Here is a 72,089-nt window from a genome sequence, read left to right on the forward strand (position 1 = left end):
CGTCTTAGCTAAAGCTTACTGAGAAAGCAAGCAAAACGACCATTTTGCCGTTACATTTAATGAATCGAAAATGTGTAGTTTAGTGTATTCAAGGTGTGGGAAAGTATTTTTTCGGCATAACTAGGGTGGAAAAATGTATTGCAGCCTTATTCCTACCATTGATTGATGACTTTTAGGCGATGGTTGCGAGGAACAAAATGAAAGAATGTAGCATTATCTAACATTGACAAATTTGATATCGTGGAAACGTGATTTACACTTTCTGTTTATTTATTTTAAATATTTCCATCATAGAGTCATAGTTAATTGGTTAAAAAAAAATTGGCCCATAGTGAACCAAGAAAAAATTTATTTCACTTTTAATAAAATCGTCAGTTAAGAGAAACATTGACAACGTTACTGTTGAGAGGTAGTTTCTGAATTTTGTTTTTAATAATTACAATAAATTTAACAGAACAAACAAAACTAAACGCAGAGGAAGGATATATTATCATGGTCATGCCAATGGGATTTGGGACCAAAGGAGGGGCATCTCAATATACTGATGCCAATCCACATGTTGACAGCGCAACACCACTCATGGAATCAATTTTCCATTATATTAGTGAAAACTTAATCACCACCAAACTCTTATGGTTTATAATTTAATATGTTTATAAATATATTTTAGTAACTAATGTACAAAAAATTATCTAATAATTTGTTTTATTATATGTTGTATTTTCAGATTAAAAAAAGAAATAATTAAAACAACAGAAAAATTTAAATTTAAAAAAGTCCGGGGGCAGTTAAATAAAACATATGAGAACCGTTACCGCGTCTCTCGCTTTCCCTCCATTACACGCCATCTTCTGTTACTCTCTCTCTCTCTCTCTCTCTCTCTCTCACTTCAGTTTCGTTTTAGCTCCCTGCCTCTTCTCGCTCAACTTCAGATCCATAATATGCTTCAATCTCGCTCCTTAAAAGAGCTTTTCTTTTAATTCCGGAAGCATGGCTCCCTCTTAATTAAGGTATGCAACTTATCCCTCTCTGTTTTTTTTTTTTCTTTTGTTTCATTTTATATATCCCTTGATTCATGTAATGCGTTTCTGATAGCTGTATTTTGTTTAAATTTCCGAAAATTCGATACAGAGAATTAAATTTATTTACTTCGATTCATATTGCAATTATGTTTAGTCTCAATCTTTGGTTTCAATCACGGAAAATTCTGTTATTTATTTACTTTTGGGTCCACAAAATTGAATTAATTTTCATTTTGGGCCTTAGAATTAGAATCACTTTTCGATATTTTCAATGGATTTGAATTGATGCCAGGTTATCCGAAAAAGCTGATTAATCAAGGCTGGAGCCACCAAAATAGGTAAATGATTTTATGTTTTGATATAATTATATGCTCGTCACTTGAGTAGGGTAATTTCATGGTGTTACTAGCTAATTTTTCAGTTTTAGAATCTACTTTAATGGGTTTGATTGTAATTAGTTATTAAACAGCTACTGAAAGAGGTAATGAAGAACTGTTGATTGTATAAATTTACTTCACTCCAAATATTAAGCTGTTTTGATTATTTAACTTGTAAAACTTTACTCAATAGTGATGTGATACATTCTCGTAAATGTGATTTTATTTTCTTTGATTTTAATCTTTATTTCATATTTGATTGGATTTCTTCTTTTTCTTCTTCCTTTTTTTTTTTTAAATAAAATTTGGGAATATTAAATTAAATTCAGTTATTTCTTTTTCATGTAGATTAGTCCAAGTTCATTGACTGCTTATTGATAAAAGTTTGGTGAAGCCTCTCCCATAGTACGTAGGTTTTGAAAATTAAGGATTAGCAATGCTTATTTTATTTAGTCTTCATAATTCATAAATTAATTAGTTATGCATTCATATTTGGCGGCTTGCCTTCAATTTCTTTTCTTCCTAATATTACTCTTTGATTGATTGTTAAGGTTGATATGTTTATATCTAGAAGGACGAAAATAATACTGCAGCGTGCTGCTTTTTTCATGATGAGAGATCTATTGCACTGTTCTCGGTGGCTTTCCATTGGTTGGAGAAAACTGATTTTTGCTGGAGCCATTGTGACTATGGCTGGTTTTGTCCTTCACATTTGGCTTCTCTCACAGCCTGTAACAGTTCTTTCACACAGTTCCTTGAATGGTTCTATCCAGTTGAGTGAGAGCCTCAATGTGGCAAGAACTGAACAGTTTCAACACATTACAGCTACTCCCATTAGGAATTCTTCTGTTCAAGTGATCGAGAAGATGAGAAAAAGGAGAAGAGGCGAGGAGTTAAAAGTCATAGCAAGTCCTCCTCTGCCTCCTCCTGCAACACCACCATCTCGTTTGCAGGTAAAATTTTTAAAAGTTCTGGTTTATTTTTGTTTTCCTATCAAGTACAATAAAGATATCTACTGCTAGTTATCTTAATACTTTGTCACATAAAATTCAGAGACACATTTGGACCTTGTCATCTAGTGAGGCACTTGTGTTTGCTAAAAGGGAGATTCAGCATGCTCCAGTCAATATTGAAGATCCTGAACTGTATGCTCCTGTATTTCAAAATGTTTCTGTTTTCAAAAGGTATATATCATACATTAGAGAAGCTCTTTCTTTCTTTTGCTTCAAAATATTTGTTAATAACTTTACACTATCATCTTTTGTCTAAAATGCTATGTCTTTGGGTCACATTGTTTATAATTGGATTTATAAATAGAGAGATGTTTTGTCAATGGTCTTAAATTTGGACATCCAATTTTGTACTAAATGAAAGACTAATGTTGATATGATACAGTGATTAACCAACCAGTTATTGGTGATTTGATTGTTTCTATGTTGCAGTTCTGTGCACATAATATTATGGTTTTGACAAGTTCTTAAGATTCCTGTAGTATTTTACTTTTCATTTTGGCTTTGACCATAGTTTTAACTCTCTCAATATACATTTGCATTTTCTGCCGTAAAAGTTCTTGCCATTTGTTTCATAATTTACTAGAGATAGGTAGGGGAGCCTTTGCCTGATTCATTAAGAAATCAAATCATCTGAACTATGAGTAGGAAATAATAATCCAATCTCGAACTTGGAATAACTATATCATTTTCTTTTTTTCTTAAAAGAAGATCCTTATCTAGCAATGGCTGTTCTATGCTTCTTTAATTACTTATGTAGCAATGGCTCTAGAATATCCAGTAGTCGTTTGAATTGTAGTGTACTATTTAACCGTTCACCAGGCTTTTAATTCTTCTGTTTATTTTAAAAAAATGTTTTCATTTTACTCTGTCAATAATGTTAATAGATATAGTATATTTAGAATCATAAGTTTTGATGAGTTCAGGAGCTACGAATTGATGGAAATGATACTTAAGGTCTACGTTTACCGTGAGGGAAAGAGGCCCATCTTTCATCAACCTCAGCTAAAAGGGATTTATGCTTCTGAAGGATGGTTTATGAAGTTAATGGAGGCAAACAGTCATTTTGTCACAAGAGATCCAGGAAAAGCTCACTTATTTTATCTGCCATATAGTGTATACCAGTTAGGGAGGACACTTTATAAGCCCAATTCACATGATATAGGATCACTGGCAAACCATCTGAGGGACTGGGTGAACTTTATTGCTGCCAAGTATCCTTTCTGGAACCGCACTCATGGGTCAGATCATTTTTTTGTTGCTTGCCATGATTGGGTAAGGTAGCCGATTCTCCTTTCATTAGAAATATCTGAATGTGCATTCAATTTCATTAGTTTTATCATGTTTGTTTCCCTAACTTTCCTGTGATCTAGCTTATGATTTGACTTTTGCAGGGTCCTTACACAACAACTTCGCACAAGGAACTAAAAGAAAATGCCATAAAAGCTCTATGTAATGCTGATACATCTGAAGGTATTTTTAAGGCTGGACATGATGTTTCCCTGCCAGAAACCACCATAAGAACTCCCAGGAGACCTCATAGGTATATTGGGGCGAGAAATAGAGTATCTCAGCGTCCAATCCTTGCCTTCTTCGCTGGATTTATGCATGGTAGGGTCCGACCTATTCTTCTTAAGTATTGGAGGAAAGATGAGGACATGAAAATTCATGGTCGTTTACCTGTTCATGTCGCTAGAAATATGTCTTATATTCAACACATGAAATCAAGCAAGTATTGCATATGCCCCATGGGTTTTGAAGTAAATAGTCCCAGGATTGTTGAGTCCATATATTATGAATGTGTTCCAGTGATTATTGCTGATAATTTTGTCCTACCTCTCAGTGAAGTACTAGATTGGAGTGCATTCTCTATTGTGGTAGCTGAGAAGGATATTCCCAAACTAAAGGAGATTCTATTGGCTATTCCTTTGAGAAAATATCTCAGGATGCAAGCAAATGTAAAGATGGTTCAGAAGCATTTTTTTTGGAACCCTATACCAGTCAAATATGATTTGTTCCACATGATACTGCACTCAATTTGGGTTAAAAGGTTGAGCCAAATTCAGGATGTCCAGTCATTGTGAATCTTTTAGGTATGATTCCTTTGCGTGTAATTACTTAAAAACTCCAGCCAGGTCATGTTGATTACTGAAACAAGTAAAAGGTTAATGACAGGGCTAAAACTAGTTCCAGAAGTTAACAAGCCTAGCAGTTGAGATTTCAAAGAGATGCAGCAGCTTTTTTCACCTTGAAGATAGTTTGATGTGTATCCATTTGCTCTGGACTGTTTGTGAGAAGGGACGAAGATTTGATAAACACAGTGAAACCAGAGACTCATTCATGATTCAAGTATAACCTGATAAATTGTTCACATATTTAATTGTATCAATCTTATGCTAATTTATGCCTTATTACATAAGTGTAAAATGATGCTGGGACCAATAACTGATAAGCCTGCCCCTGCTTTGTTCGTCCACAAGAAATTAAATTTAGCCAACGATTACACGACCCCACATCTTGACGGAGGGATGTGCCACTTACTACTACAAAATTGAATAGTGATAGTATCTAATTTCTGTTTATGTGTTGTTTAAAACGAGAGTTGTGTCCCTGTCCTATGATGAAACGAGACACTGTAGTACTGATAAATTCGTTGACATTGGAGAGGATTAGTGGCGTTTAAGGGAGTAGTTAAGTTTTTAAGTAAACATTTTCCAAACTTCATACATCAAAAACTCACAAAGCCGTTCATTTTTCCTGTATTTATAAGTTTGACGACCGATATTTGTGTTGTCTTTTCAGGGCATCCAAGCTAACAGAGCAGCAAGCATTGAGTCCATAAATAGGCAGGTGATTTTATGAATAATAATCATCCTAGTTTAACACTGATACTATTTACAGGGAGAGCTAACAAATACTAAGTTTTTTTTTTTTTTTTTTTTTTTAATCCTTTAATATATGAGTGTTGTTAATTATATGTCAGAAAGTAACATGGTGGATGACTTGAATTTGTTGAGCCCTAATTATAGTTGAATTTGTACATAATTTATTGTGTTTTTGTTTTTCCATCTTTGTACTTTTTATTTTCAGATTACGATGCTTAGCTTTTATGATGTTTCACTTCATATGCACTAAATTTGTCTTGTCAAAATCAGTAAAAAAAATTATTGATGATTTATGGACTAGTGCCACCATACATATCAAGCAAATGGATCTTAAAATAGAGGCTTATGGAAGGAAAACAGCTCAAAAACAATAAAGGCAGTCAATTTTACACTTTAAATTGCATATGGTCTTGGGAAAAACATCGAGTGTACTTTGCCATAATCGTTGCATTATTTATGGAAATTTATTTGATTTTACATAATCAATCAATCAAAGTCTGTGATGACATAGTTAGACGAATTAAATGTCTTAACATATAATAACAATAATTTAGTGTCAAAGGTAACGTAACTTGTCTCAGTCCTTTCTATGAATGGAATTACTTAGGGATGGACATAAAACCCGACCCCGTGGGATCCGTCCTGAACGGAGCAGAGTTTTTCCGAATCATTCAGGATTTGGGCCGAGATCAAGCCCAAAATTAGTCTCGAAATTCAGGGATGGGTCGAGATAGGTCTCGCCCCGCCCCAGCCCCAGCCCCGTTTTGTCTCCGCACCGAAATCCTCGGCTCGGCTTGTATATATATATGTTATACATTATACATAATATTTTATTATCTATAATCATATATTAATACATAATATATATGTTATATATGTGTAATATATCATTTGATGTTTTGATTGATTACAATAAATCAATAAAGCATTATAGATTTAATTTCTTTTTTGATGGTATATTATAATTTGGAGAAAATGGTAATAAGGACACAAAAAGACACAAAACCCCCAAATCCCCGAATTCCTCATTTGGGGAACGGGCTTTACTCGGAGATTCCCTGAATTCCCTAAATAGGCTATAGGTCGGGATTGAGGAATCCCCTTGGGCTTTTGGGCTAGGGTCGGAGACAGGGGTCCTCGACCATGACCTGCCCGTGCCCATCCCTAGAATTAATACATTGGGTCCATGACTTTTTAATTGGTAGTTGAAAAATTAATATCAAACTAAACGAAGTATTAGAAATAGACCTAGGCAGGGACCCTTCTCAATTGGGCTGGGTCTAGGCCCAATTGGGACCAATCCCAAGACTACTCATGGGTCCCAGGCCCGCTATGGGCCTAAAAAATTTATTCCCCCAATTTTTTTATTTTTATATTTAAGGGGCCAAATAAAATTATATAGAGGGGTTTATATAATTTTTAAGGGGAGATTAGTAAATTTTTAATTAATTTTAAAAATTAATTAATTAATTAATTGTTAATTATAATTAATAATTATTTATAAACGTGGGGTGTTTTAAATTTAAATTTTAAAGAGATAATTTAATTAATTAATTTTAATATAAATGTAATAATCACACATTCACACTTCACAAATAAACAATTAAATAAATTTGTTTTTATTAAATTATTCATTTACTTCGTCAACAGTATTTACATCATTCAAATTTGTGCTCCTGAAGAGTTCGAGTTGTTCGGGATCTTCAAGGTGTTGTTGTAGTCTTCTCTCTATATGAGTCCAATCCCATAAACATGTTATCACTTCAATTATCTCATTGGTTAAAGAGCATCTTCTGTCTTCAACAATCCGGGCACTCGTTGAGAATACTGACTCAAATGCAATTGTAGAAATTGGCACAGATAAAATGTGTGCTATTTGGGCTACAATGGGGAATCAACTTTGATGTTGTTTCCACCATTGAAGCACACCCATATCACGTTTCTCCTTCTTCGTCATGTAGGACATGTCCATTTGTAGGTAGTGATTCAGCTCATTTAGTCCATGTATGTACAAGCTGGAGCTATTACTTCCACCATGTTCCATATATATTCACATGCTCGATCCTTGATAGATGTCTTCATCAGGGTCCTGTTGGTCGTCTTTGTTGGACGTTCTAGTTCCAGTTCCACTTCCATTGTACCTGCTCTAATATAAAGAAAAAAAGCTTTCCAATTTTTGCTTAAAGTTAATCAAATAAGACGTATAATTATGTCCTAAATGCTAGCCTATCTTAGTAATTATACAATCAACTACGTGTAATTTAAACCTATGATCTACAACAAGGCCTAATCCATATAAGAATGAAATATCTAACCAATATTTCTCGTATTTTTTTTCTACCTTTAAAACAATTTCCATTAAGACGTCATTATATCTATATTTGGCAAAAGTTTTAGAAATTTGAAGTAAAATATCTAATGCTAAATTAATAGTAGGATAATAAATACTACTTAATGTATTATTGGAATCATAAAAAACTTTAAGAAATGAATAAAGAGGTTTGCAAACTGTCCAATCATCATAGCTGACAAGTTCCTCCGGTTGATGAAATTTGTAATTTGTCTTACGGTTGACAAAGCTTTTTCCAACATAAAGTAGGTGAAGTTCCAATAGATAGGTATCTCCGTATATAACTTCAAAGGTTGAACTAGTGGGCCCTCTTGCTTATAATATTTGACGTAGTCTTGCCATCTTTTGCTGCTACTGCCGACGGTGAATTCGATAGCTGCGCACACCTTCTCAATCTTCAAATTTATAGCTTCTAAACCCGCTTTAACAATCAAATTGATAATGTGGCAAGCACCTTTCTAGTGAAAAAAATTGCCTTCACCATGCGAATCCAATTTCTTTTCAAATAAAGAAATAGTTGTGGTGTTAACAGCTGCATTCTCTGGCGTTAGCGCTACAACTCTATCAGTTAATACATATTTTTGCAAACTTCAAGAATTGTAAAATAAATAGTGTTAGCATTATGTGCAGTATATAATGGTCTAAGACCTATCAATTTTTGTTATAAACCCCAACTATAACCTAAGTAATGTATTGTGACAATTAAAAAATCTGTTTTTGATCTACAAGCCCATATGTCTGAAGTAAATGCAATAGATATATTCCTAAAATTTTGAATTCGTTTTTAAGTTGAACATTTATTTTGTTATAAAGTTTTAGTATGTCTTTTCTACTTGTACCTCTACGAATAGAGGTATATGCCGAACAAAATGCATTTTTAATCATGTGAATAAAATAAGGATTTTCAGATAAAGAAAGGAGAGAGTCCATAGCAACTATGTATTTTGCTATTTCCTCTCGTGCTTGGAGTGCATTATATTGCCATGTTGACAAAGTTGAGGATTGTGGATTAAAATTAAGTTGAGTTTGAATTTGTTTACTAGGTTCGGTTGAAGATGAACAGGACAATTGCATTATTTGGGGGTACTTCTTCTCCAACTGAATAATATAAATAAATAAATAATAATATGTATAAATTTTAAATATAAATTGAATTGAAGAGAATATGAATGAGAATTGGATTGGAGTAGAGAAAAGAAAAAAGATTGAGAGTGGTTGTGGAAAAAATGGAGGTGTGGAGGATTATTTAAGTGTAGGTTTGGGGGAAAATGAAAAAAAAAAAAAAACTTCCCTGCGGCCAACGGTCATGTGCTGTTGTATCTTTTTTTTTTTTTTTTTTTTGTAAAATATTAAGTTAACTCTCAATATTTTTGTTTTTTCAAATTTACAATGGGTTTTTAGATATTTCCAAAGGGCTTTTGGAAAAAAAAAAAAATAGGTTTGGGCCCGAGCCTGGGATCGGTGCCAGGCCTAGCCTTGGAGGAGGCCCGATCTACGGACCGATCCCTCCTCCATGAGCCTGTCCGGTTTGAGACCAGGCCTCCTGGACCGTCCTAAGACCATTTTTTGGCTCGATCCCAAATGCCCAAGTCTAATTAGAAAATAATAGAAATTTAAATCTATACATTATAATAGCAGAAATTCAAATTTCTTTTACCAACAAAATATACCAAAGTTATGTTACCCCATAAATTTCTTTTTACTTAATTAGTTGGGTTATAGTATAGACTAGGGTGTTCAAAAAAATACAAAAACCGAACCGAACCGAAAAACCGATTAACCGAAAAAATGGTTCGGTTACCGATTCGGGAAAAAATAAAAAGCGGTTAACCGAAACCAATTTTTTGAACCGGTTTTACAAAAAAAAAAAAAATATATATATATATTATATATAAATAAAATAAATATTATATATTAAATAAAAAATAATAATATTATATATTATAATTAAATAAAAATAATAATATTTTTAATGTATTGTTAGTAGTGGTCAATCGATATATATGAATGTCTAATTTTTATTTGGATTGTATTATTTATATTTATAATTTAATTTAGGAAAAAATAAAAAAATAAGTTTTAAAAAAAAAGGGAAAACCGGTTCGGTTTCGTTTTGGAAATTTTCCCGAACAAAAACCGGTTCGGTTCAAAAAAGCGGTTAACCGGTTCGGTTAACCACTTTTGACACCCCCTAGTATAGACAGCCATTTTTCGAGTTCTATATATTGTATCATTTTACTAGAGGTCTATACTGAGATTCCTGTTTAAATAATATACTCAGGGTGAATCTATTCTTGTGTGACTTTTGTTAAGTATATACTTAACAGGACAAACGATAACAATATTTTGTAATTCATTGTCAAACTTATACCGATTTTAAGATATTTGATTTGATTATTGAAGCTCATTAATGAAAATTCTCAATATTATGCCTTGAAAATGACTCAAACCTCCACACTCTTTAGCATGAAATTTTGAGTCTCGTGTTCACCAAAAATTATTTGATATGTTAAAAATCATAGTATAAACAGCTTTAACCATATAATTTCTATATAATGTATATTCCATTGCGCCTAAATTGACCTTTTAAAGAACATAAAAACAATTGCCGTTACCGTTAGTCTGTTAAGTTTTCCAATTTTGGTCGCATATCGTTTCTCTTTTATTTTAATCAATTTGAAACAAGTAGACGAGTGCATATACTTTTTTAAAGCAATAAGGTAGTGCACTTATTATTGGGTAACTCATGTCATGTCCTATCTTATCCCAGTTACAGATCCATCAACAAAACTTTCAAATTAAAAAATCTCAACCACATAATATTTTATCAGATATCTGTTCTTCATCTGAAATGTTAGCTCACATCATTTCATTTTAGTTAATTCTAAAGTGAAGGTGTCACATCCTTCCAGTTAGGGGTGTGCAAAGTGCAAACCCAAACGAACCCGAAAACCCAAATGAACCGAATGGTTTGGGTCGGGTTTTAAGATATTAAAATGCAAAACTGAACCGAACTAAACTGAATAAAAATTAAACGAGCAGGGTTGGATTTACTCTTCAACCTGAAAAACCCAAACCAAACCATATAATAATTTTATTAAATAATTTAATAATAATATTTTGAATAAATTTATCATTAATTAACTTATTATATGTGCTTCTCATGCAATTGTTGAAGTCAATAAACTACGTTATTAAGATTCTTATCAAAATTCAATTTATTTTTAATTTGGAAAATAAATTGTATTGAAAATTATAAAATATTAACTTGAGAAAGAAAAAATACTAATTTTATTAAACTAAACCCGAACGGAACCAACCCAATTTAATTTTGGAACCCAAAAAAATTTGGATTTGGCAAAACCTGAACCAAACTGACCTACTTATAGTAACTCCAAGAGATGTATTACATAAATAAATAGGGTCCAATAATTTTGAAATCAGAAATTAAAATTAAAAAAGAAAAAAGGGTATTTCATCATCAACTAATGGATTTATTTTGAAAGGTGAATGTTGTCTCAAAATTGAAGAAACATGAGCAGTGTATATCCAGCTTTTATGTATACCATCGTTTCGTCTGTTTTTATTATACACGACAATTGTGACCAAGTTGTTTCCTTGTCCTTCACTTCAAACTTACCTGTTTAATACCTGTGGCATTGAGCATTGAGCCATGAACAAGTAATTGACTCATGAATGATTAAAATTATATAATTTATTTATATACAGGAGAAAACCAATATTCATAAAATGCTCATCTTTTATCAGTGAGCCAAGATTCTTCATCCAGTTCAAGAAACTTATTAACCCACTCCAAACCGTAGGATCCTTCAGTAGAGAAATCGAAAAATTCGTTTACATCAAAATTGACTTCCGAGTTTCCAATTCCTCTGCCATCCCCACCTTCTTCGTTAACCTCATTTATGTTGGTGGAGGTCTTTTGATGGGCAGTTTCTTGCAGAATTACTGGTTGTGGCGGTTTCTCCTTTTTATTTATTTTCTTGCTCAAATGAGAATTCCAGTAGTTCTTTATTTCATTGTCTGTTCGTCCTGGAAGTCTCCCAGCAATCAACGACCATCTGCGGAAAACCATGTGTCAGTTACATTTTCTCAGTTCTATCAACATATATAACTAGTTTTAACGTTAATGTACCTGTTGCCAAGTAATTTATGGAGTCGAAGAATCAAGTCCTCTTCTTCGTCCGAAATGTTTCCTCTCTTGATGTTGGGTCTCAAATAATTCAACCATCTTAGTCTGCAACTCTTGCCGCATCGATTTAGACCTGCAAAATCAATTCTTATCAATACTAGAATGATACATTTTCTTTCTTCGTAGTTGCAAATTAAACAAGGGTAATAAATTCAAATGTGCCAAACCTGATTTAGTAGCAACAGTTTTCCACCTCTTTGCCCCATGAATTTCAATATACTCAGCTAGTTTTCTATCTTCCTCGGCCGTCCAAGCGCCTTTGTTCATTACTTTCTTGGCGGATGCATCATTTTTGGGTGCCATATTTTAGTAGAATGGACAGAGAGTGAGAGTCTGATTGGTGTTAATTGAGAGAAAGAAAGAGGGGCAAGAAGAAAGGTTTAAAAGGATTGGAATGGAGTCCATCTATCTACCCTTCCTTCGAGGGAGGCCAAGAAAATAAGAAACTCCCAAAACCCCAACTACCAGTTTATGGTTGAAGTCTTTGTGTGAGAATGTAAAATAGAATATATTCTTTAGATCCATTTGAAAAATACTTGTGTGTTCGTTTAATCATTCATGTGATGAATTTCAGGTACAGGCTTACAAACTAGTCACTTTTCAAGTTTTCTTTTTTATTTTCTTTTAACCATTTTGACACTTTGACAATACTAAAAACAATACTGCCTTTGGATGTCTTTTGTTTCCTCTGACAATATTCCAAACATAATTTCATTGTTTATTAATTTCTTCATTCTTAGTGGTATCAATGCATTTTGACCTTTAGATTGGGAGGGCTACAAGATTAAAAAAAAAAATTATTAATACAAACCATTGTCTCTTATGTTTCATCACTGGATTTGTTGAAAACTAGTTGTTGTGGAGGCCTTATAGTTAACAGCTATTCTTTCATTACATATTATAAAATTCTCAACATGTTTTATTTGAAAATTTTTTTTTTCTAATATATATATATATTTATTTATTTATTTAAGGATAAGACAAACTCTTTGCTATGACTTTGAATGCATTGCATAAACTACTCCTGCAGCTACACGCCACGCCAGAGTTTAGCAAATCGAAAACAACGTGAAATTAATCTAATATGGCCATGGGATTTTCATAGCTTAATTGAATAATTTGTTATCTAATTTTGGTGAGAATCTATTGTCAAATACAATCTGCATAGTTCAATTGAATAATATATTATCTAGTTTTTGTAAGAATCTATTGTCAAATACAATCTGCATACATTAATCTAATTTAGGGTTAGAGAAGTAACTGAAGTATATATATATTGATAATCGGGATGTCCAAGTCAGTTGTCAGTTTGCACACATCTCAACTAATCCTCAAGGTCCGTTAAACCCTTACAAGCCTAAAAGATTAGATAAGCCCAAGGTTTGAATCTAAAAACTCAAAGAAGGGAGCAAACATACTTAACCGCTAAGTCAACCCTTAGAATTTATATACATAATTTTACTCTTTTTCTGTGATTTTCTCGATTTAACCTTTTATCAGGTAACGGTTTTTTGATGACATCTCGAGATTCGGGAATAATTTGACTATATTTAATTCAATGGGGTAAGTTGATTACAAATAAGGTGATTTTTTTCTCTTTTATTAAATATATAGAGTTATGGATTTAAATATGTAAAACAAATTCAGAAAGTTATAATTTGATTGGTTTCGTCCATAAGATTGTGAAAAAAGAAATAATTAAATTAGTATGAATACGAAGAAATAAATTTGAGTAGAATTGCAAATGTGGAAATGTGAGTGACATGGTGACCCTCGCCTTCAAACTGCCCAACCATGTGTTCTGTGCTTCCCCCATTCAACGGGAACAATTATAAACATAAACATAACCACTGTTTCTTTAATAGTGCGTTGGTTGGCAATTGGTCCTTACCAATAACCAATGTATGAACTTGCCATCCACCAGACAAACTCCACTCTCTCCTTTTATACAAATATGAGCTCAACTTTTTGTTATGTTATATCTATATACTAATACAATAGAATGGTACGGCATATGTATTCATTCCAAATTGTTAAACATCAACTTCCATTGTAATGGCTTAGTTTTTTTTAAAACATTTAAGCAAACCCAATCTTTAATGTGCAAATTGTGTTTTGAAATTGCACATTAATGTTGATATTATTAAAATAATAAAAAAAAATCATTAATCAATCCATCATGATTGCATGGACCGACGTATGATTTTGACTCCATTAAAAAAAAAACAAGTGACAAAGACAAGGGAAGGAAGGAAGGAGGGTTAACCACCAGCTCATTGGAAAGTTAGCTAGCAACCGACCAGCAAGCGCAGACCACGACTTACGTCCCACGTGCATTTCTATTTCTTTTATTTTTCCTCTTAAAATCAATACAAAAACATCCTTACAAATATTTGTCTATATAGATGCAGCCTTCACCAACCAATCACACTCATCCTACTGCCATCTTCACATGAATCTATTATTATTTATTTTTATTCTTTACATTTTTTTTATTTTTTTTTTATGTTAGGATTCCTCCCACGGATTTTCAATATATATATATATATATATAATTATTTTATGTTGTAAAGATCAATTTCATAATAATTATAACTAATTGAATTTTTTGAGCCACTTGTTTTTTGTGGAGGAAGGAGGGCAGGGCCTTCAGTATCTAGGCTCCACTCCGGTTGTTTCAAAACAGAGACTTAATTCACCAATTACATAAGTCAATATAATTGTGTATCTATTTTTATTTTTATAAAATATAACACATATTTTGATTTGTTATACATATATAAATTATATATTTTTTGAGATATAGATGTACAGAAAATAAATTGGTGGGGTATTTTTAAAAACAATATTTAAATGATTTTATAAAATCTGATTTTCATTATAAATGATGAGATGTTTGTATTTATTTATTATTATAATCAACATGAGTCTTATTAGATAGAAACCATATTTCTCTAATTAAATCAAACCATCAAATTGGAGTCGGCGTGAATGTTCTTTTAATGGTTTTATAAACAAGTCATCCTACAAATATTTAGGATTCATGATTGTTTTGACTTTTGTTAGGTTTTGAGTTTTTTTTTTTTTTTTTTTAAATATTATTTTTGTTTTATTTTAAGCTTTGATATTGATCTATAATTATTTCTTAAATATAATTAGCATATTACCTTTTTTATAAAATTATACATATAATAATAATAAAAAAACTATTTTACTTTTTTTTTTTTTTAATACATAATACAGTAAAACCTCTCTATACTCATAATGGTGAGAATAACTAATTTTATTATTATATGGAGGTTATAACTTAATAGAGATGTATTTACAAAAATTTCATAATTCATAATTCACGTTTTAATAGTATAACATTAGGATTTCAATTCATGTTTTAATAGTATTAGGGTTTCAATTTAGCGCTTCAATTGTCTACTTTTGAAACGGATAGAAAATCATGTCTTGGAACCAACAAAGATAAGTGTCATTGATAGAATTATAAATGCAGTTACTGCATGGTCAATTGATGTGAAGCCACAGATAATTGTCAATTATTTTAAGCATTGTTAAATTAGGACCCTCGATGTCGATGAATTGCAAGTTACAAATAAAGTGGATAAGGAAAATCAAAGAGTTATTGTCGAATTGAATAATCATATTTGACAACATCACTACACTAGTCGAATGGATATTAATGTCTTTATCAATCATCCAAATGAGCAACAAGTCATGTATGCTTTAACTGAAGAAGAAATCAGTGCTACAATTTGACAAGAAGAGAAGGGAAATAATCATGAGGATGATAATATGGAAATACAAAAAGTTTCGTGTTAAGAAGCTCTAAACATGCTTGAGAAACTATAAATATTTTGGAGTAATGTACCCACAACTTAAAAGATGTGGTAACAACTTTAAAACATAAATCATTGTCTCAAACAATTTTAGATAAATATTTTATTTCATCTTAAACCTTTAATGCAATATATCATATATATTTTTGTAATATACAGATAATTATTACTATGTAGAGGCAACTTTCCTTAAAACGGGAATTAGAATAACTATAATTTATTACAATATGAAGTTTATTCTTATTTATAACTATCTCGAATTGAAAATGATTTTTTTTATAATTATATAGAGTATCACTATAGAGATATTTTACTGTATTACTTCAAGAAATAGGAGGTATTTCAATTAAGTGGTTTAATTTGTCTCTCAAGCTTACTCCAGTAGTGGTGGATCCTATGAGACGCCGAACTGATGGGGCACTTTGTTATCCCTAAGCGTACATCCAAGGGGTGTAAATGTCTATTTTTCACACTTCAGGGCAGGTCCAATAATCTCCTAATATTGCATATCAAACATCCTCTTGCTTAAAAGAAATCGTTCTCTATTTCACAAAATCTTAAATTGAAATTCAAAACTTTCCATTGTTTGTAATGGAAGCTCCAAGCATGAGAAATTCAGAAGCTGCAATCTATAATTGGTAATATGTGGCATAGTGCAGTGCACGTGATCATTGATGTCTAGCTCTCATCCATCCAATCTGGACAACAAAATTGTATAGGGAGAACGACATGTTCCCACCCAAGGTTGGGCAAAACGACACTTTCTCATCCGTCAAGTTTCAGAATGATATTTTCTCAATTTTCGTCAAGTTCTATTAGTGCTTTCTATTAATATTTAACTGAAAAGACGATAAATTTATTATAAATTAAAATTTAGTTAAGTCAAAGTTTTTGTTCGATTATTTATTAGTTCAAATGTAAAGATTTTTTTTTTTTTCATATGTTTATTTAATTAATTAGAAATATTGATTTTTTATGTTAATTAGTAAAAATAAAAAGCATTATAAATTTAGTAGATTATTGAATAATATTGATAGGTATTGATGGCATTATAAATAAATAAATAAATATTAAGGTTCAATTTTAAACAATTTCATAGCATTACTCATAACTTTTTAGGTGGAGTTAACTATTTTTTTTTTTAATATTTGACTTTTTGGCTAATTAAAAATTTTAAGGGTATTTTCGTCTTTTCAATAAAATATTAACATAAAATATAACAGAACCTAACAAAGGGTGAGAAAGTGTCATTTTAAAACTTGAAGGGTGAGAAAGTGTTGTTTCGCCAAACCTTAGGTGGGAAAATATTGTTCTCCCAACTGTATAATGATATTCTGTTCTTAAAACAAGTTTTATCAACAATCTTAGTACTAGGATGACTAATTTGAGATGTCATTACCAAACTGATTTTCACTATAATCCAAAGCCTTCAAAATCATCCAATTAAGTTGATTACAAATAAGGTGATTTTTTTTCTCTTTTATTAAATATATAGAGTTATGGATTTAAATATGTAAAACAAATTCAGAAAGTTATAATTTGATTGGTTTCGTCCATAAGATTGTGAAAAAAGAAATAATTAAATTAGTATGAATACGTAGAAATAAATTTGAGTAGAATTGCAAATGTGGAAATGTGAGTGACATGGTGACCTTCGCCTTCAAACTGCCCAACCATGTGTTCTGTGCTTCCCCCATTCAACGGGAACAATTATAAACATAAACATAACCACTGTTTCTTTAATAGTGCGTTGGTTGGCAATTGGTCCTTACCAATAACCAATGTATGAACTTGCCATCCACCAGACAAACTCCACTCTCTCCTTTTATACAAATATGAGCTCTACTTTTTGTTATGTTATATCTATATACTAATACAATAGAATGGTACGGCATATGTATTCATTCCAAATTGTTAAACATCAACTTCCATTGTAATGGCTTAGTTTTTTTTAAAACATTTAAGCAAACCCAATCTTTAATGTGCAAATTGTGTTTTGAAATTGCACATTAATGACACTTAGATTCTGATATTATTAAAATAATAAGAAAAAAATCATTAATCAATCCATCATGATTGCATGGACCGACGTATGATTTTGACTCCATTAAAAAAAAAAAAAGAAAAACAAGTGATAAAGACAAGGGAAGGAAGGAAGGAAGGAGGGTTAACCACCAGCTCATTGGAAAGTTAGCTAGCAACCGACCAGCAAGCGCAGACCACGACTTACGTCCCACGTGCATTTCTATTTCTTTTATTTTTCCTCTTAAAATCAATACAAAAACATCCTTACAAATATTTGTCTATATAGATGCAGCCTTCACCAACCAATCACACTCATCCTACTGCCATCTTCACATGAATCTATTATTATTTATTTTTATTCTTTACATTTTTTTTATTTTTTTTTTATGTTAGGATTCCTCCCACGGATTTTCAATATATATATATATATATATAATTATTTTATGTTGTAAAGATCAATTTCATAATAATTATAACTAATTGAATTTTTTGAGCCACTTGTTTTTTGTGGAGGAAGGAGGGCAGGGTCTTCAGTATCTAGGCTCCACTCCGGTTGTTTCAAAACAGAGACTTAATTCACCAATTACATAAGTCAATATAATTGTGTATCTATTTTTATTTTTATAAAATATAACACATGTTTTGATTTGTTATACATATATAAATTATATATTTTTTGAGATATAGATGTACAGAAAATAAATTGGTGGGGTATTTTTAAAAACAATATTTAAATGATTTTATAAAATCTGATTTTCATTATAAATGATGAGATGTTTGTATTTATTTATTATTATAATCAACATGAGTCTTATTAGATAGAAACCATATTTCTCTAATTAAATCAAACCATCAAATTGGAGTCGGCGTGAATGTTCTTTTAATGGTTTTATAAACAAGTCATCCTACAAATATTTAGGATTCATGATTGTTTTGACTTTTGTTAGGTTTTGAGTTTTTTTTTTTTTTTTTTTAAATATTATTTTTGTTTTATTTTAAGCTTTGATATTGATCTATAATTATTTCTTAAATATAATTAGCATATTACCTTTTTTTATAAAATTATACATATAATAAAAAAAAAAAACTATTTTACTTTTTTTTTTTTAAATAATACAGTAAAACCTCTCTATAATCATAATGGTAAGAATAACTAATTTTAGTACTATAAGCAGATTATAACTTAATAAAGATGTAGTTACAAAAATTTCTTATTTCATAACTCATGTTTTAATAGTACAACATTAGGATTTCAATTCATGTTTTAATAGTATTAGGGTTTCAATTTAACGCTTCAATTGCCTACTTTTGAAACGGATAGAAGATCGTGTCTTGGAACCAACAAAGATAAGTATTCTTAATAGAATTGTAAATGCAGTTACTGCATGGTCAATTGATGTGACGCCATAGATAATTGTCAATTGTTTTAAGCATTGCTAAATTAGGACCCCCAGTATAGATGAATTGCAAGTTATAAATAAAGTAGATAAGGAGAATTAAAGAGTTATTGTCGAATTTAATAATCAGATTTGACAACGTCACTACACTAATCGAATAGATATTAATGTCTTTCTCAATCATCTAAATGAGCTATAAGTCATGTATGTTTTAACTAAAGAAGAAGTCATTGCTATAATTTGACAAAATGAGAAGGGAAATAATTATGAGGATGATAGTATGGAAATACAAAAATTTTCGTGTTGAGAAGCTCTAAACATGCTTGAGAAACTAGAAATATTTTGGAGAGGAGCGACTTCCAACCAGTGTATTTCGTATCAGAACTAATGTAGATAAATTTAGTCTGAGGGAGACATTTTTAGAGAGAGAAATTTTATTGTTATTTTGATCTGCCTTCTAAGAGAAGGGAAGCCCTCTGTTATAGGGAAAGAGGGGAGTCTTACAAGCGACACATATTACATTGGGATAAGAAAGAACAAAATCTAAAGCGACACATGGAAGGCCAGGATGTGGCCAACAAAACAATACAGACACGCGTAACAAAATAAAATAAAGCAACAAATAAAAGGCTAGGATGTTGCCGACACACAGGAGAAGATGCCCGAGTGCATGGTGATATCATGGACATAAATCATTGTCCCAAACAGTTTTAGATAATATTTTATTTCATCTTAAACCCTTAATGCAATAGATCATATATTTTTTTGTAATATACAGATAATTATTACTATGTGGAGGCAACTTTCCTTAAAACGAGAATTAGAATAATTATAATTTATTACAATATGAAATTTATTCTTATTTATAACTATCTCTAATTGAGAATAATTTTTTTTATAATTATATAGAGTTTATTCTTATATAGAATATCACTATGGAGATGTTTTACTGTATTATTTCAAGAAATATGAGGTATTTCAATTAAGTTATTTAATTTGTCTCTCAAACCTACTCTAGTAGTGGTGGATCCTATGAGACGCCGAACTGATGGGGCATTTTGTTATCCCTAAGCGCACATCGAAGGGGTGTAGATGTCTATTTTTCACACTTTGAGGGCAGGTCCATATAATCTCCTAAAATTGCATATCAAACATCCTCTTGCTTGAAAGAAATCGTTCTCTATTTCACAAAATCTTAAATTGAAATTCAAAACTTTCCTTGTTTGTAATAGAAGCTCCAAGCATGAGAAATTCAGAAGCTGCGATCTATAATTGGTAATATGTGGCACGTGATCATTGATGTCTAGCTCTCATCCATCCAATCTGGACAACAAAATTGTATAGGGAGAACGACATGTTCCCACCCAAGGTTGGGCAAAACGACACTTTCTCATCCGTAAAGTTTTAAAATGACATTTTCTCAATTTTCGTCAAGTTCTATTAGTGTTTTCTATTAATATTTGACTGAAAAGACGATAATACTTTTAAATAATTTATTATAAATTAAAATTTAGTTAAGTTAAAGTTTTTGTTCGATTATTTATTAGTTCAAATGCAAAGATATATATTTTTTTTCATATGTTTATTTAATTAACTAGGAATATTGATTTTCTATGTTAATTAGTAACAATAAAAAACATTATAAATTTAGTAGATTACTGAATAATATTGATGACATTATAAATAAATAAATAAATATTAAGGTTCAACTTTAAACAATTTCATAGCATTACTCTTAACTTTTTAGGTGGGGTTAACTATTTTTTTTTTTTTTTATATTTGACTTTTTGGCTAATTAAAAAGTTTAAGGGTATTTTCGTCTTTTCAATAAAATATTAATATAAAATATAACAGAACCTAACAAAGGGTGGGAAAGTGTCATTTTAAAACTTGAAGGGTAGAAAAGTGTCGTTTCGCCAAACCTGGGGGGGGGGGGGGGGGGGGGGAGGAGAATGTCGTTCTCCCAATTGTATAATGATATTATGTTCTCAAAACAAGTTTTATCAACAATCTTAGTACCAACAAAGCTATGGACACCAACTTTTTGCACCGAAAATGTGTACATGCCTACGTGTCCCCCTGACTCACACCAACAATCCAAACGTGTGATTAAACAATAAATATTTTTCTACTCCCGTCCATATTATATGGACGGGGGTCCATTTACTACGGACGGGCGTCCACATTTAAAGGACGCCCGTCCATAAGTAAAATGTAATAAAATATTTTTATAAAAATTAGAGACGGTCGTTAATCCATTATGGATGGCCGTCCATTCATTTTGGATGGGCGCCCACAAATAAGGACACTCGTCCTTAACCCAAATATGAAAAAAAAAAAAAAAAAAAAAAACTTGGGGACGGCCGTCCACAACTTACGTGCCCATCCATTATTTTTCACTTTAAAAAAAAACTTTGGGGATGCCCATCCACGAATTATGGATGACCGTCCCTTACTTTTGGATGGGCATCCATAAGAAATGGACGCCCATCCATTATTTTGGTTTTTAAAAACTAAAGAAAAAATTTGTTTGGACAGGCGTCCGAAATGAATGGACGCCCGTCCATTATTTTGGTTTTTAAAAACTAAAGAAAATATTTGTTTGGATGGGCGTCCGTATTCATATGAATGGACGCCCGTCTATTAACAATGCACATCATGATAAAATATTACATTTCCTTCTTCCGCCACGTTCCTCTCACTCACCTCCTTATATCACCATTACTGTTTGCTCCATCTCTCACAATCTTTTTCATCTTTCTTTCCCATTTCGTGATCATCAACAGTTACAGTCGTCCATCATGTCTGATCATCCAAGGTCCATGAACACCCAGGAGTTCTACGACAGAGCACCAACCTTAAGATAGTTCCTTCAAACCATAGGGATGAAAATATTATTATCTCTAACCCGTCCAAGGATCCTGGCTCTGGCGCCTCAGCCACGTTCAATGCAAAAAGTAGTTAAAAACAAGTGGAATCCCAAACTCTCTCTACAAACATCACGTTCACGCACCTTGCTCTTCTCCGCCATTTTTAACTTTCTCCTAGCCAACCAAATCCGAGAGACAGAGAACCAAGAACATTAAACTCGCAAGAATCCATACGAATCGCCAGAACACCGTCACGATTAACTCGTGAAAACACATTCTTGCCCCAACCCACAGACGCCATCACCGTTGGACATTATCGCTCACCTGCTATTATCCAAATATGTGTCTTATTTACTATTTTTATTTTTGCGATTTATATTTGCTTGAGTGGAAGTGATAGTTGTTTCTTATGGAGAAGTCAAGAGACATTTGATATTTGTTAAGAGAGGAAGTATGAGTGAGAAGAAAGGATATGGCGTTAGGATTTTGAAACTGTGTTTGTCTCCCGGAGAGAATACGATTCCATTTTTGGTGTATTTTGGATAAGAGCAAAAGAGTCGGTTGATCTTTCGTAACTCTTGGGTGCTCATGGACCTTGGACGATCAGACATGATGGACGACTGTAACTGTTGATGATCACGAAGTGGGAAAGAAAGATGAAAAGGATTGTGAGAGGTGGAGCAAAGAGTAATGGTGATATAAGGAGGTGAGTGAGAGGAACGTGGCGGAAGAAGGAAATATAATATTTTATCGTGATGTGCATCGTTAATGGACGGGCGTCCATTCATTACGGACGCCCGTCCAAACAAATTTTTTTGTTTAGTTTTTAAAAACCAAAATAATGATGGCTGTTCACAATTCGTGGATAGGCGTCCCCAAAGTTTTTTTTTTTAAAGTGAAAAATAATGGACGGGCGTCCATTTATTACGGACGCCCGTCCAAACATAAGGGACGACCGTCCACAATTTGTGGACGTGCGTCCCCAAAGTTTTTTTTATTTTTTTTAATTTCATATTTGGGTTAAGGATGGGCGTCCCTTATTTGTGGGCGTCCGTCCAAAATGAATGGACGACCATCCATAACGGATTAACGGCTGTCCCTAATTTTTATAAAAATATTTTATTGTATTTTAGTTATGGACGTGCGTCCTTTAAATGAGGACGTCCGTCCGTAGTAAATGGACCCCTATCCATATAATATGGACGAGAGTCAATGTCAGTGAACGGCCGTCCATATTTGATGGACGGCGGTTCACTAGAAAAATATTTGTTGTTTAATCACACTTTTGAATTGCTGATGTGAGTCCGGGGGACACGTAGGCCAATACACATTTTCGGTGCAAAAAGGCTGGTGTCCGTAACTTTGTTGAGCCTGGATTGCTGGTATGAGTCAAAGGGATATGTAAGCTAGTACACATTTTCGGTGCAAAAAAGCCGGTGCCCGTAGCTTTGTTGATCTTAGTACTAGGATGACTAATTTGAGATGTCATTACCAAACTGATTTTCACTATAATCCAAAGCCTTCAAAATCATCCACCTCGGCTGCTGCTTTGAATGAGACGAGACGTCCCTCAATTCTCCTAACATTGACTTTATGATCTAGCCAAGTGCGGGCTGCAGTTACGAAATTAATAACCTTTTCGGCTAAGTGGCTATGGGCTGGGTTCGGCCTTGTTTTGCCGCCAACCTTTTGACAATTGCGCTAAATTCTCAAGTGTTCGGTGTCAGGTTGTGATCAACTACAACATGACCAAACCAATTTCTCAACGCCACTGTCGGCCTATTGTATCAATTATAATTTGTAGGTATCGAAAGTTTTCGACCTTTTTTTGGGTCACAGAGAATTAAAAATCTTGTTCTCAGTAAGCATTTAGCCAAAGGAAATTCAAATATTCAAAATCTTGAGCATGGCAATTGGCATAGATTGTTAAGGCCTTAATCGACTGTGAATATTATAAACAGACTATGAAACATATTCTCCATGCTGCACAGATCAAACTTACAACAAAATTCATTTACCGTTAACCTTGGAGAAAAAAGAAACATTTCCCTTATTTTTTCTCCATTTTTTGTTGTTCCTATAATCTCATTTATGCTCTATGAAACAGTCGGAAAACATTTTTCAATACACTAAATACAGTAAAGAGAAACAAAACCATAACAATCTTCTTCGAAGCTAAAATCCTGAGATTTACCCGCATACCATGTTTCCTCATTAACTTCACTGATGTTGCAACCAACATTAGAAGCCAAGAACGAATTGTATATATCACTGCCTTTGTGGTCTCCATAGGCCCATCCACATTTCCCACTAAGTCACCTGCGACCTCCATATACGGCCATTTTGGGCCTTCAGCCTGCCTCTCTTGCTGATTTAGCCCAAAACTCTCATTCAGCCAATCCGACAACCATATGAGCAGTTTTGCAAGCCAAGCAACCTCGTCATCTGAAATGGGGCGCTTCATCCAATCGCCCTTGTATCTGATATTAGCCAATGCATGGTTTCCAACTCTTTTGGGCTTAAATATTTCATCCCGAGATTGCTGTCGCTGTTCTGTTTCTAGTGAAAAGGGAATTGGCTTTATAGTATGCCCACCAAAAAAGCAGCTTACATGGGTTTTCAGTGAATCTATACATTGAAGGTTGTTGGCAAGACTATTACTCGAAATGGCTTGCAACTCAGCTTCTGCACGCAATATGAACAACTGCAATCACAGAATCATGATCAATGGATGAGAACCCTATTGCAAATAGATGTGCAAGCAATATGGCAAACATACAAATAAATGATCAATAGCAATGACAAACACCTGAAGTAGTTGTTGTCCACCATCTTCACCATCATGAAATAGTCGTAAATCTTTGTTCCAATTTTCATGCAAGAAAGATCCATCAGCATCACTCTCACATAAGCCATCCTCCCAGTCCTAGAGTTGCCAACAAAAATTTAAAATAAATAAATAAAATTACATTTTTGTAGTCAATGAATAAGATGCTTGTGCTTAATGAGACAAATAGGACAAAATCACCAAGTCCCTTAATCAAGAACCCTTGTAGACATAAAATGACAGGAATCCAAATAAGAAATGGCACCATACACGTGGTTCACGGTAATAGTGCCCATATTTAATTATGTTACTTATAAAAGTGAACCAGAAAAGAGAAATACAGCTAAGGGGGTAGATGAAAAATACCTGCAGCTGTTCACGTATAGAAGGAACATATCTATATAAGCTATTGGGCTTAGATTTGCTAGAACCAGCTGGTTTGGAATGATAAACAGCATCTACATTCTTTACAAGGTCGATCAGCTCTTTAGCTGATGTCAATACATTCATAACCTGTTAAATTAAAGTAATGGATAAGCAAATTGTAGAAGAAACAGCAACATATAGGACAAAATTTAGAACAAAGACATTACTGAGCATTAACATTATTAAAGGAGTCATGCCAAATAATTACTAATACAGATATATCAAGTCTCAGTGCACATTCACATATAGATATGATTTGCAATCTTTAAATCAGACAGATTATAACAAAAAAGACGTTAATCTGAATTCCCATTTACCAATATATAAATGAAAAGTTAGAAACCTGTAAAACACTGATTTTGTACTATATCATCCTCAACCAGAATCCCTTTCTTAATGCATGTCAATTCTAGGCAGGGTTTACACACTAGCATACGGTAGATCAAGTTGAATAAAGAAACTGTGCAGTGCACTCAAGCTTTACTGTCCCAGCCAGTGCCTCCACCCCAAAAGGAAAAAATTGAATAGACATGTTAAAGTATTTAAGGCTAAGAAATGAGTGTGCTAGTAGCTCCTGACTTAAGTCAACTTTGAACTCGTAATCTCATTCAAATGCACGTTAGATAGGCCTAGCAATCAGCTTAAGTGTTTGCTTCACTATTAGTATACTTCAATAGCACACTAAGATAATTGCACTCCACGAAGCTTTCATTAAGTACTTACACAATATATTGGCAATACTGTTCATGTACATAGCATGTACTAGAAATAAAATATAATGGGCAACAAAATAATATTAATGACACAAAACTCAGAATGATATATTTGTTATCTTAATCAACTACGAAGACTGTAGATTGAATGTCATTTGAAGCATTGGAGATAGCCAAATAAATGGAAATGTAAAATACTAAAGCTCACACGCTTTATCAATAAACTGGCAGGCAACCGAAATACAGCATAATACAGTTGAAAGAAAAGGAAAAAAGACGTAGCCACAACGTAATATCAGGATCAAACATGCAAAAGTAATTTTTGAAAAATAAGAGAATCTTTTAATGGCACCAATTACATGCATTATTAAAAAAAGTATAAATTCCTTTTTCATGCACAATGAGGGTCACTTCCTGCATGTACAACGAGTAGCAAATATTCCTAAATCAGAGCATAATTCAAGGTAAAAAATTCTTAGTAAATAATTAACTTCATACAATAAGAAAATATTCCATTTAAGGACATTACCAGGAAACAAGAAGAGGCCACTAAAATTAGATATAAGTGTGGTCTGCCTACTCAGTTGCTAAGCTGTGGGAACATAGAAATTTGAATAGATTTCAATACCAAGAGAATCCTAGTCTACAAGCACACCATACTCAATAGAACCTTTGAATCAGGTCATAACATCCATGTCCTAATTCCCCAAAGTGGACTCTAGTAATTACCCTCAAAAATCAATTTGTCCATCCATAATGTTAACAATTAGAAGCAACACCTAACAAAATATGTGATTCGGAGATTTTTGTTTTTCTAAAGCAATAAGGGCTCCAGATTCCAGGGACGATAACAAGAGGGTCTCTACACAATCCAAAATCTGTCAACTCAATCCGGTAACTGATATAGCCTTTCTCTGTAGTATTTCATCTTGAATTAATTTATCAATAGAGATGTACAGGATGGTCAGAAATATCCGAAGACAAATACCACAGCCAATTACAACTTGTTATTCACAAACACCATTACAAGAAACTAGGGCACAAATATAAAAAAGCATTCTGCTCGTACTTAATTAGTTCATTAGGAATACACAATATACCACACAGATTGAGTTATATCAAGATAACAAAATAAGTCCGGGAAACTAGCTAATACCAAAATTTTCTAGATCCAAGTGGCACAAGGCTATCAACAATAATTAAACCAAATGCCATAGTACAGGATGCAATATATTCATCAAATCCTTAGTAAAATAAGTTAAGGTTTTATGTCCAAGATCAAGAAGTCTGATAATTCCCATTAATCCATACACCATATAAAGCAAGACAATGGAAACTAATGCATGCAAAAAATATCTTTTAATAATCTAGAAAGGCATGAGAAATCAGTTTACAATAGCAAACAAAAAAATAGGAACAAAAATTCCATTCATATTTGCTAAGACACAAACCTTCAATACCATCTGGATGATTACTTCAGGATCAGTGTGAAGAAACTTGTGTGCAAATCCAATAAAGTGCATAACCAAGGAGCTGTAATATAGATAGTTTGACAGCACATAACCTTGCCATGAAGATGAATAACCACAAGCTTGAGACTGAGAATCCTCAGTCCTCACATTCTTACTAGATCCATTCACAACAGCATCAAGCTCTGCAAAATCCTCCATGCTAACCCTCCATGGCTCCATATAGGAAACCCAAACCGAAAACACCTCAGATGCATTCTTCATTGAAGTTCCCATGGGGCAAAACAAAAAAGTCCTCAATATAAACCTATAAAGTGGCCTTTGTATCATTGCATTCCAAGATCCAACACCACTCACATAAGGCACCACGGATGCTAAATCCCTAGTCTTCACACTACTATCAAACAAAACTGACTCCGAGACCCTCCATTTTGGACTCCCACTATACTCAGCAATATTCTCACACTCCTTCATAACCACAACAGAATTCAAATTCAAGTACTTAACAAACAACTTAACTAGCTCTCCTAACCCACTTGTTGGTGGGGTCTCCCCCAAAACTGAACAGAACCGATGTGACACACCAAAGTACTTGCACACATTAACAGTCAAGGGCGAAAAATCATTATCAATAAGCCAATAGTTCACAAATGCATCAACCAAAAACTCCGCGCGCAATATAACTGAACCATCATAACCACTTGTGTAATTCAAAAGTGAGCTACGATATGGTTGCTGGTGCACATTTAAATCACTAATGGGCACAAATTCGCGCAAGTACGCGTACAAAAGCCGTAAGTAAAGATTACATTCAATCTTTTGCTCTGTACCACGCTTAACATTACTCGAAAAACCTGGAATAGCATACGTCCAATTTTCTAACCTAAATTTCTCTTTCTTTGATCTCTTGATTAAATTAATATCGATATTATTTTCGTTATTTCCTCTACTAATTGGGTAATAAGCGAACCAAAACATGTAATACTCAAAAACATTTAACTGAATCTGATGCACTGAACCTATTCCTTTATTTGTATCTTCTTTTACATTACCTTTAAAAATGGAGCACAAATTAGAGAGAATTTTTGAGTCTTTTTCGCTTCGAAGCATGAACCGGGCCCACTCCGGTAATCGTTCGGTCGGAAAGACGAATTTGACCAGTGATTTTCTATCAACGGCGAAAATTGAGTTAAATACGATACCGTCAGGGGAAAGGAGGTGGAAAACCCTAGAAGCGATATCAGGATCGTTGGATGAGGAGATGACATCGATCCAACCGTTGGATTGTGAAGGTGAAGCAGCACAGGGGTCATTGGTGAAACCGAATAGTTTGAGGATGAGAGTTGGAAAGGTGAGGGAGAAGAAGTGGCGAGACTGATCGGAAGAGTGGGCGTGTAGGAAGGATTCGATAGAGGCGCAGACGGAGAGAATTTGTTGGGCAGTTGATGAGGAGAGGATTTTGGAGGCTAGGTCTTGTGATTGGGAGATAGTATCAACGGTGTAGGAATGAGGGATCATAGTTAGAATGGTGGAACCTCGTGGTCTTTAGGGTTTTTGTTGCAGAAGAAGAGAACGAAAAAGAGGTTTAAATGAGAGGAGAGGCAAATGTGGCGCGTTTGATGGGGGAGAAGAGGGGGTACGTGGCGGCAAATTAGGGTCGATTGTGATTGGTGATTATTTGTGGGGCCTATCGTAAATAAAATAAAAATGTTCTAGTTCATTACGCCGGGGATTCAAGCAAACGGATTGATTAACGTAGGCGGGAATAGTCGGAAAATAGGAAGAATGTAGGGTTCAGATCATGCCACGTCAGGTTACTCCCAACAAAATTGTGTTCCAAAATTGGATTATGTCATTACGAATTATGTCTGGTACTCTACGCTTTAAAACATACCGTACACCCTTTAGGTTTGGTGTAAATAACAATTAGACCCGAAAATTTAAACAAGTAACATCATAAATATAAACGTTATAAGAGAATCTCCAATGGTGCTCTTTATTTTGAAGAGTATCTTCCATATAAATAAAGAGTATCTTCATTAATTTTAAAATACAAAGAACACAATTTTTATTCAAATCCAATAAACTCTTTAAATTTAATGAAGATGCTCTTTATTTTTAAGAAAGAGACTTAATGTGAGAGAGAATTAATAAATAAAATACATAAGAACTTGTAGTTTATTAATTAAAATTAGAATAGAGAGTGAAATTTGACTTTCTAAATATGGAGAGTCAAACTCACTCTCTAATTTATATTTTAAAGATAAAGAGTCTGTTGAACTCTTGTTTTTATGGATAAACTATTTATAATAAAGAGTTTGGGTCATATAAAGAGTCATTTGGAGATGCTATAATATAGTGATATTTTCATCCAAAAGCTAACCATCGTTAGCATAATCCATTAGATGAAGGAGTAAAGTTGGCAAATTCCCATCTTTTTTTTTTTTTCACATGACAACACTTTTTTTTTTTTTTTTTTAACCAAGATGTCCAAGCTAACATACGCGCATCTCGATTAATCCTCGACAGAGATTAGCATAGTTACCCATCGTCATGACTAGGGGTGTAAACGAGTCGAGCCGAGCTGAATATCTGGCTACTCAAGCTTGGCTCGACTGCTACAATACCGAGCTTGAGCTCAACTGAGCTTGAAGTTTAGTGCTCTAGCTCGACAAAACTAGTGCAAAAAATATAAGGAAAACCCATTCACTAATTAAGTAAACATCAAAGCACAAACAACTTAACCACCATAACCACATTATATGAGTATTAACTGTATTATTATACATTACACTTTCCCTCACACAAGAAGCAGAACAAAAATGGGATACATAACAATGTAAAAAGCATCATTAGTAACACATCTACAAATAAACCCAAGCAAATGGTTCATAGGCATCCTAGACAACTTTTGGAAGTTGAAAAATTCATGAAGTAACTTTCTTCTATTTAGTCGAGCTTTGACATTAGAATGCAGAAGGGTGTCCCTTGTAAGTGACATATTGAGAAGGAAGTAAATCTGTAGCAAAAACAAAAACAACATAAGGGACATCACTAGACAGGGCAAGCAATCATAACCAGACAATGACCAAAACTTGTAAGAACTTTTAAATTGACAAAAACAGATGCAAGTCAACTAAAAGAAAAATTGTCTATGATTCAATATGTCCTTGCGTAAAGATATCCCATTGATTCCCTTACAAATCTTTCTACTCTTATATGTTACTAATGAGTCTATATCTTACATAATCCTATGTCCTCAATTGCAACCACTGAAATAATATGTGTTTTTGAAACAGCTTAAATGGGTTTACACAAGTGACACAATAGAACCACCCAAAATTATAGCTTAAAGGTATCACAAGTTAATACCCAAAATCAACACAACACAAAAATTGCCTCACACAACACAAGTTACACAACCACTACCTCACACAACACAAAAATTGCCTCACACAACACAAGTTACACAACCACTACCTCACACAACACAAGTTACATAATTACTACCTCACATAACACAACCATTGCCTTACACAACACAAAAACTGCCTCACACTTCAGAAGTTACATAATCAATGCCTCACACAACACAATCACTGCCTCACACAACATAAACACCCAAAATCAAGAATTTCAGTGGCATTCTTCTTCCTTTGGAGAATCAAAATCAACATACTTGCCAATGAGTCCAAAGTTGGAGGATCAAACAATCTCTTGATTTCCTTCTACTGAAGGGATAGGAAGCGTAATCTCCACTAGTTGTATCTCCTTCTAAAATACATAAAGGAAATGAATAGAAAAGTTTAAGTTAGAGTAAAATAAAAGTCAATACTAAATAAAAAGGGTCATAATACTTTTATAATTTTACTAAATGGAACTTACTTTGCTCTTCTTCTTCACTCCGTTGAGATTGTGACACCAATCACCTGCATATAATAGCACTTGGACTATTTTCGAAGACTATGAAGCCTTATAAGTGTTAATAACTCTACTCTTGGCACTAAAAGTAGCCTCTAAGGCCATCATGATGATAGGAATGGCTAGTATATCACGAGCCATCTCAGATAAGACATGATACTTCAAATTGTTCGCTTTCGACAAATCTAAAGCATTAAAAGCCTCATAATACCCCTAACGCTTGTAACATCCCTTGTCCATATAACAATCTAATTAAGTTTTTTTTCTAATTCAATAGTTTCACTTATGTCCATATAACTCAGTAATACTGGCCAACCATAAGAGTTATCTTCCATAGTCATCCCACTAACCTCTTCGATGCCAACATTGCAGTTGACGACAAAAGATTGCTTATCCACGAAATATTCACCATACAGCTTGTACAAGGCCTCCCAAACTCTTGTAACATTTACCCGTGATTCATAATCACCAAAAATCTTGGGGAAAGCATGTTCAAACACTCTCGTTTTGCACCTAGGTTCCAAGACACCAACTATAGCCATCAACAAATTACACTCCATTAATACTTATCAAACTTGTTTTTCATCTTCTTTACCATGTTATGAACAAATTCATTTTCATCATTTGCATGTTTATTCAATAATACTTTCACCTTACAAACCTCTACCAGAAATTTATTTGTTGTTGGATAGTCACTCCCTGAAATAATATGAGTGGTGTTGAGCCCTAATGTGTTTTGATGTGCTAAAACTAATCAAATGAATGTTTAAAGAACTAACAAATGTGCAAATGTATGACATAAGTCATAACCAAAATGAAAAATGCAGCTTTCCAAGTGTAACGACCATTCATCCAAATGGAATGCCTGTTCCAATAGGTTATTTCTGGAAAATAACTCCCAGTCAAACCATTCTAAGTTGGAATGACATAGTTCCACAATGTTGGTTATGATTCTATCCAAAAAAGAAGCAATCTTCTAGTTGGACTTAAAGACTCATCTAAAAGGAACGACCAAATCGAACGATTGTTCTGTCAAGCAATTCAAAACATCCGAAGACTTATTCGAAGAGGCTGACACACATTCACAAGTTGGGCATTCCTTGCGATCTAAAGAAAGAACGACCAAGCAGGATTGTCGTTCTTCCAGCTCGTTCCATATAAATGACGTAGTTCCATCACATCGTTCATTGTCTTGGAATCTTGACACTCTTTGCAACCTAAAAAAGAACGCCCGTTCCAAGTTTAAGTCAAGATTTTGGACTTAGAAGATTTTGAGCTCAAGTCAACGCTGCGAAAACTTTAAGTTAAATAAGAACAACCTCGACAATCGTCCGTTCCCAGAGTTCATCAAGCTGTTCTAAGAAGGAACAACACCATTCCAGGAATTAGTTCAAAGTTTTGGAATTTCTGGTCCTTAAGAGATCCAAGATGGAACACCCATTTGCGATAGTGGAATGACCATTTCAAGTAGGGAAGCAATCATTCCAAACCCTAAAATTCAAAGAAAAGTGATTGTTGGTGTCAGGAACGCCCGTTCCCGATGTTGGAACACCTGTTCCTCTAGGTTATGCAATTTTATAGAAAGTTGTAGAGTGCATTAAATGAAGCAATGACTCTAATTTATTTCAAGGGTTGGTGAAGGCTTAAATAGAGAGAAGTAGACTCTTGAGAAGAGAGAGAAAGTGCAACATTTATTTAAAACCCTAGAGCTTGACCTCAAGAATCATTCACTCTCATTTGTACTCGAATCTACATTCTATTAGTAAACGGTCCCGTATGCGCAGCGGAAACAACAAATTAAATTAATATAACAGGATCGTTTACATGAGCCAAGATCAAGGGTATAATTTTACAATTTTATCATAATAAGAATCTACAGAAATATTAAACATGAGTTAAGAGAAACAAACGCATGTTGGATGCCCTCCAATTGTCGACGAATGTTTTGCTACCGATCCAAGTGTAGATGAACCCACGTAGTCCACACGAAGCAATCTCAAATAACAGGAGGGATTTGCTATCCTCATTAGCCTAAGAATCAAGAAGACAAATCAATGAATTGATTTTTGGGCAATACGTGTTACTATCGTGGGAGTGAAAGAGATGGGCTGTGTGTTTTGTTTTTCAAAGAAAACCTCTATAAAAAATCACCCACTTTTTTCTTTTATATTAAAAACAATTGCCCTAATCCCATACGGAATAGGCTTGGCTCCAACCCAAACGCCCCATGTTGCCAAACACCTCCAATTTGATTTATTTTATTTTCCTCTTATCTCAATTAAAATCAATTATATATATATAAATTTATTAACATTTAACAATAATGATAATATATTTAAATATGTGCGAACACACATTTAAACGTAATTTCACTTATTTAATTTTTCTAACAAATTAAATAAAGGCTACGCCCTCAGCAAATTTAATTGCACTGTGAAATTACCAAAATACCATTTCGCCTTAAAAAGACGAAAACGCCCTTCTTTCTTCTTGGATCTTAAATTATCTTCTATGTGTTGACCCATTGGCTCCTCATCATATTGGCAGTGTATAGTATCGCGATTAATCACCAATAATCGTCTCACTAATACACAAACCTATTAGAGTAGATGCCCTAGACCAATCAATTATTGTAGAATTGACTCTTTAATAATGTTTATTAATCAATAATAAAAGGCATTTTATTCTATATCGCGTAAATCATTATTATTCAATAGTATTGATATTGTCCTTAGAATGGTAGAACCGTGACGAGGGTATCAAGTGTTTCAAATCTTGATAGTGAGAACCCTATGAGCACATATGGTGGCCATTCTAGAATGCCGTAGCCCCAGTATTATTTAAGTAAGGGCACAGATAATACGTAAGGCTATCATAGTGCTGACACCCCTGTCGAAAGGCAGTGACTGATCTCACTTGTCAAGGTGTTGTTGACAACCTGGTGCAACACATGGTGCTTGTTGGTCGGATATACCGCAGCAAGTTCACTGGACTGACCCACCAGAGGATTCCATATGGATGGTAACCCAGTTGTCGAGAACAAATCCTCTACGAATGGTGGTGCATGTGATCCTTAGACTTGAATCACCGGAGCGCCTTGTGCACCAATTGGTACAGTTTACACTAGCCTAATGCAGTTCTTTTTAGCTGTCATACGGTGGTGATTGGCTATATCAGATTGTATCACGACTATGGTGGATTGACAAAGAATTCACCCCCCGGGTACGGGAGAAGTTATCTCACGGCGCAATTCAGTATATGGCAATGCCACTGAAACTGTGGCCACAGTGGGATTGAGTTGTTGCTCTATCCAGATTATAATACGGGTCATTGGTCCAGAACTGAATATAATAATACGAGAGTAACCGAGGTTGACACTATTTCTATGCCTTTCTCGTCGATAAGATAACGTATGATAGGATCGTATTGTACGGTAACCATATCGTTGACAGGTAGCTACTTTGCTGAATCCGAATCTATCGAGTGGCCATGATGCCTTGCTAGGGCCAATCTTGGTCTGTGTAATAGTGAGACATTAATTGGTGTTAATCGCGATCTACACTACCGGTATGAGAGAGCCTATGGGTCCCACACATAGAAGATAATTTAAGAGCCAAGAAGAAGAAGGGCGTTTTCGTTTTTAGGCGAAAGGGTATTTTGGTAATTTCACAGTGCAATTAAATTTGCTGAGGTTAGCCTTTTATTTAATTGTTAAAATTAAAATAAGTGAAATTACGGTTAAATGTGTGTTCGCACATATAATTAAATCATCATTATTGTTAAATGTTAATTAAATATTAATTGATTTTAATTAGATAATGAAATTAAATTAAAATACAAATGGGAGTTTTGGCAACATGGAGTGTTTGGGTTGGAGCCCAAGCCCATCCATTGGGAATAGGGCACTTGGTTTGCCTATAAAAGGAATAGTGTTTGTGTGATTTAATAATAATTCATTTTGCCTTTTGATAAAACACACAGCAGCCCCTTTTTTACACTCACTCACCACGCCCCTTTCATTGTTCCATTGAAAACAATCATTTGTTTTTCTTTCTTGATTTCTTAAGGCCAAGGAGGATCTAGCAAATCCCCTTGGTTCTTGTTGATTGTCTTCGTGTGACCTCTACGGTTCGATCCTACACTTGGATCGGTAGCAAACATTCAGGGACAACATTGGTGGAGCCTCCAAACTGGGTATGAATCTAAACATTTGGATTTATTTTTCTGCAGATTCTTATGAATATAACTGTAATTTTCTATGCCTTGATTTTGGGTTCTAAAGAACGATCCATGGTTGTAAAAATTTTTGTTTTCCGCTGCGCAACCTGGTCGTTTCCTAACAAAACCAAGATTGGCCCCTAGCAAGGCATCATGGCCACCCGATAGATTCGATTCAACAAAGTAGCTACCTGTCAACGTGGTTACCGTGCAATTCGTCCTTTCATCATATGTTATCTCGATGAGACGAAGACATAGAAAAGTGTCAACCTTCGTTACTCTTGATATTATTTATTCAGTTTCTGGACCAATGACCCGTATTTAAACTGGATAGAGCAACAACTCAATCCACTGTGGCCACATTTTTAGTGTCATTGCCATATACTGAATTGCGCCGTGAGATAACTTTCTCCCATACCCGGGAGTGATGAATCCTCTGTCAATCCACCATAGTCTTAGACACTCCCTTGATGCAGCCAATCATCACGTATTGACAGCTCTGAAAAGAACTGCATTAGGCTAGTGTCAAACTACACAATTGGTCACAAGGCGCTCCGGTGATCTCAAGTCTAAGGATCACATGCACCATCATTCGTTAGAGATTTGTTCCATAAACACTGGGTTACCATCCATATGGAATCCTCTGGTGGGTCATTTTGTGAACTTGCTGCGGTGTAATCGCCTACAGCAAGCACCCATGTTTGCACCAGTTGTCACCAAACTATTGACAAGTGAGATCAGTCACTGCCTTTCGACAGGGTCGTTCAACACTATGATACCTTACCGTATTATCTAGCCCTTACTTCAGAATAATACTAGGGCTATGTACGTTTCTAGAATGCCACCATATGTGCTCATAGGGTTCTCACTATCGATTTGAAACACTTGGTACCCTCGTTACGGTTCACCATTCTAAGGACATATATCAATACATATTGCAATAATAATGATTTACGCGATATAGAATAAGATGCCTTTTATTATTGATTAATAACATTATTACAAGAGTCTTCTACAATATTGATTGGCTCTAGGGCACCTACTCCAACACATTCTTAGAAGAAATCGAAACCCTTGTATGTATCAGCCTAGTTCAGAGCAATCATTCATAAAAACGTTTGATCTATCTTGTGGGCGAAATCTTGTCAAACTATTGTAGAGGCAAAATCATATAAATCAGAGGAAAAATCTTGTTAAACTATTGTAAAGGTGAAATTCGAATCTAGTGGAACTTCAAGGATGTTGCCTTGAAGAAGTAACGTAGAGGCTCTTGACCAAAGCTCCGAACCACCATAAATCTTTGAGCATCTCTCTTCCCTTACTTATTTATTACTTGCTGCACTTTTTGCTCATCATTATTGTTTAATTATTCATTGCATTTGAGTTTTTGAAGTTTTTATTACCACATTAATTTTTATAACTCCTATTCACCCCCCTCTAGGATATTAGCCATTTTAGGATTTTACAATTGGTATCAAAGTTTGGGCTCTTTCATAGAAAATCAAATGATTTAAAGAGATATGGCAAGCACATAAACACTGTAACGCCCCCACTTGAGGTACGTAGTTAAGATTTGATGATGGCTTGAATGTTATTGATTTACCCTCATTTGAGTTGTTATGTTGTTAATTGTTGGTTTGGTTGAGTGGTTGCCCTAAAATTGTAAAGACTTAGCGAAATCTTGATGTTACAGTCTTCGCGCGGGCGAAGAAGCTTCGCCGCGGCGAAGGTGCTACAACCCACGGTGTAGCTGCTGTAAGTTTTCGCTGGGGTGAAGAAAAAGCTTCGCCGGCGAAGATTCGGCTGAAAAATTTCCTTGAGTTTTTAGAGAATTCTTCCTTTGGGGCACATGAGACCATTTTACCCCTAATATATAAAAAGTGGGGATTGTAATGCAAGGAATTGCATGAATAGTTTATTTGGGGGTGCATTTGCAAAGAATTAAAGGACAAAGATGGAATTCCTAAGAAAAAGTAAGGGTAAGATGGGAAAAGGGGAGAAAATATGAGATATTAAGGTTTATTTTTAGAAACCTTCTCATTTCTTCTTTTCCACCCCCTCTCATCCTTCAATTCTCTCAAATTTTCATTCAACTTTTCAAGGATTTTTGGGAGGTTTTTGACTAGAATTTGATGCAAGTTGATCCTAACACTTAAAGGTAAGAATCCTTACTCTAGATGTGAATTTTATTGGTGTAAGAGTAGGATCCTTAATGAGTTTGTGTTTAAGTTTAAGAGAAAGTATCAAGCCATCAAGAGTGGAGAGCTTAAGTGGATCTACTTGAGTTTAAGTAAGTAAATCCACCTAAGTGTGATTTGCATGATTGAATGATGTGTAGAGATTTCTATATGATTTAATTGATTGAATTTTTATGTTTGTCATGTATTGATGATTATGAATGAGTTTATTGTTGTTTTAGAAGAGAATTCCCATGAAAATGGTGTGTTTGTGTTGATAAAATGGTAGAAGTATGGATAAATTGAAAGAATTTTGAGAGGAATATTTAAAGTGTATTTTCTTTGCAGGTGTGTGACGAATTAAGATTGAACTCCAATTTTGGATGGTTAAGAAGAAGTAGAATTATAGTAAGAGTAAAGTTTATGTATGCACACATATTGTTTGATGAAATGCCTAAAAGAATCATAGTAAAGTAAGAACCTTACTTTATGCAACATAGCATATTTGCATTTCATGAATGCATATAAGAAAGATTCTAGGCATGAGCCATCCATATGCATATGTTTATTTGAATAATCACCTAAGAAAGAAATATGAGAAATGAGAAAGAAACACTCTAAGAATAGAGATAAAAAGAAAAGAACTAATTCTCTTAGAATAAAAGAAAGAAAGAGTTAGCACTAGAAAAGTGCTAAAGAAGAGAAAAGAGAATAGGTTGTGTGATGGGGAGCCCGTGAGTGTAGAAATTAACCGCATGTAACTGTCATGAGAGAGCGGTCTCCGCCATGAGAGAGCGGAATGAGAATGAGAAAAAGAATTCGTATAGCCATGAGAATACATGTGGGTGAGGGCTATACACGAGAGAGAGTATACTCACATGACTAAGGGTTCCGAATCCATGCATCAACCGAGACCGATCGGCAAAGAATAAGAATAAGAATAAGAAAAGAATAAAAAGAAAAGAAAAGAGAGAAAATGCATTGCTATGCTTTAGTGCATAGGCATCTCATCCATGCATGTTATTATGATATTTCCGCATGGGTGTTGAAAGAAAGAATAGAAAGAAAGAAAAGAACAGTGAGAATTAGAATTGAAGAGTGATACACGGGGATAGTAGAGTAGAAGATTTACTTACTGAGCATCTTTGTGCTCACCCCGTTGTTTTCTATGTTTTTACAGGTCATAGGTGAGGACATGGTCGGACGGACGTCGGCAAGCGGGGAGACTTGGCTGCAGTGTCCACTGTTTTGAGAGTCTTCTAGTACAAATGATATTGTACTTTGTAAAAATTGTATATATTAAGTAAAGAAAATTTTTTGGGCCTAACTATTTTGATAAGTATACTTCTCTTTTTATTAATATATTTAATGATTTTGATAGTAGAAAGAAGTTGTTACAAACACATGTCTTTGTGAGAGTCATTGCACTATTAGACCCCATTATTTTATTCTATAAACTACACACAATGGAAGATTAGGATGAGACTCCATATTAGGTCTATAGATTATAACTTGTGGAGAATAATAGAGAAAGGAAACTTTGTTCCAAAGGATCCTGAAACAATCTTCCTAAAGGGGAAGATGAATATACGGCTGATGATAAAAGAAATCAAGCTTAAATGATAAAACCCTTAACAATTTGTTTTGTTCTCTTGATTCTATAGAGTTTGGAAGAGTTTCAGCTTGTGAGATGGCAAAAGAAGCTTGGGAAATTCTCCAATCAGCTCTTGAGGGAACAAGTAAAGTGAAAGAATAAAAAATAGAGATGCTATTTAATGAGTGCTTGGAAGTGCACTCATACTTAGTGATTTTAAGAGTATTTTGTGAGGGAATTAGGTTTAATTAGTTAATTTTACTTAATTTTTGTATCTCTTTTGTTTCCTAGAATCACAGGTATGTTTTGTGAATTTTCAGGTGTTTAGGTGCTTAAAAATGAGGATTTCAAGCATGGACATTGAAGATGAAAAATCATAAGCGTGTAGGAACAAATGGTTCGAGAATCAAAGCTCAAACAAAGAAGTTATGGATTTTTTAAGATTGTTTGCCATAGCATAACTATTCCTATGCTGTAGCAGAACTATTCCCATGCCGCAGCATAAAATTGAAAAATGGACAGAAACTTCATGTCACAGCGCAATCCGGGAAATTTATGTTCGGAAATTTTTCTGCCAGAACATGCTGCACGAAAATGATCATAACTTGAGCTACACAACTCCAATTGACTTGATTCTGGTGGCGTTTTAAAGCTAAGAGACAGAGCTAAATCTTTTATTTTATTTTATCATGGCTGAGTTCAACATGGAATATGGTTAAAAATGGAGACAAAGTTACATTAGTGCTTGGAGACGTGCAGATTTGTTATTATGAGTTTTTAATTGAAGTATAACTTTTTACCATAATACCCTCACGACTTTAATATTATAAATAGATTTCCTTAGCAATATTTTAGGGAGCTAGGGTTTATGATATCAAATATCATTAGGAAGAGGCAAGGAGAGAAGATCTTACCTAGGTTTCATCTTCTTCTTCTTGTACTTAATGGTTTTCAAGATTTGGAGGTTTGATTTCTTTATGTTCATGTGCAACTAAATACTTTTCTAGGGATCCAATGTAGCCTAACAAGAAGGTTTTATGTCTTTATTAATTCTATTTGTCTTATCAATCCATTGCAATTCTAGTTGTATTCATTATCCTTTATTCAATCTTTAATTGATGTTATTGCTTGATCACCTTTAATGTTAATTAATTGATTATGTGAGACAAGGTTAGACTACACACCCTAGATAATCTTGAATGGCTTGTGTGAATGAATGATTAGTATTTTGTGCATATGCCCTGACAGAATGCTAATTGGTTCATGATTTCTTGAATGATTAGTATCTGTGCATACGCCCTGACAGATGCACCATTATTCATGATTTCTAGTGCTCTTGTGTTTAATGGGTTTTTAATCATTAGGCTAGACTATACGCCCTAGCTAGTCTTGTGTTAAAGATACTAGGTTAATCTCGAACACCTTACGGTAATACCTTAATTATGTGAGTGCAAACCCTAGAAATTGGATTGTGATAACAATAGTTTGATACTTGGCAAAAAACTAGATTATTATGGTGAAATTGGATACCTAGCTTGTAGTTCATTGGTTCCTAAATTAGTTTTTATTGGTATTATTTTGGCTTAATCAGTAGTAGTTAATTTTTAGTTTCTTTTTACACTTAGTTTTAATCAGTAGTTCTTTAATTAGCTTGAATTTATTTGTTTTAATTAAGGCATAACTTATTAGGATTAATTGAGTGCTTACAAATCTCTGTGTGATCGACCCTTGCATGTGCACACTATATTATAGTTGTGATTCGTATACTTGTGAGGATTAAAATTGTTCATCAAGTTTTTGGTGTCATTGGCAGGGATTTGATTTAAGTTACTCAGTTTTCTCTGATAACTTGTGCTTTAATCTTAGTTTTTTATTTAATTTCTGCTTTATTTTTGTCTAGGTTTCCTTTTTGTTTTTGCTATCTTTTGTGTTTTTAGTTAGTGAATGCAAGGTCGCCAATTGTTGGACAAAGGATTATTTCCATACATCGATAAAGTAGACATGATTGGTGGAACAAGGAAGGAACCAAAAATTTCTGAAGAATCCCCCGAATCAAGTTTTGAATTTGAAGAGAAAATGGCTAACGTACCTCGTCCTATGAAAGAGTTACACATCCTACCATTGGAACGTCACCATCTTGCATAGTTCTTAACGATACAGCAAGAAATTATGAGCTTAAACATATTCACTTTCAAATGCTTCCATCTTTTCATGGAGTAGCTTCAGAGGATCCTTTAACTTTTATTCGTGATTTTTATTCTACTATTCAGACTTTTCCTTTGCAGGGTTTGACAGAAGATCAATTACAGATGCGGTGTTTTCCATACATGTTAAAGGATGCAGCGAAGACATGGTATATGACTTTGGCTCTAGCTTCAGTTACCACATGGGGTGAAGTATACTATAAATTCATAGGTAAATTTTATTCTCATGCCAAGACTGCTGAATTGCAAGGTAAGATTGCTACTTTTACCCAAATTGAAGGTGAGCCATTCCATGAAGCTTGTGAACATTTTAAATTGTTTTTAGTTCAATGTCCACATCATAGATTTCCTTTAGAGTTGTTGAATCAATTTTTCTATGATGGACTGATACAGGCTTGTCAAGCCATAGTTGATAATGTTGCAGCTGGTGCTATGGGAGAGAAAACTGCACAAGAGACTTATGATTTGTATGAGATGCTTGGAGCCAACTCGCAGCAGAAAAGTGTTAGAGGAAAATCAAGAGGGATATATGAAGTAAATACTAACATTGATTTGGCTATGCAGGTTTCAAGATTGACCAAGCAAATAAAAACTATGTGCAACATGATGATAGGACAAGGACTAAGAAATTCCAATGAGGTATGTGCTATTTGTGGTATTGTTGGTCATGCAAATAATTTTTGTTCTTCTCGTGGAAATTTTCCAAAGTTTGTTGAGCAAGCCAATATGATGAATTCCTACAACCCAAGGCCTCATGATCCTTATTTGAATACTTATAATTTGGGTTGGAGGACCCATCCCAATTTTTCTTGGAACAACAATCAGCAACAAGTGAGCTCTAACAATCAACCGCGGAAGCCCTCATTGGAAGAGACATTGAATAATTTTATTCAAGTTTCTCAGAAAAACAAATAGAATTTTTAACAGAGATTTCAGCAACAAGAGGCATCAATTTGGAAGTTGGAGGTTCAAATAGGACATGTAGCAGGGGGTACAAGGCCATGTTCTTGGGAAATTACCAAGGCAACCTAAGCAAGCAAATGCAGTCACAGTACTGTTAGAGTAAGTGCCCTAGAGCCAATCAATTCTTGTAAGATTGACTCTGTAATAATTTTTTTTTATCAATAAAAAGGCATATTCTTCTATATTGTGTAAATCATAGTTATATATAATGATATATGTCCTTAGGATGGTAGAACTGTGACGAGGGTATCAAGTGTTTCAAATCTTGATAGTGGGAATCCTATGATCACATATAGTGGCCATTCTAGAAACATCCGTAGCCCCAGTATTATTCTGACCAAGGACACAGATAATACGGTAAGGCTATCATAGCGTTGAACGACCCTGTCGAAAGGTAGTGATTGATCTCACTTATCAAGGTTGTTTGCCGATAACCTGGTGCAACGCATGGGTGCTTGCTAGAGGCAAGTTCACTGGACAGACCCACCAGAGGATTCCATATAGATGGTAACCCCAGTGTCTATGGAATAAATCCTCTAACGGACGGTGGTACATGTGATCCTTAGACTTGAGATCACTGGAGCGCCTTGTGCACCAATTGGTGTAGTTTGACACTAACCCAACGTAGTTATATTCAGAGCTATCAATACAGTAGTGATTGACTACATTGAGAGGTGTATCGAGACTATGGTGATCGACAAAAGACTCATCACTCCTGGGTACGAGAGAAGTTATCTTATTGGGTAATTCAGTGAAGGGCAATGACACTAAATCTGTGGCCATAATGCGATTGAGTTGATGCTCAATCCAATTTATTATTCCGGTCATTGGTCCATTAACTAAATACAAACATGTCGAGGATATTTGAGGTTGACACTATTTATGTATCTAAGTCTTGATGAGATAACAAATAATGAAAGGATTTGATTGCATGGTAACCATACCATTGACAGGCTGCGGTTTCGCTAAATCCGAATCTATCGGGTGGCCATGATGCCTTGCTAGGGGCCAATCTTGGTCTGTGTGTAGTGAGACAATTAATTGGTGTTAATCGCGATACTACACACTGTCGATATGATGAGGAGCCTACGGGTCACACACTTAGAAGATAATTTAAAAATCAATTTGTGAGAAGGGTATTTTCGTCTTTCAGGACGAAAGGGTATTTTGATAATCTCATAGTGCAATTAAATTTGCTGAGGTTGTTGCCTGTATTTAATTTTAATATTAAAATTAAATTAGTGAGATAATATTTAAATATATCTATGTATATATTTAAATGAATTATTATAATTAATTGAATGTTAATATATTATTATATATTAATTGATTTTAATTATAATAATAATAAATTAATTAATTAAAATACAATAAAGGGTGTGTTTGGTTGCAAGGGTGAACTAGAGTTGGAGTCCATGGCTATTCCTAAGTGGAATAGTGTTTTAATTGTTGCACTATATAAGTGCAACTTAAAATTAAAACAAAATAAGGATTATTCAATAATAAAAAACCCTAGCCACCCTATCTCTCTTTCTCTCTCACGTTACACTCTTGTGTGAAGAAGAAAACTTTTCTTGTTCTTCTTTCTTGATTCTTGAAGCCCTTGATTGTTCTAGCAAAATAATCAATGGTTCTGCAGATTATCTTCGTGTGGACTTCCGTGAGTGTGATCCTACATTGGATCGATTAGCGAAGAATCATGTGAACAGTAGACGGTAAAGAGTAGATGGTGAACAGTAGCCGGTGAACAGTGTCCGTGTCCAAAGTCAGAGATATTCGGAGGAGCCTCCAAACGTCGGTATGAACTAAATCCTTATATGGATTTGTTTTTATACAGTTTTATTTTACGTTTCAGTTTATGCATGAAAACATTATAATCTGTACTCGGATCTTGGTTCGTGTAATTGATTGATTCATTTTAAATATTATTTTTTCCGCTGCACGAATCCGGTCAGTTACTAACAGTGGTATCGGAGCCAGGTTACCAGATTATAATGTTTAATCGTTGATTGATAACATGTATATTTGATTGATAACATGTTGATGCATAAATTGATTGTTTTTAAATCTGTAAAATTTTGTTTAATTGATCAATTGACTAATGATGTGTTGATGAGTGACTTATTGGTTGGTTGATGTCCTGGTCGAATGCTTGTGCATTCGATTTGATTTGGATCTATATCATTACGTGAAAAAACAACAAAAAGGGTTATTGTGTGATTCACTGTTTTGCAACGTCAGCCGTGGCGAAATAACACTTCGCCGCAGCGAGATGCAAAAAGTGAATCTGGCCACGGCGAAATAAAACTTCACCATGGCATGAATCTCTCTAGAACGTTTTGTGTTTTCTGGAAGTTTATGGTGTTTGCTGCGGCGAAATGCAACTATGTGTGTATGAACTTCGCCGTGGCGAACAAATTTCTTCGCCGCAGCAAGAAAGCTATTGTTCCATTTTGCTTTTCTGTTTTTCGCACAGGGGCCAAATTGCAGTTTTTAAACTTATAAAGCCAATAATAATTCTGCACATATAAGAAGGGTAATTTAATAATTCCACCCACCCAAATTCAAAATGTTAATTTTGGATGTATGCAATGTTCTTGTTTGAAATTGCATGGTGCCCGGTACATGAGCCTTAGACCTTTGGTATGTTTTTGTATTTTTTGGGTTTGTTTGTAATTTTATAAAGAAATAGGACCTGCGTGTCCTGCCTCTCTCTCTTATATCTCCATGTATTTCTTCGACTCATCTCACTCCCCTCGTATGTAACGCGAGGTTTCTATTTTATCAATGTAAATTATAATAGGTTTTTTTTTTTTTATTATAAAAATACTTTGTAATGATCGTGAAGAAGAAACGAAGGAGCTATGAAGAGGAATAACTTGAAGACCCAAGATTTACTTTTAAACCCCTAGGTTGACCCATCGATTCCTCTAGGCTCGAGGAAATCGGTTTTAGTGGGCCATGTACCAACACGTTTTATTTTGTTTAGAATGCATGCTAAAGTTGAATGTTCAATAACATGCCAAACAATGACACTCTAACAAAAATAATAATCTGGCGAGACATTAAATAAAAACCCTCAACTTAAGTATATTAAGTCACGTATGCCTTCCATCACCATAGTTTTAATTAAACCACTGTTCGTCGGAACCTTGTTCGACAAAGCAAAGGGTACACTTCTACCAGTGGGAGGTTAAAATTCATTTGCGAAGGTTGATAAACACATCATAGGCATAGTAGAGAAGTACACTCGTTATGTGTACGTGGCGACATGTAGTTTCCACTCTACTGATACTAGGAATCACACTTGAGGACGACGGCTATGTTAGAGTAGGTGCCCTAGAGCCAATCAATTATTGTAAAATTGACTCTGTAATAAATGTTTATTTATCAATAAAAGGCATATTCTTCTATATCGTGTATGTAATGATATATGTCCTTAGAATGGTAGAACTGTGATGAGGGTATCAAGTGTTTCAAATCTTGATAGTGAGAACCCTATGATCACATATGGTGGCCATTCTAGAAACGTCTGTAGCCCTAGTATTATTCTGACCAAGGACACAGATAATACGGTAAGGCCATCATAGCGTTGAACGACCCTGTCGAAAGGTAGTGATTGATCTCACTTGTCAAGGTTGTTTACCGACAACCTGGTGCAACACATGGGTGCTTGCTAGAGGTAAGTTCACTAGACAGACTCACCAGAGGATTCCATATGGATGGTTATCTATGGAATAAATCCTCTAACGGATGGTAGTGCATGTGATCCTTAGACTTGAGATCACCGGAGCGCCTTGTGCACCGATTGGTGTAGTTTGACACTAGCCTAACGCAGTTCTTTTCAGAGCTGTCAATACGGTGGTGATTGGCTGCATCAAGGAGTGTATCAAGACTATGGTGGATTGACAGAGGATTTATCACTCCCGGGTACGGGAGAAAGTTATCTCACGGCGCAATTCAGTATATGGCAATGACACTAAAACTGTGGCCACAGTGGGATTGAGTTGTTGCTCTATCCAGTTTATAATACGGGTCATTGGTCCAGAAACTGAATAAATAATATCGAGAGTAACCGAAGGTTGACACTATTTCTATGCCTTCGTCTCGTCGAGATAACGTATGATGAAAGGATCGAATTGCACGGTAACCATATCGTTGACAGGTAGCTACTTTGCTGAATCCGAATCTATCGGGTGGCCATGATGCCTTGCTAGGGGCCAATCTTGGTCTGTGTGTAGTGAGACGATTAATTGGTGTTAATCGCGATACTACACACTGCCGATATGATAAGGAGCCTACGGGTCACACACTTAGAAGATAATTTAAGAATCAATTTGTGAGAAGGGTATTTTTGTCTTTTAGGACGAAAGGGTATTTTGGTAATCTCACAATGCAATTAAATTTGCTGAGGTTGTTGCCTGTATTTAATTTTAATATTAAAATTAAATTAGTGAGATTATATTTAAATATATCTATGTATATATTTAAATGAATTATTATTATTAATTGAATGTTAATATATTATTATATATTAATTGATTTTAATTATAATAATAATTAATTAATTAAAATACCATAAAGGGTGTGTTTGGTTGCAAGGGTGAACTAGGGTTGGAGCCCATGGCTATTCCTAAGTGGAATAGGGTTTTAATTGTTGCACTATATAAATGCAACTTAAAATTAAAACATATGAAATTATTCATTGAATTAAAACCCTAGCCACCCTATCTCTCTCTCTCTCAAGAAGAAAACTTTTCTTGTTCTTCTTTCTTGATTCTTGAAGCTCTTGATTGTTCTAACAACATAATCAAGGGTTCTATAGATTATCTTCGTGTGGACTTCCGTGAGTGCGATCCTACTTTGGATCAATTGGCAAAAAATCAAATGAACAGTAGATAGTGAATAGTAATCGTGAACAGTAACCGTGAACAGTGTTCTTGTCCGAAAATCAGAGATATTCGAAGGAGCCTCCAAACATATGTAAGTATTCTAATCCTTGAATGGATTTACTTTATACAGATTTTAGTTTATAAACATGTAAACAGTATAATCTATACTCGGATCTAGGCAAAGAAAGGTAATTGATTTACCGATTGAATTTTTGTTTTCCGCTGTGTATGGTAGATCAATTACTTACAGGCTAGGCCGTTGGATTGTGTGATTGGCTTGTTAGCTTGCTTCACATTTGAGGTTGATAGTAGGAGCAATCAACTGGTGTGGATTAAGTTTTTTGGCCTACCTAATCAACCCATTTTGGCTTGTTTGCTAAAGCGAAGGTTTGAAATGAGCTAGATGGGATCTCAGTCCACTAGGAAAGCCAATGGGCTTTCCCGAGTTAATAGTGAGGGCTTTTGGCTTAAGGAAAATAGTGGGAGTAATTATTTAATAAAATGCCTTATTAAATAATGAAAATAAACATGATAATAACTTTACTTTTCTATATTGTAAATACATTTAAAATGAGCAATATCAACCTACGATCGATAATCGAGAAAGAAAACAGGTTGGATGGATCTAATTTCTCGGACTGGTATCAAAATCTTCGAATTGTACTGAAGTCCGAAAAGAAATTATATATCCTTGACAAGCCTTATTTGGCTGAGCCTGATCTTGATGCCACTCAGGAAGTAAAGGAAACTTACCAAAGGTTCCTTGACGATGTTGATACTGTTCAATGTCTTATGTTAGCATCGATGACACCTGAGCTGCAAAAGCAGCATGAGAATATGGACGTTGTTGCCATAATTCTTCACCTCAAGGAGCTTTTTGAAGGAAATGCTCGACATGAGAGATACAAGGTGTCGAGTGCATTGTTTAGAAGTCACATGACTGAGTGAGCCCAAGTTGGTCCTCATGTGCTCAAGATGATTGGGTACATAGAGAGGCTTGAGACTTTGGGATTTGGGTTGGATGCAGAATTACAAGTGGATTTAGTTCTGCAATCCTTACCTAATACTCTTTCATCGTTCATAATAAACTTCAATATGAACACCATGATGAAACCTCTGTCAGAGCTTTTAAACATGCTAAGGATTGTAGAGCAGGACATGAAAAAGTCCAAGCCCGTTTTACTAGTTGTTGCCAGTAAAGGAAATAGTAAGGGCAAGGGAAAGGCCAAGGCCAATCCCAAGCCCAAGCCCAAGCCCAAAGGACAGGATGCTCTCATGCCTGAGGGTGGCGTTGGGAAAGGTGGGAAGGTAGTCTGCTTCTATTGTGGCAAGCCTGGCCACTAGAGGAAACACTGCAAGGCTTTCCTCACGAATAAGAAGAAGTCAGATGCTTCGACTTCAGGTATGTACATGATTGAGATTAACTTCTCTCCTTCAACATCTTGGGTTATTGACACATGATATGGTACTCACATTTGTACTGGTGTGCAAGGACTAAGGCAGAGTAGATTGCTTGCCAAGGGAGAAGTGGACCTACAAGTTGGAAATGGAGCACTTTTGGCTGTATTAGCTATAAGGACTTATTGTTTGTCTTTGCCTACATGCTTATTATTAGAACTCAAAGACTGTTATTTTGTACCTGTGTTTTGAAATTTCTAATGGATTGTTGTCCTTTAGTTTGGATGGTATTCTATTTGGAATTGCAAGGTTATATAACAGATTATATGTTCTTGATTTAAACAATAAGGATATTCTCAACATTGAAACTAAGAAAGCTAAACATAGCGATCAAAACCATACATACCTCTGGCATTGTAGATTGGGTCATGTTAATTAGACCTGCATTGCAAAACTTCAAAGGGATGGAGTTTTAGACCCTTTTGACTTCTAGTCATTTGAGGTATGCGAGTCATGCCTTCTAGGCAAGATGACCAAGTCATCTTTCACAGGACAAAGTGAAAGGGCTACTGAACTATTAGGCATCATCCATAGTGATGTATGTGACCCACTAACAGTTGAAGCCAGAAGTGGATATTCTTACTTCATCACATTTACTGATGATTTCAGTATATATGGTTATATCTACCTCATGAGACATAAATCTGAAGCCTTTGATAAGTTCAAAGAATTCAAGAATGAAGTACAAAATATGTTGGGCAAAAGTATTAAGGCTCTTCGGTCAGATCGAGGAGGTGAATACTTGAAGGAATGTGGGATAATGTCACAACTCACCCCTCCGTATACACCCCAGCACAATGGAGTGTTTGAGAGGAGGAATATGACCTTACTTGACATGGTTAGGTCTATGGTGAGTTTTAGTGATCTACCTGTATCATTTTGGGGTTATGTCCTAGAGACTACGACTCATGTATTGAACTATGTGCCGTTAAAGTCCGTAGATAAGACTCCATATGAACTATGGAGTGGGCGAAAGCCCAACTTGTCTTATCTAAGGATTTGGGGTTGTGAAGCTTATGTCAAGAAATTGACTTCGAATAAGTTAGGCCCAAAATTTGAGGGATGCATTTTTGTGGGGTATCCCAGGGAAACCAAAGGGTACTATTTCTACCACCCAGAAGAGTGCAAAATTTTTGTCGCTCATACTGGTGTTTTCCTAGAAAAGGAATTTTTCCTAAGAAATACTAGTGGGAGAAAAGTAGAACTTGATGAAGTTCTAGAACCACAAGATACATTAGACCAAGGGCGGGAATGTATGCCACAAGAGGTGGTTAAACATCGTGAGGAGCTCACTCCACAATTTGTGGATCAAAGTGAACCACCTCAAGTAGCACAAGAGCTATGTAGATCTGGGAGAGTACGCCATGAGCCATAGAGATACGGTTATCTCGTGACTCAACATGGTGACGTACTAGTCTACCAAGACGATGAACCCAGAACCAACGAAAACGCTATATCAGACCCAGATTTCGTTAAATGGCTTGAAGCCATGAAATCTGAGATGGACTCCATGTACCAGAACCAAGTATGGTCTCTGGTGGAACCACCTAAAGGGGTAAAACCCATAGGGTGTAAATGGGTCTTCAAGAAAAAGTCTGACATGGATGGTAAGGTGCACACTTATAAGGCACGATTGGTTGCCAAAGGTTTCCAACAAATTCATGGTATTGAATATGAAGAAACCTTTTCGCCAGTTGCCATGATTAAATCCATCCGGATTATGCTTGCGATTGCAGCATATCATGATCATGAGATTTGGCAAATGGATGTCAAAACGGCTTTCCTAAATGGTAACCTTGAAAAGGATGTGTATATGACACAACCCGATGGTTTCGTTCTTGATAGTCAAGCTGATAAGGTACGCAAGTTGTAGAGATCCATTTATGGACTCAAGCAAGCTTCAAGGAGCTAGAACATTCGTTTCGATGAAGCCGTAAAAGAATTTGGTTTTATCAAGAACGAAGATGAGCCTTGTGTTTACAAGAAAGTGAGTGGGAGCATAGTGGCATTCCTAGTGTTGTATGTCGATGACATACTTCTGATCGGGAATGATATACCAAACTTGCAGTCAGTAAAGACTTGGTTATCCAAGTGCTTATCCATGAAGGACTTAGGAGAAGTAACCTACTTCCTCGGAATAAAGATCTACCGAGATAGATCACGTAGGTTGCTTGGCCTAAGTTAGAGTACGTACATTGACAAGGTACTGAAGAGATTCAGTATCGAAGAATCCAAGAAGGGATTTCTTCCCATGTCACATGGTGTCTATCTCTCTAAGGATATGTATCCTAAAACACACAATGAGAGAGATAGAATGAAGAGGATCCCATATGCATCAACAATTGGATCCATCATGTATGCCATGTTGTGTACTCGGATTGATGTCTCATGTGCATTGAGTACTTGTAGTAAATATCAATCAGATCCAGGTGAGTGTCACTGGATAGCTGTTAAGAACATCCTAAAGTACCTGAAGAGGACTAAGGACATGTTCTTGATTTATGGAGCGGAAGATGAGCTCACTGTAAGAGGATACAATGATGCTAGTTTCCAAACAGATAAAAATGATTATCGACCGCAATCAGGGTTTGTATTTTGTCTCAATGGGGGTGCAGTGAGCTGGAAGAGCTCCAAACAAAGAACTATAACGGACTCTACAATGGAGGCTGAGTATATTGCATTATCTGATGCGGCCAAGGAGGCAGTTTGGATTAAGAAGTTTATCACTAAATTTGGTGTGGTTTCCACGATTGTTGATCCGATAGATGTCTATTGTGACAACAATCGAGCAATCGCTCAAGCAAAGGAACCACAGTCTCACCAGAAGTCCAGACACATACTCATACGTTTTCATCGCATCAGAGAAATGGTTGAGAGGAAGGATATACAGATCTATAAAGTACATACTGATGACAATCTCGCCGATCCACTGACAAAGCCTCTGTCGCAGTAGAAGCATGAAAAACACTTAAGGTCATTTGGTATTAAATACATGAATGATTGGCTATAGTGCAAGTGGGAGATTGTTAGAGTAGATGCCCTAGAGCCAATCAATTATTGTAGAATTGACTCTTTGTAATAATGTTCATTAATCAATAAAAGGCATTTTATTCTATATCGCGTAAATCATTATTATTGCAATATGTATTGATATATGTCCTTAGAATGGTAGAGCCGTGACGAGGGTATCAAGTGTTTCAAATCTTGATAGTGAGAACCCTATGAGCACATATGGTGGCCATTCTAGAAACGTCCGTAGCCCCAGTATTATTCTGAACTAAGGGCACAGATAATACGGTAAGGCTATCATAGTGTTGAACGACCCTGTCGAAAGGCAGTGACTGATCTCACTTGTCAAGGTTGTTTGCCGACAACTTGGGTGCACAGATGTGCTTGCTAGAGGCAAGTTCACTGGACAGACCCACAGAGGATTCCATATGGATGGTAACCCTAGTGTCTATGGATAATCCTCTAACGGACGGTGGTGCATGTGATCCTTAACTTGAGATCACCGGAGCGCCTTGTGCACCAATTGGTGTAGTTTGACACTAGCCCAACGTAGTTCTATTCAGGCTATCAATACAGTAGTGATTGACTACATTGAGAGGTGTATCGAGACTATGGTGGATCGACAAAGGACTCATCACTTCTGAGTACGGGAGAATTATCTCACTGGGTAATTCAGTAAATGGTAATGACCAATCTGTGGCTACAGTGGGATTGAGTTAATGCTCATTCAATTTATTATTCCGGTCATTGGTCCATTAACGAAATACAAACATGATGGATATCTGAGGTTGACACTATTTCTGTACCTAGTCTCGATGAGATAACAAATGATGAAAGGATTTATTGCATGGTAACCATACCGTTGATAGGCTGCAGTTTCGCTTTATCCGAATCTATCGAGTGGCCATGATGCCTTGCTAGGGCCATCTTGGTCTGTGTGTAGTAGACAATTAACTGGTATTATCGCGATACACACATTGCCGATATGATGGAAGCCTACGGGTCACACACCTAGAAGATAATTTAAGAATCAATTTTTGAAAAGGTATTTTGTCTTTTAGGACGAAAGGGATTTTGGTAATCTCACAATGCAATTAAATTTTTGCTGAGGTTGTTGCCTGTGTTTAATTTTAATATTAAAATTAAATTAGTGAGATTATATTTAAATATATCTATGTATATATTTAAATGAATTATTATTATTAATTGAATGTTAATATATTATTATATATTAATTGATTTTAATTATAATAATTAATTAATTAATTAAAATGCCATAAAGGGTGTGTTTGGTTGCAAGCGTGAACTAGGGTTGGAGCCCATGACCATTTCTAAGTGGAATAGGGTTTTAATTGTTGCACTATATAAGTGCAACTTAAAATTAAAACAAAATAAGGATTATTCAATAATAAAAAAACCCTAGCCACCCTCTCTCTCTCTCTCTCTCTCTCTCTCACGTTACACTATTGTTTGAAGAACAAAACTTTTTTGTTCTTCTTGCTTGATTCTTGAAGCCCTTGATTGTTCTAGCAAAATAATCAAGGGTTCTGCGGATTATCTTCATGTGGACTTTTGTGAGTGCGATCCTACATTGGATCGATCAACGAAGAATCACGTGAACAATAGATGGTGAACAGTAGACGATGAACAGTAACAGTGAATAGTATATGGTGAACAGTGTTCATGTCCGAAGTCAAAGATATTCAGAGGAGCCTCCAAACATCGGTATGAACTAAATCCTTGTATGGATTCGCTTTTATACAATTTTATTTTACGTTTCAGTTTATGCATGAAAACGTTATAATTTGTACTTGGATCTTGGTTCGTGTAATTGATCGATTCGTTTTAAATATTACGTTTTTTCGTTGTGCGAATCTGATCAGTTACTAACAAGTACTACGAAATGGTAAGGTAATTAATAAAGAAATTAATTCTGAGACTAATGTGAATTTAAATGATGATGCAGGGGAAGATAGAGCTAAGGAGAAGCAACCAAGCGTAGCCATTCAAAATGAGGAGATTAGTCCCATCGTTGCTCCGCCAAAGCCTTATGTTCCACCTATTCCTTTTCCAAGCCGATTGAAGAAAAGAAAATGGGATAAGTCATTCTCTGAAATTTATAATATCTAGTCTAAAGTTAATGTGAACTTACCCTTGCTTGACATGATTAGGAACTTACCTGCCCACGCAAAGTTTTTCAAAGAGCTGACCACATGTAAGCGTAAGAATGACCCTCATGAAACAGTTAGTGCGGTGCTACAGAGTAGATTACCACCCAAACTGAAAGATTCTGAGAGTTTTATTATCAGCATTACTATTGGTATAAAAAGGAAAGGCAAGCTATGTTGGATTTGGGTGCAAGCATCAACCTGATGCCTTATTCGATTTATCATCAATTGGGATTGGGAGAGCTGAAGCCTACAACAATGACTCTACAATTAGCTGACCTTTCAGTGAAAATATCCAAGAGGTATTGTAGAGGACATTTTAGTTCAAATTGATAAATTGATTGTTCCTGTAGATTTTGTGGTGTTAGATATGGAGACACCGTCAAAGTTCGACAATGAATTGCCCATTTTGCTTGGACATCTGTTCATGGCCACAACAAATACAATTATTGATGTGCAAAATGGAAAACTCAAAATGACGGTTCTTGATCAAAATGTGGAATTTTCAATTCTTTGTATTCTCCTTCTAAACCTAATGAGTGTTTTCTTGTTGATTCTATGGATCCAATTATTTTCTCTAGTATTTTGCAGGTTGAGACAAAAGATAAAGTAGAGTTGGCTTTGGCTGCAGAGGATAATGAATTTGTTGATAAAGAAGCAAAGGAATATTTAGAGGCCATAGATAGCACAATACCAAAGATGTCTAATGTTAAGTTGAGGAAGCCTCCTTGAACCAAAGACTGCGTATTCTGTCTAACCTAGACATTAAATGAAGCGCTTCTTGGGAGGCAACCCAAGCTTTTTCTTTGAACTTTTTCTTTAATTTAATTTATGGTTTCATTTTCTTTTGTTTTCCAAGTGTTTTCGTTGTTTTGTTTCAGGTTATTTTGCTGTATTTTATGGTTTAGTTGCTTTGCAAGAAAAGAGCTTCATGCCACAACATAAAATATTTAAGCTGTGGCATAGCAAGGAAGAGACATAAGGCAATTTAGGTAGAAACCTGATGTCGCGGCGTAATGAAAATGGCACCGTGGCACCACATAGGTTTTGATGATGTCTATAAAAGGGGGTAACTTTCTCTTTCCTTCTCTGTTTTTCCTTTCTAATTGTTACACTGAGGACAATGTAGGCGTTAGGTTGGGGGTCGGGAAGTTCTCTTTTCCTAAAATTTCTTAATTGATTTTTTTTTTAATTTTTGTGAATTTTTTTTAGATTTGGTGTGTTTTTATGTTATTTTTAATTAAGTGTGTTTCACCTTTTCTGAATTAATTTATATGTCAATGACATGGGCATTTAGAACAAGTCAAATTTTACTTTAGTTTAGGAATAATTCTGAATGTTGGTTTTGCATAAGTTTGAGACCCTCAAGAATGTGGTTTGTGAGGTTGGTTAGTTTTGGCATTTAGGGATGTTTTGTGTGTGATTTTCCTATGACATTTTTGAGATCCCCAAATTCTAGAACCTATTTGATGACCACTTGAGGCGAAATCCAAGACAACACATGATTGAAGAAATAATTTAGGCCATCTTTGGATTGTTTGTGCCTTTCCAACCAACCCTATATTTTATTATCTCTTGTCACCATTTTGTGCCGATATTGAATTTATATTAGCCTTGATTTTCTTTCATTTATCCCACAATAACATACCCTTTTAACCCTTAAACACACAACTCTACCCATGATTTTTAAGAGGATTTAATCTGAATTTATGCAAAGTGAGAGTGTTTCTGTGTGGGTTAGAGTGTTATCCTAAAAAAATTCTGGAGGGTATTCAAAAGAATGCGTTGGGGGTTGTGGTTTGTTGTGAATATCAAGGTAAAAAGGGGAAGATTGTAATATCCATGCTTCCTAACAGTAGTTTCATTCAAAAAAACAAAAAATCTAAAAAATCTTAAAAAAAGGAAGAAAAAAAAAAAAAAAAAAGGAATGAATCAAATAATTATGGAAAGTGTGTAAAAGCAAATGCGGTAAGGAAGAGAGACGTAACAAAGGCTTGGGAAATTTAGAGAGAATGTGATATGCTTTGAGCGATTTTGTTGCAAATAAGTAAGATTAATCCTCTTATTTTGTTGATTCCTTTCCATTCTTTCATAACCAAATACCTTAGCCTAAACATTACAAGCTCAATAAAGTCCTAATGATCTAAAGTTATGTGATTGTTCTATATTAGTGGAGAGTGGTTTGAAAAGTAGGCCTATGGAGTTTGTGTTTACAAAATTTTACTCATATTTCATAGTTATTGGGATCAATTTTTTGTCTATAGATGTTGCCTATGGAATTATTTTTGGTGTTAGGATTGACAGATTGTGGATTGATGGATGTTAGAGAGTTGAGAACAAAGGTGAGATTGATGTTTAGGATGTTCCTAGATCTGAGGTGAAGTTTGATTATTCTATATGTTGTGTGTATGCGATTTGTGAGACACTTATATGAATTAGTTTGGAAAAATTTTGTTTTATTTTTATTTTATGTGTAAGTGTTTATGTGTTAGTAGATTTGTTGGATGTTTGTGGGTAACATCACTATAAATCCTCACGAGACTATAACTCATCCACAAAGGGGACCTAGGGGTTTAAAGGCTTATTGCATATGCTAAATGCAATCGTGTCAACCTACGGAAATGGTTTAGGTTAGGTTAGTAGAACTAGATTTTAGATCACTTCGGTTGCTAGGGACTAGCAAGAAGTTGGTTGGGGGTTGCGATGAGTGCTTGGAAGTGCATTCATACTTAGTTATTTTAAGGGTATTTTGTGAGGGAATTAGGTTTAATTGGTTAATTTTACTTAATATCTGTATCTCTTTTGTTTCTAGAATCACGGGTATGTTTTGAGAATTTTCGAGTGTTTAGGTGCTGAAAAATGAGATTTTCAAACATGGACATTGAAGATGAAAGAATCATAAGCGTGTAGGAACAAACAGTTTGAGAATCGGAGCTCAAATAAAGAAGTTATGGATTTTTTAAGATTGTTCGCCGAGCAGAACTATTCCTACGCTGTAGCAGAACTATTCCCATGCCACATATAAAATTGCAAAATGGACAGAAACTTCATGCCGCAATGCCAATAAATCATGCCACGACGCAATGCGGGAAATTTATGTTCGAAAATTTTTCTACTAGAACATGCTGCATGAAAATGATCATAACTTGAGCTACACAACTCTGATTGACCTAGTTCTGGTGGCGTTTTAAAGATAAGAGATAGAGATACAATTTTTTTGCTGATCATGGCCTAGTTAGACATGGAATATGGTTAAAAATGGAGACAAAGTTACATTAGTGCTTGGAGATGGGCATATTTGTTATTATGCGTTTTTAATTGAAGTATAACTTTTTGCCATAATACCCTCACAACTTTAATATTATAAATAGATGTCCTTAGCAATATTTTAGGGAGCTAGGGTTTATGATATCAAATAAAATTAGGAAGAGGCAAGGAGAGGAGATCTTACCTAGGGTTTCATCTTCTTCTTCTTGTACTTAATGGTTTTCAAGATTTAGAGGTTTGATTTCCTTATGCTCATGTGCAACTAAATACTTTTCTAGGGATCTAATGTAGCCTAATTAGAAGGTTTTATGTCTTTATTAATTCTATTTGTCTTATCAATCCATTACAATTCTAGTTTTATTCATTATCCTTTATTCAATCTTTAGTTGATGTTATTGCTTGATCACCTTTAATGTTAATTAATTGACTGTGTGAGACAAGGTTAGAGTACACACCCTAGTTAATCTTGAATAGCTCGTGTGAATGAATGATTAGTATTTTGTGCATACGCCCTGACAGAATGCTAATTGGTTCATGATTTCTTGAATGATTAGTATCTGTGCATATGCCTTGATAGATGCACCTTTATTCATGATTTTGAGTGCTCTTGTGTTTAATGGGTTTTTAATCATTAGGCTAGACTATATGCCCTAGCTAGTCTCGTGTTAAAGATACTAGGTTAATCCCAAACACGTTACGATAATACCTTAACTATGTGAGTGCGAACCCTAGAAATTGGATTGTGATAACAATAGTTTGATAGTTGGCATAAAACTGGATTATTATGGTGAAATTGGATACATAGGTTGTAGTTCATTGGTTCTTAAATTAGTTTTTATTGCTGTTATTTTGGCTCAGTCAGTAGTAGTTAATTTTTAGTTTCTTTTTACACTTAGTTTTAATCAATAGTTCTTTAATTAGCTTGAATTTATTTGTTTTGATTAAGGCATAGCTTATTAGGATTAATTGAGTGCTTACAAATCTCTGTGGGATCGACCCTTGCTTGTGGACACTATATTATAGTTGTGATTCGTATACTTGCGAGGATTAAAATTGTTCATCACTATTCCGAGAGTACGAATTATTTGAGATAAAAACTGAAGAAAGCATCACCGCATCTATAAAAGGTTCTCAAACTTGGTGAACAGTCTCAAAGGTCTTGGAAAGAGATTTGAGACACTTGAGTTGGTAAAGAAAGTGCTACGATCATTGCCAAAGAGCTGGACAATGAAGGTCACAGACATAAAAGAATCAAAGGATATCATCAAGAGCAAATGGATGAGTTAATTGGAAGTTTGCTAACTTTTGAGATGAAGAGAACACCAAAGGAAGAAGAAAGCAAACCAAAGAGGGAAATTGCCCTCAAGACAATCAATGAAGAAGAGGAAGATGATTCCTCTATGGAAGAAGATGAAACCAATTTCTTGGCTAAAAGATTCACCAAATTTCTTGCAAGAAACAAAAGGTTCAAAGGAAGGAGCTTCCAAAAGTTCAAAGCAAGAAATGATGAAGATAAGGGAAAATCAGAGATAATTTGCCATGAATGCAAGAAACTGGGCCATATTCGACAAGATTGTCCTCAAATCAAATGGAAAAAGAAGGACAAAAAGGATAAGCAATATAAAAAGAAGGTTCTTGCTGCCACATGGATTGGCAATGATGACTCTAGTGAAAAGCGATTCAAATGAGGAGTAAGTCAACCTTTGTCTTATGGTGAAGGAGAGTGATTCGAACGAGGACTCAGAATATGAGGTAAATGAATATGAGCACTACACTTTTGATGAATTGATATGTGCATTTGAGTCATTAATGGAAGAGTTTGAAAAGATTTCTTCAATAAACAGTTTTTCAAAGAAACAAGCATGCATTTTGAAAAATGAGCATGAAAAACTCTTGAGTGATCATGAAAAGCTCAAAAGGATTTTGAGTGTGTTTCAATTGAGAAAAATTCTTTGATTAAAGAAATTGATGCTTTGAAAGTATCTTGTGAAAAACTCAAAAGGAGACATTGGTTTAAAAAATTAACTTGAAAAGACAAAGGGAATTTTAAGCAAAATTCAATTTGGGAAGTAAACGACTTGATGAAATGCTTGCTTTACAAGGATGTGCATTTAACAAAGAAGGTTTGGGTTATAAAAAAATTTCAAATGAAAAACCTTTTAACAAATCTTATAAATCTTCCACTAAATCAAAAGCATTTCATAGGAAATGTTGTTTTTACAAGTACATTGGTCATAGCACATATACATGTCCAGAAAGGGCAAACCTTTTGTGGTAAAAAGGGTTTGGATTCCTAAGGGAATGATTAAGCCTAACTCCCTTGGACCCAAGGCTATTTGGGTGCCAAAAAGTGCATAAAGGTATTTATTGTGTAGGTATGTCTTAAAGCAAAGAAGCAAGGATCAATCAAGTGGTACTTTGATAGTGGATGCTTAAGACACATAACAAGAGATAAGAGCTTGTTCACAATGTTGAAGCCAAAGGATTGAGCAAATGTTTGTTTTGTGACAACTCAAAAGGAAGAGTCATTAGCATTAACTCTATCGATAACAAGTCTCTAACTATAAATGATGTGTTGCTTGTTGATGGATTGAAGCATAACTTGTTGTGCATTTGTCAATTGAGTGATAAAGGTTTTAAAATTGTTTTTCAATCCATAAGGATTGCATTTAAGGGTTATAGACATTCAAATGTGTACATTGTTGACCTAAGTGACATAGCATCCAAAGAACTTTGTCTTTTGTTTACAAAAGAGGAAGATAGTTGGTTGTGACATAGAAGGTTAGGTCATGCTAGCATGGATGTCATTGCAACACTTTCTAAAAAGGATTTAGTAAATGGTTTGCCTAAACTTGTTTTCAAAAGAGATCATATTTGTGATGCATGTGTAAAAGGCTGTTGCATGTGGATTTGTATGGTTCCATAAGGACAACTAGTCTAGGAGGTAAGTATTATTGCTTTGTGATGATTGATGATTTCTCACACTTTACATGGGCACTATTTATTACACAAAAAAAATGATGCTTTCAAATCATTCTTACACTTGATTAGGAAATTGAAAAACCAAGTAGGTTGTGCAATTGCATGCATTAGGAATGATCATGGAAAATAATTTGAAAACACGGATTTTGAATCATATTGCAATGATCATGGCATTGAGCATAATTTTTCTACACTTAGCACTCTTCAACAAAACGGAGTTGCTAAGAGGAGAAATAGAGTTTTGGTAGAAATGGCTAGGACCATGTTGTGTGAACATGACTTACCTAGATACTTTTAGGCAGAAGCAGTCAACACTTCATGTGTTAGTGTTTTAATCAAAGATAAACGCAACAGAATACAAAAATTTACCGATTAAACACTATAAGCCCTAAAATCCAAATATGAGTATAACGATGTTTATATGCTACAAATCAATCAAGATCCATGAATGATTTAGAATCTTACCTACGTTTGGAGGCTCCACCTCTTTTTCAGGATCCGGATGATAAACGCTCACGAACCAAGTGTAGGAATGAACCAATGGTATCCACACAAAGGCAAGATTCAATACAAGAGATTTACTAGATCGATTGTGTAGCCTAAAGAAGATGAGTGAGAGCAGGGTTGAGAGAAAAAATTCTATCAATGAACCTATGCTCTCCACGGCCAAGAGAAGAGAAATGAGAGTGATGTTTGATTTTTAGGGAAAAGTGCCCTTTTATAGGGTTGCCCTAAAAATCCCTTGAAGGGTTATTTACCAAAATGCCCTTCCACTAATTAAATCATTAGTGTCCATGATTCCGAAATAAAATCATATCTCGGGTATTGAGTCGTTATTATTTTTATCATTTAATAACAATCTTTCAATATTTAAAACATTTATACATTGATATATACATTTAAATATTAAGGGTTTATTTATTTACCAGGTTTCTAGACTAGTCTACAGAGAAACTTGGGTACCAGGTTAGCATTCAGTACAACTTACCACCCACAGACAGATGGCCAAACTAAGAGAACCAATCAGGTGCTTGAGGACATAGATGGAATTTCATAGAAAGTGCAAGGGCAAAATGGGAATACATGCTCATATTATTTGATATAAGGCTTCATTTGAAGAAACCCTAACATACCTTCAGCCCTTGTTCACGCCACCTTTACCCCATTTTCTCTCAATTTTCTTCACTAAATTTCAAGGGGAAATATAGGATTTGGCTTAGATTTTCATAGATTTTCAATCCTAAAGCACCCAAAGCTAAGATTCTAGCACAAGGAGTGTGATTAAACTTTAAAGTTTTAAATTCTTATGGTTTTTATATGATCTAGGTCCAAGAGGAAGAGAGTTTTTAGCAAAAAGAAGTGATCTCACACATTCAAGGTAAGAAAACCTAATTTTAGCCTTGATTTGAGCAAGACTTATGTTGAATGAATTTTTGCATGTTTGTATATGATGATATGAGAGAATTATTGGCTGTTTTTTGATGTTTAATGATGTATAATTTCCAGCCATGAGAAGTAGTGTATGAGTATGTGATGAATTGGTGGAATTATGGAAGAATTAGTGATGAAATTTTGAAGTGTAGAGAATTGTTGAAAATGGCCAGGTTTAATACTAAAGTTAGTGAGTTTTTTGCTGACATTTTGGTGGGATTAGAGAGATGTGGAAGTGTAGCCAACTTAGTAGTTGTATGTGCATATGAAGTGTTTGATGAAAATCTAAAGAGAAAATGCATGCATGAGTTGGCTAAACCCTAATGAAGAAAGGGTTAGAGAAAGGCAAGAATTGAAGTAGGAAGATTATGTTTGGGCTTAACCAAGTGTAAATATTAGTATTCAAGAGTGCATATTGTTATGCCAAAATTTAATATATCACTTGGTCATGTTAGTTCCATGAGAGAAATGGCCCTCAGTGCTTGGTTCTAGTTACTTGAACCTTACTACTTCTTGAAATGCACATGGAAGTGTTAGAGAAGAATTGCAAGTTAAAGTGTTACTTTGATATGGCAACTGTGATAGTAGAGAATGGTAGAATATGTCATAACATACCATTATGCCATAATAAATTTGCAAGTTTGTATATGTGAATTTGGAAAGCATATTAAAGAATGGGCTTGATCATGCATATATTGTGCACATGATATATATGTATAGCCTTGATTTAGTAAATGAGAATATGAAAGAATATGTTAGCAAAGAATGAGAAAGAAAGAAAAGAAAATGACTAATAATTTTCTTTTAAGCTAACATGCAAGTATGTATATTTTCTCATTTACTAAAGAATGCAAGTGTAGAATTTCCATAGCTTGGAAATTCATGTTGAAATGCGTATAGTATCTCTTTCTATTTTCTCTCTACAGCATGCTATGTGATGAGAATACAAATTGTCATATTTACCCCCCTTAATGTCTAGTCTTTTATACTTATTTTTTGCCTAAATGTACTCATTATTATTCTATTTTGATTTAGGATGCAAATGGAGGCGTTAAATGCAAAACGAAACTAATTAGGTGAATTCAGACAGTTTCAACATCGCTTCGTAATCTGGGTATAACTCTCTCATCCGAGCTCCGATTGAGATGATTCAAAATGTTATGGAACTAGAAGAAAGAGATATACAACTTTTATGTTTTGAGTTTGGATAGATACTCGCTGCATCAAGGTTGTAATCTGGCTTGAAGTTGATGCACCTGCACTGCTGACGTTCTAGAACATTCCGCCTTGTCATGCAAGTCAAATAGGCCGTTTATTATTGGAAGTTTTGAAGATCTGGTGCACGCAAGTTACAGCTGGAAACACCACTTTCCTATTTTATATTAGGATTTTATTTTATTTTCAATTAATCAGATTAGGATAAATGTTATTTTAGGATATTAGAATATTTTTAGGAGATTTAGTAGATTAAAAATATTTGAATTGGATATTTTAAAGGGGGGAGAGAGATCAGACTGAGGAGAACACACACACCTCTCCTTCTCCTCTTCTTGAACTTCGTTTGAGTTTTTCATGACAGCCATGATGTAACGCCCCGCTTGAGGTACGTTGTTATTGTTTCCTCTTTTGCCCTTATTCTAGTTGGCTTTTGTTGTTATTGTTTGTTGAATGTTTGCCCTGAAAATTGGATGAAAACAGAAGAAGTTCAGTCTGCCGTGCTTCGCCGGGGCGAAGAAGAAGCTTCGCCGCGGCGAAGATGTGTTGAAACCAAGGGGAACTCCCTGGAAAGTTTCGCCGCGGCGACAGAGGTTTCTTCGCCGCGGCGACGGGCCGAATAAAAGGTTGATTGAGTTTTAGATATTTTCTTCCTTAAGGACAATTTGACCTTTCTACCCCTAATTAGCAGGAAAAGTGGGGAGTTAATTGTAAGGATATTTCATGGAGAATAGGTTGAGATAGGGGTGAGTTTGTAATGAATCAAAGGATATGGATGGAATTCCCAAAGTAGAACAAGGGCAAAATGGGAATGAGTGTGTTTATATTTCATTAAAAGGAATTAGAATCAAAGAAACCCCTCATTTCTTCTTCTCAAACGTGACTCTTCATTCTTCTCCTCTCAACTTCTCTTTTCTTTTGATCAAGGATTTCCAAGGGATTTTTGAAGGGATTTGGGGTAGAAAAGCAACCTAAGGCTTCCTAAGGTAAGGATTTCTTCTTAAGTTGTGTGATTTGGGAGTTTTAACCCATATTGAAGTTTGAGGGTTTTCATTCTTTTGGTTAAGATTTGAGGAGATATCAAGCTAAACAAGTGAAAGGAAGAGTTTGTGAAGTCTCTCCTTAACAAGGTAAGTAAAACCCAACCCAAGTTGAGATTTATGAATTTTCTTGATTAGGGTTTTGATAGAAATGATGTATGTATGTGATGTGCATGTAATATAGCATGTATGAAGGATTAAATAGAGATTTCTATGCTTTGTGATTGTTTATACCTTGCAAATTTGAGAAATGGGTTGTTGGTTTGGCAAGGTAGTTGAGATGGAATTTAAGGGGTATTATGTATCCCCTTTTTGGAAGTGTTTTCTATGGCAGGTTTTGTGGCTTTGTGAAGGGGTTTTTCCCCATTTTGGATGGTTAAGAAAAGTTTTAGAATCATGGCTATGATAGAGTTTTATAGTGCACATGAGTTGTTTGATGAAATGCCTAATAGAGGTTTGAGTGTGAGTAATGAACCTTAATTCTTGCAACATTGCATGTTGGCATCTCATAAGTGCATTGGTGAAGATGAACCATCCATAGGCACTAGTTGTACATGGAAAAGTGACCTAAGAAAGTGTAAGGAAATGGTTTATGCAATTACCCTATGAGTAGAGAGCTTAGTGGGTAAAATTACTCTAAGGGTAGAGAGCATTGAAAAATGCTACAATAGAATGAATTAGAAGAGTAGTATAGTTGGGATGATGCTTTGTGATCATCACCCGACCGTTATGGGAATCGGATTGATGCTTGGTGATCATCATCCGAATAGCCCTTAGAGTGATGGGTCGATGCTTTGTGATCGTCACCCGATGAGTAGTAGAAATGGGTAGATGCTTTGTGACCGCTACCCGGTTAGTGATAGATAAGTAGGTTGATGCTTTGTGATCATCATCCGACATTTAGTAGAAGCGGGTTGATGCTTTGTGACCATCACCCGATAGTGACTAGAGACGGGTAAATGCTTGGTGATCGTTACCCAAAATTCATGAGGAACGGGTAGGCGCTAGGTGATCTCCACCCGATAGTTAGAAATAACCGAGTTGGTGCTTTGTGATCCTCACTCGGTAGTCACTAAGAACGGGTTGGTACTGTGTGAATTCCACCCGATAGCCATAGAGAGTGAGATGGTGCTGTGTGAACGCCATCCGGCCGTACCTCCGGTAAGATGAGGCCATGATGTTATTAGAAACAGAAATAGAATCAGAGATAGCATAAGGAAAGAATTAAGAGTTATTCATACGGGGACAGAAAGATAGAGAGTTTTACTTACTGAGCATTATTTTGTGCTCACCCCGTTATTTTCCTTTGTGGATGCAGGTTCTAGATGATGTTGCGGTCGGAGGGGCGTCGGCAAGCAATGAGGAATAGCTACACTGTTTCCCCTGTTTTGTCTTTTAAAATACATTTTTGTAAATTGTACTCTTTATGTATAAAAGACACATGTTTTGTAATGAAAAGAAAACTTTGGGCCCAACTTTTCTATTGATATTATGCATGCATTGTACAGTTTTCAGTAGATGTTACACATGAGTAGCTAAATTTTCATAACTTGGTCGAAGGAAACGGAGTCCTCGGAATAAATAAAATTGTGAGATCTAATATGTTTTTTTTAGTCTTCAATATATGTTTTGAGTATTGGATGTTCTTCTATGCCTATTTTCATGATTGTTTCATTTAATTACTAGGAGGCTTACTAGTTTATTATTTGCTGCAATCTATTGCTAAATTAGATATCAAATCTGTAATTGTTTGATCCCTCTAATTTGGGCGTAACTAAGAGTTAAGAATTTGCTGCGTTAGGAATTATCTTAAGAAGAACACTCGACTGAATTAAATACAACCGCTTGTGTTTGTGTTGCTCAGCTTCATCGATCTCTTTAGTTCTTAAGGTTGCCACTAGATTAAACCTTTAGCGCTTGTCTTGGGTTGTTTAGTAGTAAGATTAATTAGATCGCTTGTTTCCTAATTAACTGCAACTAAGGAGAGATAGGAAAATAGTTTCAACGGTGAATACTCAAAGTAACAACTGATATATACTTGCATCGATGATCAGCTGTAAAATTCTGATGGTCGATGTTGACTTACACTAAGGTTTGTTATTTTGATTGATTTCGATAATTTAATTTGAATTGTTTTTCCTGAAATTGTTTCCGTTTTACTCAAACCCCCCAGCCTTGTTCACGTAACATAAAACTTGGCTAGACACTCTCCGTGGGAACGATCCTTACTCACACTACTACATGTGTTTTTAGGTTTTAATTTTGGTTGCCTGCGACAGCACACCACTATGTTATAAGGTTTTTGTGATGGGGAACCTGTGAGTGACAAAGATGCCCACATACATGCTGCCATAAGCGAACGACATCAGCAGAGAGATACAGTATTTGTATAGTCCGTTAGCAGTGTATATGGATGAAGACTGTACCCAGCAGAGCATACCTACATGCATGCCACCACGAGCGAGCAGCAATAGCAGAGAGATACAGTATTTGGACAGTCTGCCAGCAGTGCATGTAGATGAAGACTGTACCTACTCACACGGCCAGGGTTTCAAATTCATGCATCAACCTAGTCTGATAAGCAAACCAAAAAGAAGAAAGAAAAGAAAGAGATACAACATAAGAGACAGAAAACGGAACAAAATACCCCTTCATTAAGAAATGATGAAAATGCCCCTCACATATTATCTTCTTTAGATTGCCTTTTATGTGTGTGACCCGAAGGCTCCTTATCATGCCGGCAGTGTCTAATATTGAGATCGACACCCAATCAATCGTCTCATTACACACAAGCCAAGATTGGCCCCTAATAAGACATTAGAGCCACTAACATATTCGGATTCAGCGTATTCGCTACCTGTCAATAGTATGGTTATTGTACAATCACATCAAGGTTTAAGCATAGAAGTAATTTCGGCTTCAAGTATAAACCACCTTGACCTATTTAGATTCGGTTATCAGACCAATCGACCTTCAACTTGATTCCACTGTGGCCACATATTCAAAGGTCATTGTCCTTCATAGGAATCTCACTGCAATAATATCTCCTGTACACAGGAGTGATGAATCCTGTATCGATCCACCATAGTCGTGATGTACTTCTTAATGTAGCCAATTACTCTAGTACTTATACTCTCCCAAGATTACATTTGGTAAGTGTCAAACTACACCAACAGGTACATATGATGCTTCGGTGATCTCAAGTATAAGGACCACATGCACCACCATCTGTTAGAGGATGTATTCCATGGACACTGGTGTTACCATCTATATGGAATCCTCTGATGGGTTAGTCTGGCGAACTCGTGAATAACAAGCACCCATGCGCTGCACCAAGTTGTCACCAAACAACCTTGACATGTGAGATCAGTCATTACCTTCCAGTAGGGTCATTCAACGTTATGATAGTCTTACCATATTATATGTGCCCTAAGTCAGGATAATACTCCGACTACGGACGTTTCTAGAATGGCCACCATAAGTGATCATAGGGATCTCACAATCAAGACTTATCGCTGCTTGATTCCCTCATCACAGTTCAACTACTATAAGGGTATATATTAATACATACATATGAAATATACTTTACATAATAAAATCAATGCCTTTCATATATTGAATACTCATGATCCAAAGAGTCAACATACAACAATATGATTAGCTCAGGGGCACCTACACAAACAATCTCCCATTTGCACCTATAGCCAATAATTTATGTATTCAATACCAAATGACGCCAAGTGCCTATCATGCTTCTAGTGTGACAGAGCTTTAGTAATCGGATCCGAGATATTATCATCGGCAGGTACTTTGCTTATTTGCATGTCTCCCCTCTTAACAATTTTCCTGATAAGGTGAAAACGTCTAAGAATGTGTTTGGATCTTTGATGAGATCGTGGTTCCTTGGCCTGAGCAATGGCCCTATTGTTATCATAGAATATCTATGCTAGATGAAAAATGCTTGGAACCACTCCAAGTTCAATAATGAACTTCTTGATCCAACAGCGCAATGTACTATGATTCTGTAATAGAGCTAGCAACAATACTTTGCTTTGAGCTTTTCCAGCTCACTGTAGCTCCATTGAGACAAAAGACAAAACCTGATTGCGATAAAAAATCATCCCTGTCAATTTGAAAATTGGCATCACTATATCCTCTTACAGTGAGTTCCTCCTCTCCTCTATAAACCCAGAATATATCTTTAGTCCTCTTCAGGTACTTAAGAATGTTCTTGACTGCGATCCAATGATGCTCACCAGGATCTGATTGATATCTACTACAAATGCTTAGAGTGTATGAGACATCAATCCGAGTACATAATATGTCATACATAATGGATCCTATAGCGAATGCATATGGTATCCTGTTCATCTTATCTTTCTTATTGGGTGATTTCAAACACATGTCCTTAGAGAGATAAACATCATGTGACATCGAAAGGAATCCCCTCTTGGATTCTTCCATACCGAATTTCTTTAGTATCCTATCAATGTATGTACTCTGACTTAGGCCAAGCAACCTATGAGATCTATCACGATAGATCTTGATACCGAGGATGTAGGCTGCTTCCCCTAAGTCCTTCATGGAGAAGCACTTGGATAACCAAGTCTCTAACATCTGCAAGTTTGGTATATCATTCCTAATAAGCAATATGTCATCGACATACAATACTAGGAATGCCACTACCCTCCCACTAAGTACACACAGGGCTCATTTTCGTTTTTGATGAAACCGAATTTCCTTAACGGTTTCGTCAAAATGAATGTTCCAGCTTCTTGATACTTGCTTAAGTCCATTAATGAACCTTTGCAACTTGCATACCTTCCCTCCTTGACCTTCAAAAATGAAACCATCGGGCTATGTCATATAGACATCCTCTTCAAGGTTTCTATTCAAAAAAGCAGTTTTGACATCCATTTGCCAAATTTCATAATCATGGTATGCAGCTATTGCAAGCATCATCCGAATAGACTTTAGCATTACTACTTGCGAAAAGGTTTCATCATAGTCTATGCCATGCTTTTGCTTGAAACCTTTGGCAACCAACCGTGTTTTATAGGTATGCATGTTACCTTCCATGTTGTTTTCTTCTTGAAGAGCCATTTACATCCTATGATTTTTATCCCATCGAGTAAATCCACCAGTGACTAGACTTGGTTCTGGTACATGGAATCCATTTCAGATTTCATGGCCTCAAGCCATTTATCAGAGTCCGAAACCGATATAGCATCACCGTAGGTTTGAGTTTCATCATCCCCATAAACCAGTACATTGCCGTGCTGAGTCACAAGATATCCATACCTCTTAGGCTCATGACGTACTCTACCAGACCTATGTAGCTCCTGTGTCTGAGTTGGATCACTTTCTTCCATAATCTATGAGTGACCTACTCTTGATGTTCCTCCATTTCTGGTAGTACATTTGCCTGTTCATTATCAGCCATATCTTGTGGAGTCGGAACTTCACCAAGTTTGACCTTTCTACCTCCTGTACTATTTTGGATAAATTCCTTTTCCAAGAATACCCAGATCAAGCTACAAAAACCTTTCACTCTTTTGGCTAATAGAAATAGTATCCCATGGTTTTCCTTGAGATATCCCACAAAGATACATTTGTCAGATTTTGGGCCAAGCTTATTTCTAGTCAATTTCTTGACATAAGCCCTACAACCCCAAACTCTCAAATAAGATAACTTAGGCTTTCGCTCGTTAAATCGTTTATATGGAGTTTTATCCACTGATTTGGACAGCACACGGTTTAGTGTGTGAATTGCAATCTCCAAGGCATAGCCCTAGAATGTTGCAGGTAGATCAGCCAAACTCATCATCAAACGAACCATATCAAGTAACATTCAATTCCTCATTTCTGATACACCATTATGTTGTGGCATATAAGAAGGTGTGAGTTGTGATACTATCCCACATTCCTTAAGGTATCCACCAGACTCTAAGCTTAAGTATTCACCTTCTTGGTCTGCCCGAAGAGCTTTAATACTTTATCTGAGCTTATTATGTACTTCATTCATAAACTCTTTGAACTTGTCAAACGATTCAGATTTATGTCTCATCAAATAGACATAACCATGTCTACTAAAATAATTAGTAAATGTGATGCAGTAAGAACACCCTTCTCTTGCCTGAACTGTCATATGACCACATACATCACTATGGATGATCCCTAACAGTTCTGTAGATCTTTCACTATTTCCAGTGAAAGACGACTTGGTCATCTTGCCTAGAAGGCATGACTCGCATATCTCATATGATTGAAAATTGATTGGGTCAAAGACTTCATACCTATAGAGTTTTACTATGCGAGTTTGATTGACATGACCCAGCCTAAAGTGTCAGAGGAATGTTTGGTTAAGATCACCATTCCTAGCTTTCTTAGTTTCACGATTGAATATCCCTTTATCCATATCTAGAACATATAAATCATTATGTAACTTAGCATTTCCATAATGAATATCATTCAAACTAAAAGGCATCAATCCATTAGGTATACTAAAATGATATGCAACACTGTCCAAAGTGGACACTAAAATAATATTCTTAGAAATGGAAGGTACATAATAACAATCCATAACTTCCCGAAGGCAAAGATAACTGATAAATACCTACAACTAGAGTAACAACTCTGGCCTCGTTCCCAACACATAGGTCTACCTCCCCTTGGCTGAGCGATTTACTCTATCGCAATCCCTACACATTAGTACAAATGCGAAATGCACATCCTATGTCAATGACCTAAGATGTGTTAGGAGATAAGTTTATTTCAATCATGAACATACCTTTAGAAGAAGATCCAGCAACAATCTTTTTCTTGTTCACTAGGAAGTCCCTGCAATGTTTTATCCAGTAGTCAGGATGGCCACGATGAGGACAAATGATCTTCCTTTTGACAATTGTTCCATCCAATGATTCCTGAGCTTCATGATCTACACTTGAGTCAGCTTCAACCAATGTTAATGCCTTATACATTTCATTGCCAAGCTCAGTAGCCTCTAACTCTTTTAGAAGCTCATGTAAAGTTTTCTTCTCATTGTTCTTAACATAGTCATGAACAAATGGAGAAAAAGTATCAGGTAGGGATCGTAAGATTAAATCTATTGCCAGACCTTCATCAAGAGCACATCCTAAAGCCTTGAGTGTCTCAATATACTCTAACATCTTGAGTATATGAGGCTTAACTTTGGCACCCTTATCCATCTTGCATCTGGCCAATGATTGTGATACCATATACTTCTCTTGATCATGAAGTATATTGAAAATAGTAGGTAAGTCCATATCCCGATACTAGAATTGCAATAATGGTATCATTAACACTAACACAATGCACCTTGTCAACTCAACATTGGTCTTGTGTGAACATCTAGTCTGTTGGATGAAACTACCAGCTGGCTTTGGTGAGATAGCTTGCTCAATGGTGTATAAGCCTTTGTTTGACCTAAGGAAGTAGTTGACATTTCTATACCAGTCAACGAAATTTTCACCATCAAACTCAATTCTCGTGTTTATGAACGATCGTAATAACTTAACATTGTTTGTCATTTTGAGATCCTACAAGTGCAAAATAAAGCGAGTTAATATCATGATATAAAATTTAATTAATCAAGGTCTTTTAATTAATTAAATGCTCCCACTATTTTCCTTAAGTCCTAATAGCCCCCACTATTAGACTCAGGAAAGCTTGTTGGCTTTCCTAGTGGGCCAAGATCCTATCAATTCCATTTTTAACCTTCGTTGATTGAAAAGCCAAAACATGGTTGATATAGGTAGGCCACAAACTCAATTTATACCAACTAATGGCGCTAACCACTAATCCTCAAGTATAAATTGTGCAAACAAACCAATTACACAATCAAATGGCACCAACAATTGACCTCAATGCAACTCTTGGATCCATAGAGTAGATAGTACATATCTCTAGTGAATTTAAAATATTGCACTTTCTCTAAGTTTGCCTCTTGTACATCTTTGACCTTTGTTGATCAAAAAGCCAAAACTATTAGTTAAGTCTAATCTGACATCATTAAGGAAAAACTCAATGCGATTTAGCTTCCCATTGATAGAAGCATACCTTTTGTTTATCGAAAAGGCAACAAAAATCTATGGTTTGACTAAG

The 72,089-nt window shown here is 35.1% G+C and overlaps 5 protein-coding genes and 1 non-coding gene across 6 annotated transcripts; 2 read left to right on the forward strand and 4 right to left on the reverse strand.

Annotated features, from left to right (window-relative positions):
* The first annotated feature begins 906 nt into the window (after positions 1-906).
* On the forward strand, positions 907-4,536 carry LOC116105608 (probable glycosyltransferase At5g03795). Its single transcript, XM_031392016.1, has 6 exons — positions 907-1,010; positions 1,315-1,360; positions 1,951-2,352; positions 2,453-2,583; positions 3,336-3,684; positions 3,804-4,536. Exons 3-6 carry the CDS (start codon positions 1,957-1,959, stop codon positions 4,491-4,493), a joined length of 1,566 nt encoding a protein of 521 aa, XP_031247876.1. The 5' UTR covers positions 907-1,010; positions 1,315-1,360; positions 1,951-1,956; the 3' UTR covers positions 4,494-4,536.
* Positions 4,537-11,129: 6,593 nt separating this feature from the next.
* Positions 11,130-12,176, reverse strand: LOC116105624 (transcription factor MYB114-like). The gene is made up of 3 exons (XM_031392035.1): positions 12,022-12,176; positions 11,798-11,927; positions 11,130-11,723 (listed from the first exon to the last, which is right to left on the reverse strand). Exons 1-3 carry the CDS (start codon positions 12,155-12,157, stop codon positions 11,399-11,401), a joined length of 591 nt encoding a protein of 196 aa, XP_031247895.1. The 5' UTR covers positions 12,158-12,176; the 3' UTR covers positions 11,130-11,398.
* Positions 12,177-23,954: 11,778 nt separating this feature from the next.
* On the reverse strand, positions 23,955-28,998 carry LOC116105623. The gene is made up of 4 exons (XM_031392034.1): positions 27,409-28,998; positions 25,185-25,331; positions 24,801-24,917; positions 23,955-24,695 (listed from the first exon to the last, which is right to left on the reverse strand). Exons 1-4 carry the CDS (start codon positions 28,942-28,944, stop codon positions 24,081-24,083), a joined length of 2,415 nt encoding a protein of 804 aa, XP_031247894.1. The 5' UTR covers positions 28,945-28,998; the 3' UTR covers positions 23,955-24,080.
* A 12,783-nt stretch (positions 28,999-41,781) lies between these two features.
* LOC116105645 lies at positions 41,782-41,887 on the reverse strand. Its single transcript, XR_004124103.1, has one exon. It is a non-coding gene; the product is annotated as a small nucleolar RNA R71 (small nucleolar RNA).
* Positions 41,888-58,571: 16,684 nt separating this feature from the next.
* LOC116105614 lies at positions 58,572-58,985 on the forward strand. Its single transcript, XM_031392023.1, has one exon. The coding sequence runs from the start codon at positions 58,572-58,574 to the stop codon at positions 58,983-58,985; it is 414 nt and encodes a 137-aa protein (XP_031247883.1).
* A 10,366-nt stretch (positions 58,986-69,351) lies between these two features.
* Positions 69,352-70,194, reverse strand: LOC116105615. The gene is made up of 2 exons (XM_031392024.1): positions 70,102-70,194; positions 69,352-69,756 (listed from the first exon to the last, which is right to left on the reverse strand). Exons 1-2 carry the CDS (start codon positions 70,192-70,194, stop codon positions 69,352-69,354), a joined length of 498 nt encoding a protein of 165 aa, XP_031247884.1.
* Positions 70,195-72,089: the final 1,895 nt, after the last annotated feature.

The sequence above is a fragment of the Pistacia vera genome, unplaced genomic scaffold, assembly GCF_008641045.1.
Source record: "Pistacia vera cultivar Batoury unplaced genomic scaffold, PisVer_v2 Contig501, whole genome shotgun sequence".
Taxonomy (NCBI): Eukaryota; Viridiplantae; Streptophyta; class Magnoliopsida; order Sapindales; family Anacardiaceae; genus Pistacia; species Pistacia vera.

Bases quoted from the DNA above. Each gene is read 5' to 3' on its own strand.
- LOC116105608 (XM_031392016.1), top strand. From the start codon at position 1,957: ATGTTTATATCTAGAAGGACGAAAATAATACTGCAGCGTGCTGCTTTT. The intron at 2,353-2,452 runs GTAAAATTTTTA...CATAAAATTCAG, and splicing joins CACCACCATCTCGTTTGCAG to AGACACATTTGGACCTTGTC. The intron at 2,584-3,335 runs GTATATATCATA...TGATGAGTTCAG, and splicing joins AATGTTTCTGTTTTCAAAAG to GAGCTACGAATTGATGGAAA.
- LOC116105624 (XM_031392035.1), bottom strand. From the start codon at position 12,157: ATGGCACCCAAAAATGATGCATCCGCCAAGAAAGTAATGAACAAAGGC. The intron at 11,928-12,021 runs GTTTGGCACATT...TTGATTTTGCAG, and splicing joins AACTGTTGCTACTAAATCAG to GTCTAAATCGATGCGGCAAG. The intron at 11,724-11,797 runs GTACATTAACGT...GGTTTTCCGCAG, and splicing joins CATAAATTACTTGGCAACAG to ATGGTCGTTGATTGCTGGGA.
- LOC116105623 (XM_031392034.1), bottom strand. From the start codon at position 28,944: ATGATCCCTCATTCCTACACCGTTGATACTATCTCCCAATCACAAGAC. The intron at 25,332-27,408 runs GTTTGTGTCTTA...TTAATTTAACAG, and splicing joins TCATCCAGATGGTATTGAAG to GTTATGAATGTATTGACATC. The intron at 24,696-24,800 runs GTGTTTGTCATT...CTGTGATTGCAG, and splicing joins GTGGACAACAACTACTTCAG to TTGTTCATATTGCGTGCAGA.
- LOC116105614 (XM_031392023.1), top strand. From the start codon at position 58,572: ATGGATGAGTTAATTGGAAGTTTGCTAACTTTTGAGATGAAGAGAACA.
- LOC116105615 (XM_031392024.1), bottom strand. From the start codon at position 70,194: ATGACCAAGTCGTCTTTCACTGGAAATAGTGAAAGATCTACAGAACTG. The intron at 69,757-70,101 runs GCAAGAGAAGGG...GCAACATTCTAG, and splicing joins GTGGTCATATGACAGTTCAG to GGCTATGCCTTGGAGATTGC.